Source organism: Oryctolagus cuniculus, chromosome 12 (assembly GCF_964237555.1).
Source record: "Oryctolagus cuniculus chromosome 12, mOryCun1.1, whole genome shotgun sequence".
In the NCBI taxonomy this organism is placed as follows: Eukaryota; Metazoa; Chordata; class Mammalia; order Lagomorpha; family Leporidae; genus Oryctolagus; species Oryctolagus cuniculus.
In genome coordinates this window covers 2,996,344-3,064,779 of record NC_091443.1, presented here as the reverse complement: position 1 = coordinate 3,064,779, position 68,436 = coordinate 2,996,344, and the positions used below count along the sequence as shown (strand labels likewise).

At 62.7% G+C, this 68,436-nt stretch overlaps 1 protein-coding gene across 1 annotated transcript; it reads right to left on the bottom strand.

The window, feature by feature from the left end:
• Positions 1-14,043: 14,043 nt before the first annotated feature.
• On the bottom strand, positions 14,044-54,660 carry ST8SIA2 (ST8 alpha-N-acetyl-neuraminide alpha-2,8-sialyltransferase 2). Its single transcript, XM_051835185.2, has 6 exons — positions 54,446-54,660; positions 31,577-31,639; positions 28,932-29,060; positions 26,364-26,621; positions 25,138-25,431; positions 14,044-17,961 (listed from the first exon to the last, which is right to left on the bottom strand). Exons 1-6 carry the CDS (start codon positions 54,541-54,543, stop codon positions 17,676-17,678), a joined length of 1,128 nt encoding a protein of 375 aa, XP_051691145.2. The 5' UTR covers positions 54,544-54,660; the 3' UTR covers positions 14,044-17,675.
• Positions 54,661-68,436: the final 13,776 nt, after the last annotated feature.

Genomic DNA, 68,436 nt, shown 5'->3' with positions numbered 1-68,436 from the left:
CCAGGCTTTCCACAGGGCGCTCTGATGGAGGAGAGTGGTCGCCAGGGCCCCCTGGGCCGTGGGAGGCGGAGCCATCCCGACTGCAGACAGGTGGCTCGTCTGAGACCTCCCCAGACACGTTTCGGGAGCAGGGCCACAGCTGCTCCCCCGCAGGCCCCGGGGAAGAGGGGCGTCCCCTTGAGTGGAGCAGTCCCGAGCCCTGGGTCTGCGCCCTCCACGCACAGCCCCGTGTGTGGGCTGAGGTGTCCACGGCTCAGGTGCACGGGGGCTGTGCTGGGATCAGCCCCGCCCAGACTGCTGTCTGCCGCCTGCTCCCCGCCCGCTCAGTAGCAGCTCCTCGGGGCCTTGTTAAAGCCCCTGACCCGCGCCTGCCGCCAGGTGACCTTTCACTCTGCTCTGCTGTCATCGCCTGGCTGGGATCTCCACCAGAGCAAGGTTGCCATGGCGATCCTGCGTCCGGCTCAGCCGGATCCCGCTTGTGTGCCTTATTAGATGTTCCCTAAAAAGAAACCATGCTGGGACCCGGAGCCCGGGGTCGCTCACACGGAGCAGGAGCAGGCGCGTTCTGCCGCCGCCCCCACCCCAATTACCGGGCTGTCCTCCGCTCCCCTGTCTTAGGGAGGCGGTGGCGGTATGGCAAGTGCCGACCTGCCCTTCGAGACGTGCTCACGGCTCAGACCCAACCCGGGCGAGCGTCAGGGAGGGTGCCTAACAGGTGGATCTCGTCTGTGTGTGTCCGTCTGCTGTCCTGACCTCTCTCCCTTTCCCAGCTGTGAGCTCTGAGCTCCGCATTCCTGCTGCTCCTGCTGACCGACCCAGGTTCCGCCTGTCCGCCCGCAGTTGGGAGAAGAGGTGGAGGCGAGAAACGCAGCCCTCATGGCGTCTGTGGGCGGTCAGTGTGGCGGGAGGGAGGCTGTGGCATCAGTGAAGGGGCCGGTGCTGGCCCAATCCCCGGGGGCAGTGTCGGTGGCCCTGGCCACTGGGGCAGAGGCCACGTTTGCCCTGAGTGGGGGGACGCCTGGCCCTTGGACCCTCAGGCCGTCCCCAGGCCTTCGCCTGCTGGGGCTGCCAGAACACTGGAGCCCGGGTGGCCGACAGCTTAGACGTGTGTTTTCTCATAGTCCTGGGGGTGCAGGCCGGGACCCGGCTGCCGCGGGTGGCTGCTCCTGGGCTGATGCCATCCCGGTGCGTGCCCTGTCCCTGTGCCTCCAAGGACCACTGCTGGGGACCATGACGACCTCGTGTTACCTTGGTCAACTCTTACAGGCTCCGTCCCCGACACAGAGCTGCCCCGGGGCTGGGGAGTGAGGGAGACAGCGCGTGGGTGCTGGGGGTGCGTGTGGACCCTAACGCCTCCTCTGGGCCCTCTTTTCCCAGCCGCGGTTGGCCCCTCACTGCACTGGGGGGTGGGGGGAGCCACGCAGCCCAGAGCACCTCCTGGAGCCTCGTTTTTGACGCCGTCAGGGCTGTCGTGGGGGAATCCAGCACAGCCCAGGCCCCAGGCAGAGCAGCGATCCACCGTCAAATGCAAGGGACGCGCTGTGCTGACGAAGTCGTGGAGCTGAGCGTGGGTGCCTCCTCGGTGTCGCTGCCGCCAGCGGTCAGAGCACGAGGAAGCCGTGTGGACCCGTTCGCTTAGCCGGCTCTGCTCTGCTCACCCTGGATCCCGACGCTTGCCCAGGGCCTGGGCACCAGTGTTGGCCTGGGCACCAGTGTTGGCCTGCACTCTAGTTTGTCCGTGCCAAGGATGTGGGCGCCTCCCTGGTGGGTCCATTCTGCTCGCAGCCCTCTGCCTGACCCCGCGGCTCCCGCTGCACCTGCCCTGCATCTCCTAGGGGGCAGCACAGAGGAGGGTGTGCTTGGGCCGCACCCCCGCGGCTTGCAGGGAGGCCTGAGAGAAAGTCAGAGCCTAAACCAGGCTGTGGGATTTAACCCCTTCAATGCGCAGAGATGGAGGAAAAGAGGGACCAGGAAAAAAAAAAAAAAGCGAAAGAAAAAGCACCTGTGTGATGCTCCAGCAAACGCCGACTTTTCGAGAAATTCACGTCCTGTTCCGTGGACGCCGGAGTGCTGACGTCATCGTCTTTAATTTCCTTTGGTTTTTCACGCCTGCCTTGAAGGCAGCACAAGACAGTCAGGGAACAGACACGCCGGCTCCCACGGCCTCTGCTCCACCAGTGAACGGCATGATGGCCTTGCGTGCGTGGCCTCAGGGCTGCGCCCCAAGGAAGCCACTCCCCACGCCAGGGTCCCCACACCCCTGCAGGCTGGGACCTCTAGTGTGACGCGGTTTGCCTAGTGCTGGTGACAGTGCAGTGTCCTGCGGGAACAAGAAGCGACGCTGCCCCCTTGGAACCTGCTGGGGCCCCCCCGAGGGAGGGCGACAGTGGGGCCACGCGGCGGGTCCCAGCAGTGACGCCTCCGGGATCCTCGGGGTTTGCTTGTGGGGGAGAGGGAAGCCGTGGGACCCCATCCTCCCTCTGAGAGGGGTCAGGGCCCTGACGTGGACTCCCACCCCCAGGAAGCACTAGGCTCTCAGCTTGGCAGCCTGGCGTTGGGCTTCTGCTGAGGTTAGGAGGCTGCTGAGATGGTCAGTTAAGTGATGAAGGCCATGCCTTTGACCTTGATTGATGTCCCCCGGGAGGGTCTTGGGAGGGAGGAGTGAAGACCATGGTCCAGGAGGGGTCCTGGTCAAATGGTGTGGGGGTCCAGGTGTGGGAGGGGCTTGGTAGGAGGGCAGGTGGGGAGATCTGGTATGGGAGGGGCTTGGTGGGAGGGCGGGCAGAGGGTGGGGAGGTCCAGGTGTGGGAGGGTCTGGGTGGGGGGTCCGGGTGTGGGAGGGGCTTGGTGGGAGGGCGGGCATGGGGTGGGGGGTCCAGGTGTGGGAGGAGCTTGGTGGAAGGGCAGGTGTGGAGGTGGGGGGTCCAGGTGTGGGAGGGTCTGGGTGGGGGGTCTGGGTATGGGAGGGGCTTGGTGGGAGGGCGGGCATGGGGTAGGGGGTCCGGGTGTGGGAGGTGCTTGTTGGGAGGGCCGGCTCCTGTCCCTGCTCATTCAGCGTGAGGACACTGATCTGGCAGCTTTGTTGTTTCTCCGTCGTGGACCACTTGTGAACTTGAGCGAGGGTCAGACGAGGGGACTCTTCCAGAACCGGGGATGGCACACAGAGCGCGTCACGTGCGCCTTGCGTCCGTGGCGCTGCCGAGTCTGGGTGTGGCCGAGAGGAGATGAAGCAGCGTTGCCAGGATCCGGGGTCTGCAGGCCACGCCCTTGACTGAGGCTCACCCGCCTGCGAGGCCCCCCAGCAAGGACACTTTGTGACGATAATTATGTTCCTTCTGAAGGCCCTTGCCCTTCGGAAGCTGGGGCACTCCTCAGCCCATTCCCCAGGCCAAGACAGAGTTGCCCTCCCCTCTGCCCGCTGCCGCGAGGGTCCCTGGCTGGGGGACAGGCCTGGCCCTGGGCTTTTTGATTGCAGAGCGCATGGGGCAGCCACCCTGGGATCCCGATGTGCACACGGGAATTACGTCCTGTTTCGGGCTGCCTCCACGTGGCCACGTCTCCCTGAAGTTCTTTTGTTTTCTTTTAAAGGATTTACTTATTGATCTGAAAGACTGACAGAGAGAGGGAGATCTTCCATCCTCTGTCCTCTGGTTCACTCCCCAGGTGGCCACAGTGGCCAGGGCGGGGCCAGGCTGAAGCCAAGAACTCCATCCAGGTCTCCCACGTGGATGGCAGGGGCCCAAATACTTGGACCGTCTCCCACAGCTTTCCCAGGCTTGTTAGCAGGGATCTGGATGGGAAGTGGAGCAGCTGGGGTGTGAACTGGCACTCCTAGGGACGCTGGCATCACAGGCGGTGGCTTTTCCTGCTACACCAGAGCGCCCGCCCCTTCTTTAGGTTCCAGCTAGCCGTAACGATGGCCCACGAGCTGCCAGGTGTCTTTCTCCTGGGACTTGGAGAAGGGTTCCCTGTGGGCGGGTGCTGGAGCCGGGCCCTGGAGGGCCTTCTTGAGCCGTCGGTGCCGCCAGCGCTCCGCTCCTCTGCTGCTCTGCTCTCGGGGGTCTGAACGGGGACCTCCTGCGTCCAGGGCTCCTGTCTCCCTGGTTTGTGTCTCTTTTTCTGGAGGCTTCCTCCCCTTTCCTTTCTCTTTCTTTCTTTCTTTCTTTTTTTTTTTTTTTTTTTTTTTGACAGGCAGAGTGGACAGTGAGAGAGAGAGAGAGACAGAGAGAAAGGTCTTCCTTTGCCATTGGTTCACCCTCCAATGGCCGCCATGGCTGGCACGCTGCAGCCGGCACTCCACGCTGATCCAAAGGCAGGAGCCAGGTGCTTCTCCTGGTCTCCCATGGGGTGCAGGGCTCAAGCACTTGGGCCATCCTCCACTGCACTCCCTGGCCACAGCAGAGAGCTGGCCTCAAAGAGGGGCAACCGGGACTAGAACCCGGTGTGCCGGCGCTGCAAGGCGGAGGATTAGCCTAGTGAGCCGCGGTGCCGGCCCCCCTTTCCTTTCAAACGCTCTTGTCTGAGTTTCAATTCTTTGCAGTCGGAGTTTTCAGCCCTAAGGCTCCCTTGGCTCTCTGAGCGCACTCTTCTCCGTGAGAGCCGGTCTGGTCCTGCCGCGGAACGCCCTCTCCCGCTTTGCGGAGATGTTTGGCTTTTCTCTGGCTTACCCTTTGTTCGGCCAAGCTGCCATTCTCTGCCTGGCCCAGCCTCTAATTTTCTCGGTCCAGTTCTGCCCCCAGGTGCTGATGACCCTTGCGTGCTATGTTTTAGTGCCACGCTCTAGCATGGCGACTGGGGACTCCGGTGCGGGGGTGTCTGGGTGCTCGCTGGCCTGCGTGTTCAGTGGGCAAACACTGTGGAGGGCTGACCTCTCGCACGTGGCATCTGGAGAGAGAACTCTGCTCCCGCCTCGGGGGCTCCGCTCTTGCTTCATCCGGACTGCTGTGGTGTTAGAGACCTCAGTGGGGGGTGGACGGTCACAGGGCTGTGTGCTGGTCCTCACGCTTCCCGTCCCAGAGCGCCGTGCCACCCTGCCGGCGGCCACCTGTCCGCACCTGGTTACACTGGGGCTGAGCCTGGGGGCAGGTGCGCTGGGGAGCGGGAGAGCAGGCGGCACGCACGCTGACCCCGATGCCTCTGCGTGGCGTTCTGGTGACCGGTCCAGTGGATGGAGAGCCGGCTGGCCCCTGGCCTGGCTTCCTGGACCCGCAGGAGAAGCCTCTACAGAACCTTGCACGGAGGGCGAGTCCCAGACCCACTTGGGAGGGCAGGGCGGGTCGGGCTGCCTGCTGCCAGTGCCTGTGCGGTCTGCATCTGGCTGGGATTTGTCCTGCCCTGTTGTCCTTCTCAGGCCACGCCCGGGGGAAGCCACCATCCGATGTCCCAGCGGGGAGGGGCAGTCTGGTGGTGCCACTGCTTCTGACATCTCTTGGCCACTTTCCTGTTTGTAGGAGAAACACAGCCGGGCACCTGGTGCCACCTCTCCTGCATGAATCCACCTGCTTCCTGTCTCCCAGGTGGCTCCTTTCTCTCCTGTTCTTCATGTGCCCATGGGCTTTTTCCCTCCTTTGTCATTTCTGTGGGTTTCTGGAGGAATCGGGGTGTGGGTGCCTTCCAGGCCCATCTTTGTCCGAGGACTTGGCCCCCTTCCGTCTGCCTGGAATCTCGCCCGCGTCCTGGCCTTCCCACTTGTCTTCACGGGGGCTGGGAACAGTTCTCCAGGGAGTGACAGGGGCGGTCTCACCGCCGCGAGCCTCCGTTTCAGCAGGGAGACACGTGGATTCCAGCGCCCGCCAGCATTTTGCAGGCCACGGGCCACGCATAGTTTTGGGAAGCTTGGGAGAGGAGGACCATGGAGAACGTGTCACCTAGGACCAACACTGATCTACCAAACCCACCCTCAAGTGTGGAAGCCGCTGCGCCAGCCTTTCAGAGCGGTGGGGGGGGGGTGGCTCGTGGTTCCGCCTCGGCCTTTCTCTGCTCAGACGAGGCATCGCGTCTCTCTGAGGGCTGTTCTCTTTGTAGAGGGACATGAAAGACTTGATTTCGGGGCTGGCGCTGTGGCACTGCCGATTAAAGCCCCGCCTGCAGCGCCGGCATCCCACATGGGTGCTGGCTCAAGTCCCGGCTGCTCCACCTCTGATCCGGCTCCCTGCCAATGCGGCTGGGAAAGCAGTGGAGGATGGCCCAAGTCCTTGGGCCCTGCACCTGCGTGGGAGACCCAGATGAAGCCTGGCCCAGCCCAGGCTGTTGTGGCCATCTGGAGAGTAAGCCAGAGGATGGAAGACCTCTCTCTCTCTTTCTCTCTCTCTGTCTCTACCTCTCTTTGTAACTCTTTCAAATAAATAAATCTTAAAGTCAACCTGATTTCCAGAAACTCATGGTTATGGGGTGATTACTTTGCTTGGAGGTGGTGGCAGACACAGGCCAGCCCCGGGGTGTGCACCTGCCCCAGAGCAGTTCCCTGGGAGCTGGAGTGAGCGCGCCCTTGTGTCCTTGTGCCGCCAGCAGAAATGGGCTTCGCTAGCGGTTTCCGAAGGTGAAGCCGACAGCGAGCTTTGTGCTTAGGGTTTGGCTTTGGAGCCCCGGGATGGTGTTGAGAAGATGCGGACATGTGGATAACAGAACTGAAATGTTTTGAGGCTGCTGTGGGTACGTGCTGTGGGCCCGCCCGGATGCATCCACGCGTGAACACTGCCCTTTCCCCATCCCCGGTGAGGTGACGGCTGTCTGAGGCAGGAGCAGGCAGGGCTGTCTTTGTGACCCTCGTGTTATGCGGCTGCTTCTATGTGGGCTGAGCTCAGAGTCACCTGTGGTCCAGGCTGCGTGTGGCCAGCGTCTCCCAGGGACGAGCTGTCGTGTGGATGCGAGGTCCTGGGCCACCTGGAGTCCCCGAGGCTGTGACTGAGCTGCTCCCCACCGCTGGTGGCTGCCCCTCGGCACCATCCTCTGTGCAGACTTTGGGTAACAAAGCCTCATTCTGCCCTGAGCCTGTCAGGCTGGTTTCCGGGCAGGAGAGTGAGATAGAGAGACTTGTGAAGTAACCGGGGTTTGTGTCTTCCGGTACCTGCTGGTGGCAGCTCATCTGGGGGGGGGGAGACACGGATGATGGCACCCGTGCTTGTCTGCACGGTTCCTCCTCTCTGAGTTCTCGTCTCCTGCCAGGTCTCAAATGCGGTTCCCTCTTGCACTGACAAGAGCTGGGGGCAAGCACTGGGGGGGGGGGGCGAGGCCCAGGAAATCCTTCCCTTCTCCCCCCTCCCCGGGCTTTCCAAAAGAGAGATGCAGGGCGCAGGGGCACAGGAGGGCGGTGACCTCACAGGACAGAGGGCACAGGTGAGCGGTGACCTCACAGGACAGAGGGCACAGGTGGGCGGTGACCTCACAGGACAGAGGGCACAGGTGGGCGGTCACCACCAGGGCACAGGGTGCAGCCAAGAGCACTCTGAGCAGCCCCTCCCACCCCCGGTCGCTGTGCTCACAGAGTGTAGACTCCAGGGGCAGCCCCTATGCTCAGCCCTAGCCTCCCATTGGAGGGTGCGGGAAAGTCCATCCCCCTGGGAGAGGCTAGAAGAAGGCTGATGGCACCGTCGACAGCCACGGTAGACAAGCTGTGGTGTAGCAGGTGGAGCCGCCACTGTGGCGCTGGCATCCCAGGTGGACTGGGGTTCAAGTCCCAGCTGCTCCACTTCCCACACAGCTCCCTGCTGTGGCCTGGGGAGAGCAGCAGCAGATGGCTCATGTGCCTGGATCCCTGCACCCACATGGGAGACCCGGATGGAGCTCCTGGCTCCTGGCTTCAGCCTGGCCCATCCCTGGCTGTTACAGCCATCTGGGGAGTGAATCTGCAGCTGGAAGATATTCTCCCTCTTTCTCTCTCTCCCTCCCCGCCCCCACTTCCTTCTCTCTGTAACTCTTTCAAATTAATAAACATTTTTTTAAAATAAGGAAGTGGAGCCGGGTGACAGCCACACCCAGGGGCAGGTTCAAGGAGAGAGACCGCGGGCCTCAGGCTCGGACGCCGGGCGGGCAGCTGCCTGTCCAGCCCCACTGGCATGGCTGAGGCCCTTATCCACACCCCAGGGTCTCACAAATCCAGGTGACCTCCCTGGGGGCAGCACGCTCACCTGGAGGGGCGGCTGGACAGGTGTGGACAGGCTTACTTCCTTGGTGGCGTTTGTAAGTTGGTGGGAGTGGCGGCAGGTGATGGCTGGCTGCTGAGTGCCTCCCCAGCTCCCCCCAGGGGGTGGGGCCTCCCGCAGGCCCTCAGCCATCAGAGCCCCCGTCATCCTTCCTGGGCAGCTCCTCTGAGTTATGAACCCTGGGTAGTGTGGACGGGTGTTTCCCGCGGTCTCCCTTGGCTGGGGGTCTTGTGTGCTTGTCCCTCCTGACAGTTGGGAGCCTCCTGAGCAGGGACCACGTGTCCCACAGCGCTGGGGCGGGGCCAGGTCATCACTGGCTCTTGGCGGTGTTTTCGAGCTTGGAAGACCAAAGGGAAGCAGACGGGCCTCGGCCTCTCTCCTGGGTGAGGCCTGCTGGGTGCAGGTTGTGCACAGGGCGCATGGGCAGGGGCGGGGTCGGGGAGCGTCGACAGGCGCTCGCCATCAGAGGAATCGGTTCCCGGTTTTGCCCCCTGCCCGATTGTAAAGGGTACGGTGGAGAGAACCGGCAAGAGAGGTGGAAGAAGCGCAGGGGGTGACCTGGAGAACAAGCAGGGGCTGCTGCTTGTCTCCCTGTCCCCACGAGCCCCCTCCCCTGAGAGCCGCTCCCCGATGATCTCCTCCCCCATGAGCCCCTCCCCTGAGAGCCCCTCCCCCATGATCTCCTCCCCCCGTGAGCCCCTGCCCTGAGAGCCCCTCCCCCACAAGCCCCTCCCCTGAGAGCCCCTCCCCATGATCTCCCTCCATGAGCCCCTCCCCTGAGAGCCCCTCCCCCATGATCTCCTCCCTCCACGAGCCCCTCCCCTGAGAGCCCCTCCCCCATGATCTCCTCTCCCATGAGCCCCTCCCCTGAGAGCCCCTCCCCCATGCTCTCCTCCCCCTCCCCTATGAGCCCCTCCCCCTCCCCCAGGGCCCCTCCCCCCAGCCCTCCTGCAAGCAGAGGCCCCTGCAGCAGCAACTCCTCTTCTGCTTGGTGCTTTGGTGCTGCCACTCAGGCTGCCCCTCCCCCAGACGGTGATCCCAGGAGCAGGGACGGGGCGCACGCCATGGCTTCTTGGGGCTCCCCCTGAGGCTTCGTACGAGAATGGGCACAGATTTCCATGGACGGAGCGTTTGCGTCCCTGCCAATTCCTACCCCAGGGGACGGGCCAGCAGGGTGGTGATCGGGCCTTGGGAGCGGGGCCTCAGGGTGGGATGAGCGTCCTTGGAGGACCTGTGGCCACGTGACTCAGCGGGGCTGTGGCAGCGACTCTGCGCCATCGGAAGGAAATGCTTCTGACATGCAATGGGGAGGGGTCGGGGTGCTGATGTTAAGTCAGAGGCATTGATGTTAAGTCGGGGTGCTGACGTTAAGTCAGAGGCATTGATGTTAAGTCGGGGTGCTGACGTTAAGTCAGAGGCATTGATGTTAAGTCGGGGTGCTGACGTTAAGTCAGAGGCATTGATGTTAAGTCGGGGTGCTGACGTTAAGTCAGAGGCATTGATGTTAAGTTGGGGTGCTGATGTTGTCAGAGGCATTGATGTTAAGTTGGGGTGCTGATATTAAGTTTAAGGGTGCTGATATTAAGTCAGGGTGACGATGTTGAGCCAGGTGCTGACGTTAGGTTTAAGGGTGCTGATGTTAAGTCAGGGTGCTGATGTTAGGTTCAAGGGTGTTGAGGTTAAGTGTCAGGGGTTGATGTTAACTCACAGGCATTGACGTTAAGTCGGGTGATGATGTTAAATCAGGTGATGATGTTAAGTCAGGGGTGCTCATGTTAAGTCAGGGGTGCTCATGTTAAGTCAGAGGTGCTCATGTTGAGTCAGAGGTGCTATGTGTTCCATTTCTGTGACCAGAACTGCGGCTCTCAGTTATAGGGTGCAGGAGACGTTGAACTATTTTGTTCAGGCACAGAAACTGAGACTGGAGAGATCCCCAGGGGAGCAGTGGAAAGAAGTGACATCAGCAAACTGGGGCACAGTCCCAGCGCTGGGCCCGGACTGCAGGCTGAGCAGGGGAAGGCGTGAGCTTCGGGGGAGCTGAGGTCCGCGTGTCCTCGGAGCCCGCATGGTGGAAGCTTCGGCCCCAGGCGTCAGGAGGGAGTGGGGAGGGCTCCGTGGGCGGGGTGCATCCTGGGAGGAGCGGGTCCCTCTTCCCTCTCAACCCCTCCCCTTCCGCAGTGGGGTGACGCCGCCCACAGCCCCTCGGCAGCTGCGGGCCTTGGTGCCATGAGAACCAAGTCTTCCTTACGTGGCGCCTGCCTTGTGCCACAGCAGCCGAGGCCGAGGGCCGTGGGCGTCAGTGCCTTGTCGGCTGTGATCACAGCAGTGGGGTGGCGGGCGCTCTCGTTCCCGGCCGACCGATGAGGAGGCAGATGGGCAGGAGTCTGCTCCCAGCCGCTGGGGCAGAGGGCAGCCTGGTGTGCCGGCCGGGCTGGACCGGGGCCACGTTCACAGGCCGGCGCCCTGCCCTCCCTCAGTGGCCGCGTCCCCCATCTCGGTCCCTTCGCTCTGCCCTCTGCTCCCTTGGCTTTGCCTTGGGCATGGGCTGTGGGCCCAGGGCTGCGTGGCCCGAGCTGCCACCAGGCCTGCTCTAATGAGCATCTGCTCTGCTCGGGCCTGGGGGCTCGGCTGCGTGGGGTGGGGCTCTGGCGGAGGTGGTGTGGGAACGAACTGCGGGCGTGTCGCTCCCTGGGGCCTGTGCCTCAGTGATGCCCTGCCCCGGGTGCCACTTGGGCCTCTCGCCTGGCTCCGTGGCTCAGATCCTGGCTCAGTCACTTCCTACCTTCACGGCCTGGGGCAAGTGAACCTGTCTGCCTCAGTTTCTCCCTCTCTGGGGTGTGGGTGGTCATGGCATCAGTCTCCAGGAGCAGCCTGGGCCAATGTGATGGGTCAGTCCACGCGAGGCCTCTGCTTAGCGCTCCGCGAGCATTGCTGGCTCCGTCTGCTTCCCGGCACCGCCAGCCCCGGCTGTGCGCCTCCCAGCGTTCCCAGGCCTGCAGGCTGTCCCAGGACGCCGTCCCTCGTGTCTCCAAGGACTCGGCAGCTGACTGCACTCACCTGAGCTGCACACACACAGCGTCCGCCCAGGGCCAGGGATGGGTCCTGGCAAATAAGAAACGAGAGCCGTCTCCCCCGAGGCGTGGCCACCACATGAGCACCAGCGCAGTGAGGCTATGGCGTCCAGCCCGGAGCTCCCAACACCCAAGCTGCTCTCCCCTCACCTCCCCACCCCCGTTCCTCGCCAGGAGGGTCTGGGAGCAGCGGTCACATGGAAAGCGCAGGGTGGGAAACAGATGCACCCAGTTCTTGTTGTTGTGCGTGTGTCTTTCCAAGGCCCCTTGTACGTGTGGCTGTCAAAATTCTTTTGCACCCAAATAAACTTATCTTTCCATTCCATCTCCCATAGACTGTTTTTTTTTAAAGATTTATTTATTTATTTGAAAGTTAGAGTTACACAGAGAGAGGAGAAGGAGAGACAGAGAGAGAACCATCCGATGGTTCACTCCCCAATTGGCCACAATGGCCAGAGCTGCACCAATCCAAAGCCAGGAGCCAGGAGCTTCTTCCGGGTCTCCCATATGGGTGCAGGGGCCCAAGGACTTGGGCCATCTTCTACTGCTTTCCCAGGCCACAGCAGAGAGCTGGATGGGAAGTGGAGCAGCTGGGTCTCGAACCAGTGCCCATATAGGATGCCAGCACTTTAGGCCAGGGCGTTAACCTGCTGCACCACAGCGCTGGCTCCTCCCATAGACTTTTTTTAGCCTCATATTAAACAACTCAGAAGGGCTCTGACCCGAGTGCGGGTTGGCCACAGAGCTGGGGCCCAGGGCACTCGGCGGGCTCAGAGCTGCAGCCTTTGGCCGATGACAAGGGGGCGTTTTGACAGCTGCTCTGCCCAGGGTGGAGCCACACCGGACAGTGGCCTGGGAGAAGTCCCAGCCTGCTCCTCCCACAGCAGTTCTCACCAGTGACCAGATGGTTGTGGTTACAGGTGGGCTGGCTGCAGCCGCAGGCCCCCTGCCCACGAGCGTCAGCACGGGCAGCGAGTGTTCGGCCTCCGAGAACCACGGTGACCTAAACCATGCAATGTGGCAGCATAGCCACGACACTGCCACCAGGACGGCTGGGCGGGCGCCTGGGCTCCTCTGGGGCGGGCCTTGCCCTCACCTGGGCGCTGGGGGCGGGTCTTCGTGCGATGCCCTTGCACATTCCCACAGACCACGCCCACTCGGTCCTGATCTTTTGGCCACGCCCTCTCAGGGCAGGTGCGGCTCCAGCAGCTGGGGACCCTCAGGGAACACCCCGAGCAGCTGGGGAGGGGCGGGAGGGGCCTGGTGACTGGGCCCTCCTTCCTGCTCTCCTCACTGCAGTCGCAGCCACCCAACCCGTCAGGCAAAATGCAGCCCGTCCTGAAGTCAAGGAAACAGGAGGAGGCCCTCCTATCGGCTGAGAGAGGACGTGGCCAGGGTGCAGGAACCCGGTCAGGGTAGCAGCTCCCAGCTGGGGCTGTCCCTCAGTGTGACTGGAAGTTTCTGGGGATGCCCAGACCACTTCCTAGACCAATCCCCTAGGGTCCCTGCGGGGGGCAGGACCCAGGTTCCAGCTCCCCATGTGTCCTGAGCTGCTGGGGTGGGACTGGGGTTTAAGGGCGTCCCAGCTGAAAGTGAGCCTCCTTGCAAGGTGAGAGCCGTGAACCAAGTTCTCGGAGTGGGTCGAATGGGACCAGGAAGACTCCACTCGGCAGCGCGGCTGTAGGAGTGAAAGCCTGGCCATGAGCCTGGGGCCGCAGGGCCAGATGAGCCACGGTACACACGAGCCGGCTTGCACCGCCGGGACCTGGTTCCCTCGCCAGCCTGAAGCAGGAGGCCCCCTGGCAGCACGGCCGCTTCCACCACCCAGGCCACAGGAGACCTGGTGGAGAGCAAGTCCCTCCTGAACACTCTAGAAGGGCAGGCAGACACCAGACACAGGAGAAGCGCGCCCTGGGGACGTGCCCGGGCTGTGTCTGAGCGTCAGAATCCTCGTGGGGTGGCTCGGGGTTGAGAAGTGAGCCCCTGCAGGCGCAGCAGCCCCCGGGACCCGGCAGTTGCCCTGCTGCGCCTTGGTAGCCGCAGACCACCGTGGCCTGCACGTTTGGAGCGGGAAATCCCAGGATCACTAGATCGCAGATGTAAACTGCACACGGTCCTGAGGTGTGATGAGGTGCTGTGTGCTCTGCTCCAGCGCCGAAGCACCCCGGTGCAGTGTGTCCGTGTGGTATGCGCTACCCTCCCGTCGGCCAGCCGCTGGCCGCCTGGTGTCACGGGGACTGCCCCACAGTCATCGTAGAGCTTGTGTCCAGGAAACCGTTACTGTACTCAATAACGACTATTTCAGTCCATTGTTACAAATGTTCTGTGTCATTGATTTGTTGTTGCTCCTGGACACGTAAGAAAACAGGGTGTGACCCATGGAGGCAGACACGCTCTGGGGGTCTCGGGATGCATCTTTTGTGGCTAAGGGGGAGCACGAGACCACCAGGCGGAGGGATCAGCTGAGGGAGACCAGGAAGGGCCTCCTCGGCACTGGACGTTGCATCTGAAGCTAAGACGGGGTGGCAGGACCATGCAAAGAGTGGACCAAGCACTTTTCAGGAAGAAGGAATGGGAGGTGCAAAGGCCCTGGGGCTGGACTAATTCTGGAAAGTTCTAGAAAGAGCAGAAAGGCCCGTGGCTGGAATACAACGGGCGAGGTGGGAGGAGGGCTCGGGGCCATGTGAGCCAGGGTACTGGCTTGGAATCCTCTTCCGTGGGAGAGAGCAGGATGGAGCCCCCCACCCCCAGCTTCTCTCCCCGCACCCTCTCCTTGCACCACACAGAAGCTCCACGCAGCTCCGTGACTCACAGAGGCTCCACAGGCAACGGGAGTTTAACCCAACGAACATTTATTGAGCAACTGCTGTGTGCTCTGTCCCACCCTGGTGCTGGGATGGACACAGACGAGGCCAGCCCAGCCCTGCCCTGCCTGGGGCGAGGTCCCAGTCTGTGATCATCACGGGCCGAGTGCACAGAACCTATCACACGGGGCAGAATGTGGCAAGGGCCGAGGGCGGGTGTGGACAGAGTCCACAACGTTCGGTGGAGGGAGAGACCCCAGCGGCCGGCGGTGGGGGAGGGCTTCATGGAGGAGGTGGTGTGAATGGCCTAGGGCGCAAGAAGAACAGGAGCAAAGGCACGGGCTCAGGGAACGCAGGCCCCCCCCCCCCCCAGGCTCGGTGATGCTTCTCGGCCAGCTGGAATGGGGTGTGGGGCCAGAGGGGACCGGGCCTTCCCAGGTGGTCTGTGACGCACGAGCCTGGGCACTGGCAGGCATTCGTGACATGTGTGGGGTGGACTGGGTGGTGTGCACACGCAGGGGGCAGCCCCACGGGAGCCCTCGGCCATGTGTCGGCCACATGGCCAGCAACGAGGTGCGCCCAGTGCTCCGGGATGAAGGGAGTGCGTGGGAGGAGAGATGACTCCAGGATCTCAGACTCGGGGCTGGGGCGTCGAGGTTCCCCAACAGAAAAATGTAGACGGCAAGGCAGGGCCCAGAGGGGCCCAGAGGGGCCTCACTGGCCTCAGCAGGGTTGCGTTTCTGGTGCTGCTGCAGGGGCCGGCAGGGTGAGTGTCCAGCAGGCCGGGGGCCACAGGCCTGGGGCTGGGGAGCAGGGCCGGCTGTGGGATGAGCAGAGGGTGCTGGGGAGGGAGGGTCTACACCGTGGGCCAGTCTACACCATGGGGGGAGCTGGGGAGGGAGCATCTACACTGTGGGAGGTGCTGGGGAGGGAGGGTCTACACCGTGGGAGCTGGGGTAGGAGTGTCTACACTGTGGAAGGTGCTGGGGAGGGAGTGTCTACACCGTGGGCCAGTCTACACTGTGGGAGGTTCTGGGGTAAGAGTGTCTATGCTGTGGGCCAGGGAGGTGGAGGAAGGGTCAGATCTACCTGGACTTCCGTCTGGATCGGGCAGAGGTATCAATAAATAATCCATAAATACATAAATAAGGACATAAATTAGCAGTCAGGGGAAGGCAAGAATGGGGGGATGCAGTGTCCCGGGTGCCGGGGCGTGACGGGAGGGGTCCCTGCAGAGCTGGGCATGGGGAGAGCTCTGCGGTGAGGAGCTGTGGGCGGGGGCCCTGGGGGACGTTGCTGGACAGAGGGGCTGGGGAGAGGAAGGGGAGGGACGGAGCCCGGAGCCCAGAGCCCGAGGAGAGATCTCTGCAGATGGCGCCATCTCCTCCGTGCTGGGCCGGGCCCGCAGAGGCCTGAGGGCTGCAAGGGCGGCCGGCTGCCCCGGGGCCACTGGGTCAGGATGAGGTCGCGGGTCAGGGCGTCGGGGTGCAGTACCCAAGACCGGCCCAGCTGTGCCAGCGCTGCAGGGGAAGCTGCCCCGACAGCCCCGAGCAGCTGGGCAGGGAGTCGGCCTGGAACGCCCGCCAGTGCTCGGCCCAGGCGCTCTGGCAGCACAGGACCTGCTGAACCCAGGACCGGCACACGTGTGGGAGGGTGGGCCTGGGGGCTCCAGCCCACCCTCAGAGAGAACCTGGAGGTGGGGGCAGCCTGTGTGAGACGAAGCCGTGTCCCCGAAGGAGCCCTGGTCCCTGCAGGGAGGGCTGCTGGCTGGGGGACAGAGATGCAGGCCAGTGTCTGGGCTCCCCACAGGACTCACCATGGAACGTTCTGGAATCCGGGCATTGACCCATCCACGGTGGCCCTGCACCGGGTCCCCAGGGCTCTGCAAGCTTCAGGAGGTAGAGTCTTCTAAGGCCGCTGGGGTCCTCCTGGGGCGAGCTCGGGAGCGTGTAAAATGCGATGTCCAGTGCCAGGCTGGAGGCCCTGCCCCCACGCCCGTGCTGGCCGCTGCTCTCTAAATGAAGCCACACAGGGAGGAGCCAGCGGGTGCTGCGGGGCATCTGGGCGCCACCGCGGTTTGGCTGGAGCATCCGCGTGTGCACTCGTGGTCACCGATCTCCTGCTGCTCGCCAGCCGCTGGCGCGGAGTGGACGCTGCATTCGGGACGGCGCTGACCCACGTGTCGGGTCTCCTGCGCTCAGGAGGTCTCCGCCTCTCTTCTTACCTCCGGCCACCTCTAAGGTGATGGTTTTTTCACTTGTCCTTCAAGCATGTCAGCACACCCAGGCAAGGGCACGACTGGCCAGCCCCGCCCACTGCCGCCTGTCCAGGGGGACCTGGGCCGTGCGTCCCTGCACTCAGCCCATCTCCACGGGAGACTATGTACAGTGTTTGCAGCTGCACCTGGTTTCAGGTCTTCATTTTAAAAAAAACTATCAAAGAGGAATCTCAGGGGGAGGAATGGGTTTTGCACAGTCCCAGCACCTCTGCCTGGGTGGGGAGGGGGCGCCCACCCGATGCCCTCTTCCAGGCAGGAGCTTGGGGCGGGTGGGAAAGTGACAAGAAGGTGACAGTGACACAGAAGTCTGGCTGCAGGGCTCGCACAGCACAGAGCTGGGCAGAGAGCGGGCGCGGCTCGGGGCCTCGACCACACGCTCAGAGCTCTGCGAGGCGCCCGAAGACGACTGTGTGCATCTCAGAAAGGATGAGGTTTCTCCCGACAGGCCCCTTCCAGCTAAAGCTGCGGCTTCTCCAGGGACCAGGGGACAGAAGAGCCCCTCCTGGGCGTCCAGGCTGAGCTGGGGGCAGGGCCCCCTCTGCCTTGTTGGTGCACAGCAGGTGCTTTGAAGATTGCCCGACAGAACCCCACATCTGGGACGCCCGTCTGCCTCCCCTGGGGGAAGCCGGCCAAGCAGGTCTCGACTGTCCGATCTGGAACCCTCCCCGCCCTCGGCATCACCCGCCTGCTGCACCCGAGGTGCAGCCTTGCTTAGCCAGGAGGTCGCCGTCTATCACATCTCCCCCAGCCTCCTCTCCACGCGGTGGAGGACGCTGAGGTCACCGAGGTCACTGAGGTCCAGCCCTCGTGCTGCCAAGCTGCCGAGGCCACGCACCGAGGCCCCCAGCCCTGCTGGGGCCGTGCTCCGGGCTTCCGTGTGCTCCACCGCTGCCCAGTCCTCCTGCTCCTCCTCCACCTCCTCCCTGAGCAGCGGCACTTCAGACGGGGGCGGGGCGCAGCAGTCTCGGCCACCCAAATCCCTGCCCCGGGGTTCAGGGCCGCCAGCAGGTGGCTCCCTGTTCCCCCAGAGCTCAAGGTCCTTCCAACGCAGGAGACCTGGCGTGGCGACGCCGAGGCGTGGCACGGGCTCCTCGGGCGGTCAGGTCCTTCTGCCCCGCACGTGGGCCGAGCCTCACCTGGCTGGGGAGCGCTCCCCACGCTGCTTCCTGCATCTGCCTACGCTAGGTGAACACTGCACAGTTAGAGATACTCGGGTCAGTATATATACGCAGGTCGAGCTATACATATTCTGGTCACTGTTCCACATTTCACAAAGAAACCCACTAGCCTGCCTGTTCTATTGTTTGTGCCACCCCGACGCCCGTCCGCCCGCGGTGTCGCCGGCAGGAAGTGTGAGCACCGAGCCCCGTGGGCGCCCGCCTTACGTGGCCCCCCCGCACTGGCCCACGGTCAGTTTCAGCGCTCCCTGCTCGTGCAGGCTCTTGAGGGCCTTGAACTCTAGGGGCATGGTGTGGGGGCTGGTCTGGGAGGTGTAGCCGTATTTGAGGCTGTCGTAGTAGTGATACTTGACGGGGTTCTGGTTCTGGTCCAGTGGGAAGGGCCAGAAGCCGTACAGGTAGATCTGGCTGCAGAAGCGTGTGGCCAGGGTGTACATCAGGAGGCCAGTGGTGGGCCTTTTGATGTGGACTTTGTTGGTCAGCCAGTATCTGGAAGAAACACCCAAAGGAAAACGGGTAAGTGTGCAGCATCCTTCTGAGGGAGGGGCCGCTTCCCCCGTCCGCCCCGTGGCTCCCTCCTGCCACTCAATGACAACAGGAGCCGTAGACCCTGGCTCCCCACTTGGAGGACGACCCTCTGCTGCTGATCCATGGCCTGGGGGCTCTGGTCGTCAGAGCAGGCTCATCTGGGGTACGGCTACAGAAACAGGGCTCAGAGATGCAGCGTGGCCCAAGGCCGCCCAGGTGGAAAGGGGAGGGCCAGCCCCTCGGTCGGAACCCAGGCTAACAGAGATGTCAGCCGGCTCTCTGTCAAGGGACACGTAAATATATTTCCCTTTTCAGCCACAGGGTTCCAATGGCAACGACACATGTGGGCGTGGCCGGGCCCAGTCCCACCTCTGAGACAGCACTGGCTTGTGCCCAGTGGCCGCCCCACATGCACAGTGTGCATGGCCACTTTGCCTTCCTCACCCCTGAGCACTCTGGACACGGCTCCTCTCTGCCCCTGTCCGCCGGAGCCCGCCCCCGAGATAGGTGCCATCTCGGACCTCGCGAGACCCCTGGAGTGGCCAGCCCCGGGAGCCTGCATTCTGTGCTTTCTTTGCCGGCCGCTGCACCCGTGTCCACACCTCTCCTAGAGGCCCCTGTCCTACCTCTGGGACTCTGTCAGTCAGGGAACATGGAGAAGTGGGGAGCACAGGTGTCCGGCCGTGGTGCCTCGTACCCGAAAGGCCTTGTGCAGCAGGAAGTGACCACGTCCACGCGTGGACCCACAGGCAGAGGCCAACAGCTTGGACACTTCCGTCCCAGCCATTGCCAGCCGTCCGCGTGCCCTACAGAAGTCACTCTCCCTGTGGGACTCAATTCTTCACGCTGTGCAGTGACCAGTAGTCTCCAAGATGTCCCACACAGTCCATTCCAAGGCAATCTGGCAGTTTCTCCAGAAGTGGGAATGCCTCCATGCCGCCCTCTGCCTGTCCTCCGAGCTTCTAGTATGATCCTCCACCCACCCAGGCTGCGTGCCTGCAAGACCAGTGCCATGCCTGGGTGAAGAGGCCACCCCTCACCACTAATTCCTGACCGCTGTCTCCAGGCCAGACTCTGGCCAGGGACTCTTGACCCATAGCCTCTGGGAAAAAGCACACCCTCCCCACTGGAGCCAAGGCCAGCACACTTCCTGGTGACCCCCTGCAAAGCCACGTGTGACTTTGTAACCAAGCACCTGCTGACTGCATTGCGCCAGGAGTGTTGCTGAGAGAGGCAGTGACTTAGTGACTTCGAGTTGGGTGCGAAGGGTGGGGAGGGGCTCCCTTCCTTTGCTGAACAGGTCCCCGTGCAGCCTGCACCGGCGCAGTCGACCTCAGGCCCCTGATTTTGTTTGTGGGAAGAGTTAACCTCTCCCACGTGGCAGGGGGAGTGTGGTCAAGTCGCTGCGGGCCAGCGTCGTGCCATCAGCTGATGTCTGTGCCAGGAGTGCTTGGTGTTGCAACGGTTGGGGCCCCTGGATAAGGAGCCTTCGGGTGGCCACACAGCACTTACTCGGCCCTGTGGAGCTGACCAAGCTTGGGAGGACCCGGGGGCAGCAGCCAGCCGCAGAGAGAGGCAAGGATCCCAGAGGCAGCCGGCTGGCAGCCCTGGCTGGGTGGGTGGGGGAGCTCCCTGGGGAGCCTCTACCTCTCCCCGCCCCCAGCCAGTCCTCTGCATTTCAGCCCTGATGCAGAGGCTCCCAGCATGCACAGCTGCTGGCACAAACTGCCCAGGGCTGTAAGAGAGGCCTGGGGCCACCACACACCAGGGCGTCCCCCCAGCAACACCACTGTGCAGCCAGGGCTAAGAACGCCGGCCCCGACCAGCAGGTGTTCTGCCAAGGAACCCCGGAATGGGACCATTTAGAGAGAACGACGGGGCTCAAGTTGGCGCACGAGCACTCGCGGGGAAGGGGCTGGTCACTCACCTCGCCCAGCGGCCTGACGGGGGCTCTGCCCTAGAGAGTCGGGACTGGGATGTGGGTGGGAAAACCAATGCCGATCACCGTTGCCGAGGCAACATGGAGTGGCGGGGCCTGGGGTGTCTCAAGGGAGAGCCAGTTTTGGGGTGGTGATTTTTTTTCCCAAGAGTATTAGAAATCTGGATTTTCATGCGAATTCTCCAGAATTTTAAAGGTCAGGGATTAAGTTTACAGATTCCACGCGAGGCCTTAAACAGCAGCGATTCAAACAGATCCCTTCCGAGTCTTCTGCGAGTCTAGGGACTGACTCCCTGCTTCCCACATCCTAGCCACGTGCGTGCACGACGGGCACAGCGCACACCTCTCGCCGGCGAGGTGAGGCGTGAAGACCTGGCGCCCAGGCTGACGGCTCCTGGAGGCTTCGCTGAGGCTGCTGCGGCCTCTGGCAAAGGCGCTCAGGGCGCCGGGCCAGCAGCAGCCGTAAGGGGGAGAGCAGGGAGAGAGGTTGCTGCCCACACGTGGGCATCAGCTCTGGCCCGGCAAGGCCGTTTCTGGGGGCCTCGCCTGCTGGCCTTCAGGGGCCGTGACGCACGGAGCACACGCGGCGGCTGTCGGGGGGACGAGGCCCGGCTCCCAGCGTCCGGCTGGGCACCTGCAGGCTGGGCTCTGTCTGAAAGGCAGCCGGTTGCAGACCGCCTCCCTGGAGGACCAGGGGCGTGGGCTGCACTGGCGTTTCGCTTCAAATCCTTTCCTACAACTGGGATTTTCTTTTATGCTACGTGCACTGCTATTTTGAAACAGCATTATTCCATCACAAACACCTGTGCCTGAAACCACAGACTCCTGTTTCCTCTGCTCACCTCCCAACCTGGCCCCAGCTGGGGGGGCACTGGCCCAGCGATGTGCTCTGTGGGTGCTGGTGGGTGTCTGGTGGTTGTCCCTAGCCCGAGTGGGTCTCCCCTTTATCCGCTGCACCCTGGGCCTGCCCTGCTGACCCGGCCAGAGGCAGCCGAATCAGCTGCCAGCTCAGCACCCCTGGGGCCTAACTGGGCATGCAGGCCTTGTCTGCATGGGGCCAGGTGCCAGCTGTGTGGTCGCAGCCTCCCCTGCGGTGACCGAATGAGAGTCATTTTCCACCCGCTGTGCTGTCTCCCTCCTTGCACGTCCAGGCCTGCTGCCCGCCCGTCTGTGGCTCACCTCCTGGCCAGCGGTCAGCCAGGGCCTGGGCCACTCTGCAGGCCACAGAGACCCCGCCCCTGCAAGAGGGGCCTGGCCCTGAGGCCAAGGCCGCTGGTTCTGCATCTCGCTCGCACGCGCTAGTCCACGTTCCCCAGCCTCCTTTCCTGATGTCGTGCGCGGCTGTTCGGAGAAGAAAGCCAGCACCTGAGTGGTCACGAGAAAAGTTCGTTCGAGTGGCTGACGCATGTCCGGACACGAGATGGGGCCCGGCCCCTGCCCCTCGCAGGGGACCAGACAGGGCCCCGTGTCCCCAGCGAGCACTTGCTGCTTCTCCCGCCTACGCTCCAACTTCCACTGGAATGACCAACCCTGGCCGGGGCTCACGGCGAGCTCCCCGGGGTCCACCGTGGTCCCACATTTGGGAAATCGGGGCAAAGGTTGCTCTCCAGTTCCACATGGTTTGGGAAAGGTCACGGCCAGTGGCTCCCCCAGGGTCCACACGGCTGTTTCTTTACTAGGAGCTGCGTGCTGGGCGTGCGAACGCATCCAGCTCCGGGCCCTGGCTGAGATCCGTGGTTTAGAGCAGCGCACCGGGTCCTACGTCAGACACCAGAGGCTCACGACCCCGTCTAGGCAAAAGACGCACCTGCTACCCTGAGAAAGGTGGGCTCGAGGAGCGGCTTCCGCTTCTGTCGCCCGGAGCCTCGCCGCCGTCTGCCCTGAGACCTCTTCGTTTTCCTTAATAGTTTCGTGAGCTCAGATCCAGCCTGGCTTTGTCTTGGCTGACATCATCTGCTAGGGCCTCGTCGCTGCGTCCCGGGTGTGTGCCACAGAGGCAACGGGTGGTGCCCTGGACCTGCCTCCCCATCCACAGGCCCCTGTGCATGCCACTCCCCGGGGCTCAGTTTGCCCCTCGGTAGAATGGGGCTAACACGGTAGAGCTGCATGACAGGAGAGGCTGCTGGGCGCCTGCCTGGCTCGCCCGCGAGGCCCAAGTGGCAGGTGTCCCTGGCCTGTTGCGGGCAGCAGTGTTCAGGAAGTGTCAGCTCAGCGGCCCTCCGGGGACGTCTGCTTTTGTTCTCAAAGATGTCCTGGTTGTGAAGGGGCAGCCACGTGAATTTGGGGGGGCAAAGCCAAAGCCACAGCCCGGGAGCACATGGCACCGAGAGCCTGCCTGGGGTTTCGCTGGATGGTGCTGTGCCCCAGGGGCTGTGGGTGTTTAGGGGGACCCCGAGCTGCTCAGTGGGAAAGCTGCCCTGGGCTCTGTGCAGTCATCCATCTCGCCTGCTACCTGCCGTGGGCCCCTCCCCTTCTCCCAGCCCACGGAGCTCACGGCTCCCAGCCCTGACCGTCCAGGGCGGGGTGGGCACAGACCTCCCCTACTGGTGCACAGTGTTAGGTCTCGTGGTCCCGCTCATGCCCCTCACTGTCTGGGGGGCTTCGTGCATGGCCTAACTGGGCACCAGGCTCCTCATTCGCATAGGAGGTCGCTCAGGTGCCAGCAGGCTGGAGCTCCGTGAACGGCCCCCAGCAGTGCCCCGGCCCCTGCAGCCTCACCCGCACCTGCTACTGTCCCTTTGTCCTCTCCCAGCTGTGCCGCTGGCTGCGCAGCCTGTCTCCTCTCCTGCTTGTCCCGCTCCTTGGCTGTGCGTGTGTCTCGGTTGGGGGAGCGTCTATTCTAGTCCTTGGCTCACGTTTTATTTGTTTATGGGAAAGAGCAACAGAGAGAGGGAGAAAGCTCTCTTTAGAGCTTCTAGCCCCTGGCTCGCTCCCCAGCTGGCTGCAATAACCAGGGCTGGCCAGGCTGATGTCAGGAACCAGGAACTCCATCCCGGTCTCCTGCAGGGAGGGGCAGGGACACAAGCCCTCGGGCCATCTGCTGCTGCTCTCCCAGGCACATTGGCCGGGAGCTGGATCGGCAGTGGAGCGGCCCGGACTCAACCTGCACTCATGTGGAAAGCCAGCGTCGGCAGCGGCAGCTCGACCCCTGCACCGCGTCGCCAGCCCCTCTGATTTTCTTTGGTTGCCTGTGCTTTGGGTGTCACACATGGGACCATCGCCAAATGAAAACAGGAAGAGTTTGCTGTTTTCTTCTAAGAGTGAACTCCTTCTGGGTGAAATGTGTACGTACAAATGTTGAATTTGACATCGGTTTTGTCATCATGAAAAGTAAGTTCCCCTCCCTACACCCCATAACCAGGACCGGGCTCAGTGAGAACAGATTTTACACTGGGCCACACTGGGCTGCACTGGGCCGCACCGGGCCACACTGGGCCACACTGGGCCCACCGCTCCGACGGCTGCAGGGGTCCAGCTCCAACAGGGCTACGACCGCCTCTCCTCTGCCTCTTCATCCACGGGCCAAGTCCTATCCTGTCCTCACCAGGCAGTGCGCCAGGTGGTGTGGCAGCTGCCATGGCCACAGCAGGCACAGCTGAGCGACGCCTCCCTGGTTCTGAGGCGGGCAGGGCCCCGCGAGGCAGCGGAGAGGGCCGGGGCAGGGGTGGAGGATGACGATGTAACCAAGCCGCTGAGGAGCTGGGACTGGAGCCCTTGGGGGTCCCTTCCTGCAGAGCGCCCTGACGCAGGCACAGGCACACTGCCTCTCCCAGGTGCCTCCTCCGCCTCCTCTGAGCCTCCCTCTGCACACTGCCTCTCCCAGGTGCCTCCCCAGCCTCCTCTGAGCGTCCCTCTGCACCATGCTCTGGCCTGTCCCTGCACTCCAGTGAGGCCCGGGAGGCATCCGAGACAGCAGGGAGCCCTGCTCACGGCGCACACGGCTTGGCATGGAGGCCCTGTCGGACACGCAGTCTGCAAGGGTCCAGCAGCCCCGCGGAGGGAGCGGACGCCGGCAGGCCCCCACTCCCAGGCCCTGGCGCCTCTGCTCCCCGCCCCTCTGTCGCCGAGCACAGAGCCAGAGCCAGCCCCAGCCACCCAGGCTGCAGCCTCCCGGGAACTCTTGCAGAGCGCGCCGATGCCGGCTCAGGATTAACAGCCTGTTTGTTTAAAGGGCTTATTACTGGCGCTTAATGCTATTTTGACAGATGAGAGGGAGTCAATTAGAGCTGGAAATAGCTCTGGCTGCTTCGACCCTGCCAGGTGCCTGCCGTCCCCGTCCCCGTCCATGTCCTCTCCTCGCCAAAGGGCAGCCCCTCCCTCCGATCCCCGCAGACCCCCAAGCCGCCGCGGGAATTCCCTCCTTCCAGGAAGAAACGGCGTTCAGGGCTGGGGGCCTGTGTCCCTGAGATGAGGGTGGCACAGCCGATGGGCTCTGTGACGGGGGAGGGGAGGGCAGGGCTGTCCTCCTGGACCGGGGATGGGGTCCCAGCCCACCCTGTGCCCACATGAGCCTCCCTCCGGCCGCACCTGGGTCTTCCTACGGGGCAGGGGTACCTTGGGGAGCAGCGCTTCGGGGAGCAGAGATCCAGGCCTAACCAGGAGAACCCTCGCTGACCGGTTATGTGGATCATGCTCCAGCTGTCCTCAGACAGGGGATCCCAGCCCTTGCCAGCTCTCCCATGGGGTGGGGGTGGGCAGCAGCATTCCCACGGGACCCCGGGCAGACGGCCAAGCCCCACCAGCAGGGTGCGCTCTGCGGCTGGGGAAGCAGAGACGGCGACACTGTGGTCCCTGCCGACTTCCGCTCCTCTCCAGGTGTTTGCCACGTCTGGCCTTGCCTGGCTGTCACCTCCCTCCCTGTGGTACCGACACGGGGGCCGGAGTTCAGAGAGATGTAGGGGACGCGTGTGAAGCCTGCGCATCTGTCTTTATCATTTTGGAACCCGCTCACCTGGGCTGGCGGAGGCGGAGGCGGCCGGGCCTGCCGCCATCTCCCCGCTCCCACGGCCCGGGCCGCCATGTGGCCTCAGCAGCACTCTCAACACGACCCTTTAGGAAGGCGCCGGCCGGCCAGAATCGGCATCCGGGATGAAACCCACCTGCCGGCCCCCCTGGCTTCCCCGGGAGTGGCGTCCTGGCCAGCGGGGGCGGAGGTGGGATGGACCGCGCCCCCGGCTCCCACCCCGAGGGGCGCTCACCCGCGGACGGCGTGCAGCAGGCGCAGCGAGGGGTAGGCGGTGCGCACGCTGACGTGGTGCTTCAGGATGAGCGCGTTGACCCACTCCACGCGCTCCTTGCCGCCCCTGGCCATGAAGGCGGGGATCCACAGGATGCTGCCGTTGAGGCTGCGCAGGCGCTGCAGCAGCTTCTCCCGCCACGTGGCGTTCACCAGGTCCTCGAAGGCCCGCTGGATGACCGACGGGTTCATGGTCACCAGGTCCGTCTTGAGCCCCACGTCCTGGGCGTACTCCTGCACGGGGGCCAGGTTGCACCTGCCACGGACAATGCACCATGACCCTGTGGGGAACGAGGACTCCTTCCCCTGAACTCCGCCTCGCCCCACAAAACCCAGGCCCCCCCCCCCCACTTCTCCCAACACAGACTCTCCCGGGCCCCAGCACACAGGGCGTCCCGGAGCCCTGGGTCTGTGTGGCGCCTGCCTGTGGGAGCTGGGATCCAGGAGCGGTGGGGATGAGGGAGCGAGCAGCCCGCAGCCCGAGATGGAGAGGATGCGGGCAGGTGGGCCTGGCCGTCCAGTGAGCACAGGGCCCCGTGGGCCGATGCCAGCTTCCCAGCTCGGTGCTCACACCTCCCCTGGGGACCGTGGCCGACCTGCTCACCCCCACGCTCCTGAGACCATCCCCTCTGCTAGCTACGATGGAGAAGTAGCAGCGTCTGGCAGAGACTTAGCACTCGGCTGGGGCCCGAGAGCTCGCGGTGTGGTCTCCTGTCTCAGCATGGGAGGACTGGGCACTTTCCCCGCCGTGCAGGCCCCTGGAGAGGCGAGCAGGGCAAGGTTCCAAAGGGACTCGGTGCTGAGGGCGACAGGGAGCCACCGAGGGTTCTAGAGCAGGAGAGCGGTGTGGGCAGATCTGCGCTGCAGGCGGCAGGGGTGTCAGGGCCGCCGGTAACTGGAACTCAAATGGCCCAGGCAACTGAGAAATGAGAGCGACTCCCCGTCACTCCCTCGCCTCCCAGGTTCCGACCGGCCCAGGGCACTGGCCAGCGGGGAGGCCTGCTGACCGGTTTTGGGAGGCCAGTGGAGCTTATCTGTAAGGGCCGTGGGCTCCGCCAGCCACAGCGCCCTGGGCTCTACGTCTCCAACTCTGCCCGGTTCCCCGGGGCCCCACCTCCGCTCTGGCTCGGCCCCTCCCCTCGGCTGCACCAGGGGCCGCGAGCTCCCCCGGGAGGCAGGTGCACCCACCTGATGACAAAGCTGTGCGTGTCGATCTCGGGGCCGCAGCCACTGTTGAGCAGGACGCCCGAGTTGCCCACGATGGCGCAGGTGCGGAAGCGCTGGCTCTTGAGCGGCGAGGTGCGCGGCAGCAGCTCGTAGAGGTTGTGGGACACATTCATGGTGCTGTCGCGGTCGAAGATGTAGTGGATGACGTCTCCGGGCTTCAGGCTCCCCTTCAGCACCGAGATGTCCTTCTCGGCGTCCAGAAACTTGAGGATCTGCTTCCTGGGGAGCCAGGGGACGCGTGAGCAAAGTCCCCCGTGGGACCCCGCTTCTCCCATCCTCCCTCCCCCCACCCCTCCACCAGGGCTGTCAGCCCGGCCAGCAGGTGCCTTCCAGGCAGGCATGGCCAAAAATGGCCGAGGTGTGACCCGGGGGGCAGTAGGGGGTGGCTGCGCTGTGCCCTCTTCCCATGAAAGGTGACAGCTGCCCTGGGATGTAGCGCCTTAGGGCTGGAGGCTGCCCTTTGCAGAAGACGCTAGAGAGAACGGAGAGGGGCTGCCCGGAGGGTCCCGGGACTCTGCGGGGCTGGTCTCCCTTCGTGCATTCTGGGAATGAGAGAATGCAGGACCGCTGCCCCATCCCGCAGGTGGTAACACAGAGGCCTGAAGGCCTGCAGGTTTGGGAGCCTCACAGCCCTGGAATATCCCAGGGCGGCCCCGTCACCTGCTGTGGAGCAGGAAGCAGCCACAGCTCTCCCCCCAGGCCAGCTGACTCCAGCGTGGGTCCCCGGACCCTCACAGCCCCCTCCCCCCGGTCTCCTTGGTAACAGCTGGCATTGCTCTCTGAGCAGGGAGAGCATCCTGCCGAATGGTTCGGATCTCGCGGTGAAAACAGAGAGCAGATTTTATTCACGAAGGATCAGGTAACGTGCCTCTCATCCGGGCTGGAGACTGAGAGCCCGGCAGCTGCTTCCCCCACAGCAGCTCCATGCAGAATGAGCCCCCTTCGCCCAGACATAAACACCTCGCGAGCGAATGAATTTCTAGTGAATTATTGAGGCCCTGCTGTCAATTATTCAACAGCATTCCAGATGACTCGCAGAACCTTCTGAATAATTCTGGGGACGAGATGACTGGGGCGGAGGGGAGCGCTGCTCCCCCAGAGGCGGCCGTGTGTGCACCGGGTCCCCGTAAGGCCGGGGCCTGGGTCCCTTGGCAATGGCAGGAGAAGGGGCCAGTGGGGGCTGTGGTGGGCGATTCCAGGCACAGGGGCTGTGCAGGGTGAATGGTGCCCCCCCCCATGTGTGTCTGTCTCCCAGCTCCCAGCTCCTGGACCCCAGGGGGGTCATCCCAGCTGGAAACAGCATTGTGCAGGTTAAATCAGGGGCCTCGTGCTGAGATCATCCCGGGCACCTGGCATGGGCACTGAATCCAGTGACAGGAGAGCAGGAGGAGCTGGTCGGTGACAGAGGCAGGGGCTGGGGTGATGCAGCCACAGGAGGCCTGGAGCCATCAGTAGACATAAGACACCGGCCTTCCTGTGTGGGGGGAGGGGGGCCGGCGGTTCTAAGCCCCAGCTGGTAGCGATTTGTCCCTGCACCCCTGGGGACCCCTGCGGGGCATTTCATGGCCCTGTGGCTGTGCCACTCTCCTCCCACCCCCTCAAAGGACAGGGCAGAGGCCCACCCCGGAGGCAGTAAGGGGTTCTCCTGGAAGCTTTCTCGGCTGCCCGGTCCCCAGATCCACAGCTCCCCCGGGAACCTGGGCTGGGCTCTTCCACAGGGCAGACTCTGCTTGGGGACTGTGACCCCTTCCCCACGCTGACGACCTGGGACAGTCACCAAGTCTGGACCCTTGGGCCCTGGCCACTCCGATCCTCCAACTCCAACACCAGACTTCTCACCACCTGTGGGACGTAGTGTGGTATGTCTGCTGAACTCTTAGCCACTCTGCAAAACCCACTGCCCTTGGCCACCTCCTCCTGGTTGCTCAGGTCCCTCACAAAGGAACGGCTCTCCTCAGCGCAGCTCTCGTGCCCCCCTGCTTGCATGAGGCCCCGCCCCTCCTGCCCTTGCTTGTGTTTGTGTCAGCCCCACGTGTCGGGGTTCAGCCAGCACCCCGGGCCCCCAGCACGAGCCTGGCACAGACCCAGCAGTATCTGCTGATGTGTCACAGCTAAGTGCCCCGAATGCTGGAGCCGGGGCTGCTCGCCCTGCCTGCCCGAGTGTGCAGGCCTCACTGGCCAGGGCAGGACCAAGCTGCTCTCTGGCAACACAGGGCTTCCTCTGACCCAGGGGCCGGCTCCAGGCTCTCACTGCCCCATGAGAGACCCTCCTGTGTGTGTCGCGGGAAGGGGGCACGGGCACGCCGGAGGACTGTCACAGGGAGGGGGCGCCCAAGGAAGAAGCGATGCCTGCCTGTGGCCTCTGCCGCCGTCCTGAGTGTCCCTCCCGAGCCCGGACCCCACCCCGCGTGGCGGCAGGTGCGCAGGGCTGCTGGGCTCGCCGTGGGTGTTCACTGCTAACTGGTGGCTCGCGAGTGGCCCTGCCTCCCGGGGGGCAGACGTGGTGATGGAGGGGGCCAGCGCCCGTACCTGATCCGCAGAGACAGCGTCTGGTTGTGTCTCCACTTGGACGCAGCGGGCCGGACGCTGTGCTTCAAGCTCACGTTGCTCCTGTCAGTGACAGCTGGCGACGAGGAGCCGTTGAGTCCGACTTCAGCCCTGGAAGCAACGAGAGAGGCAGGTACACAGGATCGGCTGCGCCGCCGACAAGCCTAATGGCTTTGTCTTTGCACAGGCTCGCACGTAAACTCGGCACGAGCGTGAATGCAGTTATTACCCGAGAGGGAAAGGCGGTATATTTATCCTGTAGGATGCACAGTCTCTCCCCCAGGTATAACCCGCGTCGCGTCATGCGTGGAGTCAGGCAGGGAACAAGAAACTCTCTCCACCCCCGCCCACCAGCGCTTCCCGCCCCACGTGGAAACGTTTCTCCTTGGAGCCAGCGCTGCGAAGCTCTGCACGGAGCGGTTCCGTTAGCAGCAGAGGCTACGCGCTTCATGGAGGGGGAGGGAGACTACGCGGACAGTGGATCCCAGCCCGCGGCTTCTCCCTCAGCCCTGCCCCCCCCCCATCGCTCTCGCTGACACAGGCGACGTCGCTGTGTCCCTCGTCCCCACTAGCGAGGTCCCCGCATTCATTCCCACGTCCCTGGTGGCCCCACAGAGCAGGTGCTCAATGAGTAGGTGTTGAATGTGAATTTAAGGTCCGTCCTGGCGCATGCCTGGGTGGGTGGTGGCTCTGGGGACACCCCAGGGACAGCAGGCGTCAGGGGACTCCCCCCGGAAGCCGAGGCTTGCAATCTGTGCCAGCAGGTTTCTAAGGAAGTAGGTTACAGTGATTTCTTCAAAGGCGGCGTGCGAGCTGGGCTGCCTTGCGCTGGCTGCTCACAGGCGCACGTGGGTCACTTCCAGGTTCCTTTTGTCTGTGCAGACAGCAGCCTCTCCCAGGGAGAATGACAAGCAGCTTTGTGATGCTGGCTTCTGGAGCTTTGAAGAGTTCAAGGCAAGTGGCCACGTCCTCGGCGTTTACCATGCAACAGCCGGGTTTAAAACAGATGGAATCCTTCAGAGATCTGAGCCCGGCGCTGCCTTTGGCTTTTTGCAGGTAGATGAGAAATTCATTTAAAGGGGCTGTGTCTCATGCGCTCCCTTCCCAGCCCCCTGCCACGGCCCCCCACGTCCCCGACGCCTCTGGCTGCCACCTCCTGTCCTGGAGTCACAGGTTCTATGTGTCTGTGGCTCTCCGGGGCGTCCGTGCCTGGGCACTGGGCACATGGGTGGCAAACGCTCTCCCAGGGAAGGGGCACCCACAGAGATGCTTCCGTGCAGGCTTGCGAGGGCACCTGCTGAGAACCCCCGAAAGCAGTTCCAGACTTTTCTCAGACCCAGGAGGTGGGGGCTGGCATGGCAAGTGGTAAGATTCCGCTCTGTTCCGAGCAGCACCACGTACGGCACCGTGCGCAGCCAGCTGTGGTCTCGAAGATGTTGCCCCTGGCTCTGCAGCTGTCTGCCCAGGGCACTTGGCAAGGTCTCCCGAGGCCACTGCTTCCTTATTGTGAACTGCAGGGGCTGGGTTAGGTCACCCAGGGCCAGGAGGATTCCTGTGCTCTGCGTGGACCACGAGTGGCCCGTCAGTGAGCCAGCGTGTCCTGTCCCCGCCTCCTGCCCTCGTCTCCCTCACGACCCCGGCCGTGCACGGCTGGCTGAGGTCCTCCATCGTTTGTTGCTGCTAAGGCACCCCGAGTGTCACGTCCTCTCGGGCACCCCTGCCTCCACTGGGCCCACCCTGACACTGCCCCCCGGGCCCTGGCTCTTCCGCTAACCCAGCGAGAAAGCTGAGGCCACGGCGGAAGTGGCTCGCCAACCTCGCGCTGACTCCAGGGCTGCCTGGTCCCCGAAGCCGTGCTCCCCAGCCAGTGAGGCCACACCTGCCTGAGCCAACAGGGGCCTGGGTGGGAGGGCAGGGTCGCTCGGTAAAGGGGGGGGGGTCTCTCGTCCCCAGACTGATCCCAGCAGGATGTTCTGAGGAGGGGCCTTCGCGCCGTGTCACCGAGCACCTGCCTTCATAGCTGCTCTCCCCCGGGCTTACGGGACGAAGGTCTGATCTGTGGGGTCTCAGAAGCCTGAGGCTGGGGGCGAGCCTGGTCCATGGTCCTAGCGAAGCACGTGTGTGCCCTCTGCATCCGCTGTCCCCTGGGAAAGGCTGTCGCAAAGCCTTCTGGTCCAGCGCCGGCAGGTTTCAGAGGGCGAGCACGCTCACTAATTAGGGCCCACAGCGCTGAGTTGCCTCCTGCGTGTTTTAAGGGGTTCATGAAGTTCCAAATGCTTTGTTCACCTTAGCCTCTTGGACTTGCCACCTGCCACAGCGGGGTTATGCCAAAGTCCTGCTCCTGGTGGCCCCCGGGTGGCCCAGCGCGGCCGGGTGGGCGGGCTCTTTCCCAGCACGCCCCTCTAGCCCCTCTGCCAGTTCCATCTCCGCGGCCTGCAGACCTAGGGCCGATTCGTGCGATCTTCCGTCGACAGTTCCCCCCAGAAGTGGTTGGGGAAATGCAAAGCCAAAGTGAAACAAAACAGATCTATTTGCTAAGTAAGAAGGGCAGCATCCAGCGAGGAGGGAAGCAGATTAATAGCTGCCTTACAGCAAAAACAAATGAACACAAAATCTCATTTACGAACCGATTAGATTTGCCGTGGAAGCTGCTCACCGCCGATCTGATTGCGCCCCTGCCTCTGGAACTCCTGCAAGACAAAGGAGAAGTGTTATTTATGAACTCGGCCAGGGCCTCGCCCATCGCAGGGAGACCCCACAGCCTACCTGGGGACCACAGAGGGAGGACAAGCTCTCGGCCTGGAGCTCCGGCACGTGCAACTCCCACGCGGTGCCATCGGCCTCCCGGAGCCTCCCCGCCTCCCCACTGAACACCGCTTCCCACTGGAGACCCTGTCGCACTCCGCGGATCGCACCCCTGGTGGTTAATTTCCCCTGGGGAGCCCCACAGGGTAACATGAGTCAGCACAACTGCACCTGCCCCAGTGTGATCCGGCACCTGCTCCTGCGTGACTCAGCGCCTGCTCTACCATGACTCAGCATCTGCCTTAGCATGAGTCAGCCCCTGCCCCTGGACAGCTCTGTGAAATCCATTCTGCTCGCCTCACGGTTTATCCTGCTTCTCACCACCGCAGGCGGGGGCGGGTGAATACAGGTGCACCTGCTGCCCCGCTCTGAGCTGCGTGTGCGTCAAGGATAAAGCCCCGACAGCGTCCCTGCTGGGTCACAGGTGGTGGTCTGGGTGGGCCCTTCATACTTCTCTGGTTTCCAAGGCCGACTCAGGGTTTCAGCCAAGGCGTCCGCACACCCCAAAGAAACGGGAGAAATCACCGGGCAGCTGGGTGGCGGGGTGGGGGGCCCTGCGCTGAAGCGGGGACTCTGGGGAAGCCAAGTCTGCCCAGCCCACTCTGGTTTCAGGTGTGACTCTTTCCATCTCCCTTTTTTTAGGATTAGCAGATTTGTGAATACAAAGCATGTGTGTGTTTGTACACACACATGTTGTTTCCTGATAGGCTACAGCGTGTTCTCAACCCCGCTCGGGAACAGGTGCTGGTCTCCGCTTCCACAGCCGTTGACTGGGCCAGAGGAAGGGCGTCGCCCACCGTCCCTCCCCTGCTGTCCCCCTGGGCCTCACTTCGACCCCCAAGTCTAGTTCAGAATGGCACACAGCACCGAAGCTCTTTCCGTTTCAATTTAACACCCCGTGCTTGTTTGCTCTATGCCTCCCCTCAGTTCCCCGCTCCAGGTCTGGCCAGTCCAGCCCTGAGACCCTGGTGCGCTGGGCTCGGGCCTCAGGGGCTGCTATGGGTGTGCCTGGCTGTGACTCCAGCCCTCCTGGAGGGCGAGGCGGAGCTGGCAGCCAGCAGTGCAGTCCCAGCCCATCTTTATTTTTTTTTTTTGACAGGCAGAGTGGACAGTGAGAAAGACAGAGAGAAAGGTCTTCCTTTGCCGTTGGTTCACCATCCAATGGCTGCTGTGGCCGGTGCACTGAGGCCGGCGCACCGCGCTGATCCGATGGCAGGAGCCAGGTGCTTCTCCTGGTCTCCCATGGGGTGCAGGGCCCAAGCACTTGGGCCATCCTCCACTGCACTCCCGGGCCACAGCAGAGAGCTGGCCTGGAAGAGGGGCAACCAGGACAGAATCCGGCGCCCCGACCAGGACTAGAACCCGGTGTGCCGGTGCTGCTAGGCGGAGGATTAGCCTATTGAGCCGCAGCGCCGGCCTCATAAATCATCTTTAAAAATGTCATCAGTAATTGGGACTTTTCCTCCCAAGCCTCTGCTGCTGTCTGTGGGCCGTGTGTTCCCTGTGGACTGTTTCTGCCTGCAGGAGACACAGCGCCCCGTCCGGCTGCCCCGGGGGTGGGCAGACCCCGATCAGGGAGCCTCAGGCTGAGGGTTTGGGTTTGGCTGTCGAGTGACACGTGGACCGAGAGGGGGCGAGTTTTTCCGGATCAGGTTCTGCCTGGACGTGCACATCAGCAAGACAATCACCAAAACGCAGCCAGACCAAGAAAACCGGCACAGCTGGATCTGTTTGGCGAAGAGCACTTAGCAAAACTGAAAACTGCAATTTTTAAGCTTCTGCATCTAAGTCAAATTAAAAAGATGGATATTCATTTATTTATTCTAGAGGCAGAGCCAGGGATAGGATAGGAGAGAGAGAGATCTCCCATTCTGTTTCACTCCCCAAATGCCGGGACGCGCCAGGGTGAGGCCGAGGCGGGCGCTCCATCCAGGTCTCCCGTGTGGGTGGCAGGGACCCAGCACTGGGGCCGTCAGCACCGTCTCTGGGAGTGCACGTTAGCAAGAAGCCAGAATCGCGCACAGGCTGGGCCCCCGGCAACTTCACTGTGGGATGCAGGCATTGCAAGTGGCGTCTTAACCATTGCACCAAACACCTGTCCTTAAGGATTATTTAGTAGACAAGTCATAGCCGTACAAGGCACTTGGAAAGCTGCATGGAAAATGTGGTTGAAAGCTAAGTTTATTTTGGTGTGAAAATTTGCGCTTGCCATGTGCTGTTTTGAAGACCCCTCGAGTGCACGGATTTCAACATTTGTGGCGCCAGCAGGCACTTTCCAGCCCATTTTCCCGGGGGCACGCCGAGGTAGGAGCCCGGTGTGTATTCGGGGCACCCTGTGACGTGGCGTCTGCCTGGCCCAGTGTCCCACTGTGTGGGTGCCCCCTGGCCCACGGCTTCTGCTGGGGCACCCGGGCTTAGAAAACGCTCATGGAGGGGCTGACGGTGCTCACTGAGAGCGGGGCCCAGTGTGAGCCGCCCACTGGTCCGGAGAGACCAGGCCAAGGCTCCACCTGCGGGCTCGCGCCCGGCTCTTCCTCCTCACTTGAGGGGCTTCTCTCGGTCTCCGCATAGACCCCGGGGTCCCTGCCTGCTCACACCCCAGGGCACATGAAGGGACAAGCGGGAAAGTGTGATTGGGAGGAGGTCCCGCAAACGGAGCGGGGGCTTCTGGCAGGGCCAGGGGCTTGAAGGTTCTCCCTGGCGTTTTGCTGTAGTGAAGGACAAGAGCAGTTGCCGTCCTCACCACTTCCAGGGCGGGGTCGGTCGAGGCGATGCACTCGTACTCGGTGTCACCCTCGCCGCAGCCCTCTGCGCCATCAAGCGTACACCTCCGGCCCCAGCCCAACTCCTTCCCCCCGGATCCCCATCCCGCTCCCTAAACCCAGGATTTGCCTCTTGCGGACATTTAGGTGAGTGGCTACGGACAGCATCTGTCCTGTGCCTGCGTTTGTTGGCTCGGAGCAAGGCTTCCAAGGTTCCCCTGGGCGCTGGCTTGCTCCAGGAGCCCAACGTTGTAGGAGCCGTGGCAGCGCAGAGACGGGGGCCGCGGGCCGGGCCTGCAGCTGGCACCTGTGACCCCAGCGGCTCAGGGCCTTTCGTGCCAGGAGCTTACGGTCGGGGGCTTTCTGAACTCGGTGCTGCCTCGTGTGTGGAGTTGCTACGGGACCTGGCAGGTGGACGGGAGGCCTCAGTGTGGGCCAGTCCGGCACAGACCCTCGCCGTGAGGTTGGAGGAGATGATCTCACAGCCCACTGAGTGGGGGGGCAGTTCCACAAGGCACAGTCCGTGGTCTACAGAGGTCAGCAAGGGCTGGACACACAGGAGACCAATTACCAACCGTGACACAGGAGACGGTCCCGCCTCCTGTCACTCTCAGAGGGGCCCGCCTCCTGTCACTCTCAGAGAGTCCCGCCTCCTGCCACTCTCAGAGGGGCCCGCCTCCTGCCACTCTCAGAGAGTCCCGCCTCCTGTCACTCTCAGAGAATCCCGCCTCCTGTCACTCTCAGAGAGTCCCGCCTCCTGCCACTCTCAGAGGGGCCCGCCTCCTGCCACTCTCAGAGAGTCCCGCCTCCTGTCACTCTCAGAGAATCCCGCCTCCTGTCACTCTCAGAGAGTCCCGCCTCCTGTCACTCTCAGAGGGGCCACCACCTCGTCCCAGCCGGCCCTGGTCTTTCTTCTCCGACCCCAACAGCCCGGTGGAAGCGTCTCAGCAGCCCCACCACGTGGTCCTTGGCGAAGGCCTCACCGCGGCCTGTGGTGGAGAAACCACTGGGCCGAAGTGGGACCCCCGGCTGTGGCCCCGAGGTGCAGGGGCCGTGCCTGCCTGGCCAGCCTGCACGCCGGCTGCAGCCCTGGGTATTCTGGGATGTGCTGGCAAACTTCCCTTTCAAAGGCCAGGGCAACATTGCAGGCTTTGTGAGCCATGAGGAACAGCGAAGACATATGCAGGCACTCAGTTACGAGAGAGAAGACAGGCTTCCAATCAGCAGTGCGATAATAAGCAAGTGTAACATTTCTCTCAAAACACCCCATTAGGTCTATGAATGCGAAGGTTGCAGTTACGCTGGGGCGCAGGGGAGGTCTTGCCTAGCTGGTGCTGTGGTTTGGAGGCCGTGTGTCCCCAAGGCCACGTGATCAAGGTTGGGTCCCCCAGATCTTACGCTGGTGGGACTCAGGGTGGACGCCCCGTCCAGCGACGTGTCTGCAGAGGCTGCTCTGGGGAGGAATTGGCTAGACTGCGTTGTTGGGGCGGAGCCCAAGCACCCGGGGGCTTTGTGGAGAGTGACATGGACACAGAGACGTGTGTCCCCCTTGCCATGGGACACTCTGCCCCCGTCACCAAGCCCACGGGCCTCCGTCTCGAGCTGTGAACCTCCGGCCCTGGGAGCCTTTCCATACGCTGAGCTCTCGTAGGCCTTCTGCTGTGGTAACAGAAAGTTGGCTATAAAATCGGGGTTTGAAGTCAGTGTCCGGCCATCATGACGGTCAGGCGGCCTCGCACTCCAGCAGAGCCGGCCCTCGCGGCTCTGAGAGGCTGTTTCGGCATCGGTATGAGCTCACCCGAGTATGGGCTGCGGCTGTCTTCCGGACACGCCCTCTGTGCCCTGGGTGCCACAGCACCTTCCCGCGGGTGAGGTTAAGCGAGGAGACGCCTACGGCTGAGTTCTGGCTGGATGAAAGCTGGCATGGCCCGTCCCTTCCCCGTGGCCAGCTGGGCCCCCACGTGACAGCTTCACAGGCAGCAGGGGACACCCCAGCTCGGTGAGTGCCCCGAATCCACACACAGTCCCAAGGGCCACCAGGGGACTTGGAGCTTGGGCTCCGCCCCAACAACGCAGTCTAGCCAACTCCTCCCCAGAGCAGCCTCTGCAGACACGTCGCTGGACAGGGCGTCCACCCCGAGTCCCATCAGCGTAAGATCTGGGGGACAAAGCTCAGACCCCCCACCTTCCCGACGGGCTCCACCACCTCTCGGCCACCCCTGGCCCTGTGCTCCTGAACCTCACAGCGATGGAGGCCCCGCTGGGCACAGCAGCCCAGGGCTGGTGCAGCTGCAGCCATGGCGCTGGCGTTCCGTGACAGTTCAGGCCCAGCCCTGGACTTCCGTGGGTGCCACGGGGCCCAGGGGCCGTCTCTGCCCTGAGGTCTCCTGGCTGACTGCTCAGCTCATCCCTCTGTCTTCGCTGTAAATGTGAGTGTGATTTCAAACTCCTGTGGTTGGCATCAGAGCCTTTGCTGGGGTCAGAAAACGTCCCGGGAGCCCCAGGCTCAGGTTCGGCTCCCGCTGCTCTCAGGAGCACGTGCACGGCCACCTGCAGGTCAGCAGGCACGGACCCAGCGTTTCTGAGCATTCACGCCCCCGTCCCCAACTTCCCCTCCATGCAGCTGTGCGCCACCCATCTCCTGGGGCGACCCAGTACACGCGCGGGGCCACAGCCTTCCAGAGTGGACGGGGGCACCGAGCAGCTCGCTTGGCGCCTGGCCTCCACCTTAGGGCGGAGATGGATGGGAACACAGACGCCGAGACGGCCAAGGTCCCCACACCCAACCCCGACGCCGAGCGGCCGAGACAAGACGGTGCAGCTACCTGCTGCTGTGGGCAGAGGCCTCTTGTGCAGGTGCTGGTGGCTGCACTGTCCTCGCCCCACGCTGCGGCTCCGCAGCGGCCAGGGCCACTCCTGCATCGCGCCCAGGCTGCACCTGTGGCAGGCGGCTCCCTGCAACCAGCGACCACTGCCCCCTTGCAATCCAAGTCCCCACCAGCGCCTTGTGAGGCCCGGGCCCTGCTCAGCTCCGCAGTTCCTGTACACGCAGCGTGGGCCACAGGGCCCTGCTATGGTAGACGTAGGTCACCGGTGCCGGGTGTGACCCCTCTCCCGCACTCAGCCTTCCGGAAGCACGGCCCCTGGGGGGGACGGAGGAAGATCCCAGTCTTTCCTCTCACGGCCCCCTACCCACACTGCCAGCCACTGCAGGCTGTGGCTCTCCCCACGGCTCAGCCCCGGCCCTCAAGTCTTAGTGCAACGTCACGGGTGTAGAGAAGCCTCCCCCGCCCAAGCACCTGCAGTTACACCTCCCCCTCGCCCTCTGCGAATGCTCGGCACAGTGCTCACGCGCTGGATGCGTGGTCGGCCTCTGGTGCAGGGTGCCTGCCCCGGGGCCGGCGTGATGCAGCCCAGGGCTCGGCCGGTGTTTGCCGATACAAGGACTCGCCCTCCTGCCTCTCGTTCCAGCAGCAGAGCCAGCTGCCTGCTGGGCCCCGCTGGGGTCTGGGCTGTCACTCCCACCTCTTGGGTTGGCGCGTCTACACCACAGCAGCCCCCTTAGCCGCGCGTGACTCTCGGCCCGTCTTGGACCTGACTGTGTGGGGCTCGGCGCCCCGCGTTTTATTTTGGTTCAGTTAAGCTGCACAATGGCTCTGGGCGGCCGTGGTGATTATCCCTTCCACTGGGGAAGAAAGTGAGGCCCACAGAAGGTGGACACGCGCCCAGAGCCATTTGGCTACTGCTGGGGACACTGGGATTTGAGCCCAGTGGGCTGGCTCAGGAGCCCAGCTCCTAATTGTTATGTCATGCCCCTGGCTCACGCCCAGTAGCTTTGAATGTGTTAAACAAACAGCCCTTCTTTAATTCCTCACTCCCCTCAGCTATTTCTCTCTCTCCCTCTCTCAGCAGCACGTTGCAAAGGGAAAGACCGGCGGTGCGGGCTGTGTGTCCCGCTCCAGTCTGCTCCGGTCTGCCCTGTACCTGTGGCTCCATCCAGAGAGCTCTCCCATGTGGCTACTGTCTGAACAGGATTTGTCCCTTCAACTCACCCAGTCGTTTAAACTCCAAAGCCTTTGAGTGATGTGGCTAGACGAGGGCATGGGGGCGGGGCCCCACGTTGGATCCTGGTGGCCTTCCAGGGACGGGGGAGAGAGAGGACATGCAGATGCGATATACTCGGAGCCGGGGTCGCTCGCAGGGGCGTGCCCCATGCTGTTCGGATCTTGTGACTGCAGAGCCTGAGCCTAAATAAATGGTTTTCCTTTCCGAGGGGTCCTGGCTAGGTACGTTGCTATGGGAACAAGAAGCTGCCTAACACCAGGGCAGTGGCTTCCCGGTGGCCCTCGGAGTCCGTCTGTTTCACAGGGGCAGCCCTGCCTCCTCCCTGGGTGGGGACCTGGGGCTTGCTGGGTCTGGCTTCCCAGCGGACCTAGACCCACCTTCTCCCTGGGCAAGCTCTGGAGGACACAGCCCCCCGGAGGAGGCAAGATGAGGGTCCATGCAGCAAAGGGGTGGGCGAGAGCCCTCGGGGCATCTCTGGGGTCCCCTCTGCCTCGGGAAATCCACAGTCTCCAAGTCACCCTGAACCCGGCTCCATCCACGAGGACACAAAACCCATCCTTGGTTCTTACTGTTGCCTGGCGAGACCACCTAGAACTGTCCCTGTGTGTACACCCCATACGACGCGTTTCAGTCTCACTCCCCACAGTTTTTTAAGACTTCCAAGCATGCCCGACTGCAGAACATGTGTTCTCGACCGCAGCCTCCCTGCCCCCACCCCCAGGGGACCGGCGAGGAGCGTCGGGAACTTCCTCCATGTGCCAGGCACCAGGCCAGAGGCACGGGCACCTCCTTTCTCAGGTTGGGCTCGGACGGTGAGCAAGCGGCCAGGCCACACGGTGAGTCGGCCGGCAGGACACGGCCAGGGCTTGTGCCTCTGCAGGGGCTGCGTCCGCCCTCTGCCTGCTGCGGGGAAGGTTTTAATCCACAGCTGTGGGGGTGCCAGCAAGTGGGGCGCGAGCAAGGGCAGCTCAGGCTGTGGCGCCCTTGTGAGGCGGGGCTGGCCTTCAGCAAGGCGCTCCCGGGGCCGCGGCTGTGGTGCAGCCACTGAGGCCACCACCTGTGATCCTGGCGTCCCTTATTGACTGCTGAGACCCGCCTGCTCTGCTGCTGACCCAGCTCCCTGCCTGTGGGCCTGGGAAGGCAACAGAAGACGGCCCACGTGCTTGGACCCCTGCCAACCATGTGGGAGACCCGGACGGAGTTCCTGGTTCCTGGCTCCTGGCTGCAGCCTGGGCCTGTCCCTGCCGCTATTTGGGAGTGAACCAGTGGATGGAAAATCTTTCTCCCTCCTTCTCTTCCTCTCCCTCTGCCTTCCAAATAAACAGTAAATGTTAAAAAGAAAGACACTGGAGATTGACTCTCCCCCTCCATAACCCGACAAGGGTAAAGGGAGAGCAGCCACCAGGAGCCACGCTGGAAACGGCTTAGGGGAAACCCCGGGTCCTGTCCACTGCCCAGTAGCGTCTGTGCCTGGCAGGACCCGGGCTGTCCGCCCCCCTCCTATGGCAGAAGAAACGGCGCGTTGTAAAACCTCCACCGAAGAGACGAACGCCTGGCGGCCTCGTTTTGTTCACGTCCCAGCCTTGAAAGGGAGCAGCAGGCCTCGCCTCTGCTCTTGAACCCCGCACCACGTGGGAGACTTCAAAGGCCTGGGTCCCACCTGGCTCCTTCCCTCGCCCCGCCCCAGTAGTCTCCTGGGGCACCCGCTTGGGAGGACTCAGAAGTGGCTTTTCGGGGTCTTTGATGCGCTCCTCCCAGACCCTGCCCACCACGGCGGGGAGGGAGGGGGACTGGGGCTCCAGGTTCTGGCAGACTTCGCTCTAAATCAGGGTCCCTTTCAGATGGGGGCCTCAGTCCCACGCTGGTGAAAGCTCCGGCTGCTGCCCAGAACGGACCGTGGCTGCCTCGGGAGCGGGACGAGCCCTCGGAGCAGCCTGGAGGGCGGGGTCTGAGGCGGGGGCTGGGAGGGGGCGCGAGGTGACCAGGGTGGGCCTGAGTTCTGTGATGGCAGGGAGTGGGGGTGTGCGGGAGATCACATCGGTGCCTCCTTCTTGCAGCCCCAGCGACATCTGAAAACCGGGGCAGGGCGTGCTGTGCCGTGCCGTGCCGTGCCGTGCCGTGCTCAGGGGGCTGCGCCGCACTTGTCCCCCCGGGCCCCCATGCGCAGACCCTCCCTCAGTGCGCCTGAGCCTACTCCCAGCTCCCGCCGGCTGAGGGGCCTCTCTCCTTTGCCAGGGAACTGAGTGAGCCATGAAGTCCCAGAGGCCCCACCCCACCCCCTCCACATGCCTCCCTGTGGTCCAAGCTTCCAGGGCAGGAAACCAACTGCCCTCACCAGCAGAGCCCTGGCCTGGCTCGGAGCCCCTGGCCCTTTCCTTCCAACGCCTGGCCATGCCACAGACTCCTGGGAGCCCCCCCCCCCCCACCTTGCTGTCTCCCCGGTCTGGGCGGTTCTCCTTTTCCTGCTAAACCCCTAGGCCCTCCCGGGAGACCCTGGCGTCTGCAGTGGAGTCCCCTGAGCTCGGGCTGTCGTTGGTTTTCCTTTGCTGCGGGGCGGCGGTGGGGGGAAGGCCTGTACAGAGGCCAGCACAGGACCACAGGGATGCTGTGGGTGACCAGGTTCTCGCGACGCTCTCGTGAGCTCTGCTGAAACTCGGCGCGCTGAGCTCTGCGCTCGTGCAGGAGCCACCCCTGCATCATCCAAGTGGCACTCAGGCCGGGGCGAGCGAGGCAGCAGGCCCGGGCAGGTGCTCTGTGGGCTGCGTCTTCCTGAGCCCTCAGGGTGGCCCCGTCTTGCTCACGAGAGCAGGTGCTGGGCAGAGATGCGCCTGCGCCTCTTCATTGCTCTGCTGTAAGTCTTCAGGGCAGGAGTGAGGCTCGGCCCAGGATCAGCTATTTGCAGGGTCGCTGCTCCGCTCGGTGGGCAGCTCACTGGCAGGCTGTCCCGTCCTGCCGCCACAGAACTGGAGGACACCCACGTGTTACAGGCAGGGCAGTTGAGGCCGAGAGCGGGCAGCGCCTGCCCTTACAGTGGCAAAGGTACCACCAAAGCTCCGACCTCTGGGCTCTCACGGCAACCCTGCTCCTCCGCACCCCTACGCCAGCCCACATCACTGACCCCCGAGCGCCCTGTCTGGCTGCGCTCAGCTCCGCTGTCCTGGCCTCTGGCATGGGGTGGTCAGCCCCGGGGCACACGGTGGTGGACGCCTTCTGCTCTGCTTTGTGACGGGGGAACAGAGCTCACGGGAGCCATCCCGGACACCATGTGCCTGGCAGCTGTCCTGCTGCTCTTCTCCGGGGGAGCTGGGGGTGCCCCCATAAGGCTGCTGTGTCCACACCTAACTGGGCCCAGCCTGGTGTCCCTAGCACGCTGGGCCAGGCACCTGCCCTGCTATGGCCACACTGAGATGCTGCGTGGGAGAAGCAAGGGCTGGGCATTGAGCAGGTGCCACGTGTGTCTTTCCTGCCTGCGGAACCAGCTCGTGGGGACGGGAGGGCAAAGAAGAGCGGTCAAGGCCCCACTGCCCACTGCAGATGGAACCGGCCCCCCGCGGCCGGCCGCCAGCCCTTCCAGGATTGGAGATAGAAACACCATCACACAATGGGACTCTGATGAGGCCTGACATCGCCAGGTCACCACGCTTCACTGGGCACGTGGGTCTCAACTCCCACGTGTCGGAACTTCCGCAGGCAAGATGAGGGGCCATGCAGCCCAGCAGGGCAGCACCCATCTGCCGCCCGCCCCTGCCCAGCCCCCTAAGCTGCAGGACTCTCCACCCCAGTGCGCCAGTTGCCAGCCTGCTCCGTTCCTGACTCTGGCCTTGTCCCTCCAGCCCTTGGCGCCTGTGTGTGTTGAGGCCACGTAGCCGGGATGCTGGGACACGGCTTAAACTCTGGCCACTTTCCCCGTGGCGCGGGGCCTCTGCCTGTGAGCCACACACGGCTCAGTGGGTTTGTGGCAGACAATAACGCGGGGAGCCGTGCACCCCTCTCCCATCTTTCCCTGGCCATGGCCCTGTGAGGCCACCGCAGTCGGGGGTGTAAAGAATCCCGGGGTACGGGTGACAGGGGCCTTCCTGAGCCCCTCCCACCCCTTCTTTCATTCATTGTCCAAACAGGCACCTGCTGGCTGCCGGGTGCCACAGGTGTAGCCGGAGGAACAACTTGGCTTCCGTCTGAAACTGCCCCGGGCTTGGCGGGCTTCCGCAGAGCGAGCAGAGGCCCCGCGCGCGCGGCCGGAGGGTGGGGAGTGTGCCCCGGAAGCAGCTCAGGGGCCTCCGGCTGCAGCCGCAGGGGCTGGGGTCCGCATGGGTGCAGGGGAGCTGCACGTGCCCTGACACCGTGCACCCGTTTCACTGGCGCCTCCTGCGTCGTGCGAGCCCCGTGACCGGCTGCGTCTGAGCAGTGCCTCTGCAGGATGGACTGGAGTCGGTGAGGAGCTGCCACCGCCACCGGGAGGGAATACCGCGGCCGGGGGCGTCGCCGGGCGGGCCGGCCAGGGATCGGCCCCGCGTGTGCAGGACTTGTCCTTAAACAGACTCACTGAGGAACTTACAAGCCCTTCTCACAAGAGGCATCTGACTCACCCCAGACACACAACAGCGATGCTCCTTGTCCTGAATGGAAGGTTGAGCAGGGTGAAGCCCCCGGGGGCCCTCGTGTCCTGCCTGCCGGGGGCCGTCTCCACCTGGAAGCAACTTGGCTTCCGGTCTTCCGCACCCCTGCCCACCTGCACCCCTGAAGCTGCCCGCACGGCCCCTCTGCGGCTCACAACTCACAGCGGGGGCAGAGGCAGATCTGGGCCTGACCAAGCCCCAGTCTCTCAGCCCCCCGGAGCTCCAGGGACGGGTCCTGGGTGGGCCTGCTGCCCAGTGGGGACATTGGCCGGGTGCAGATGGGGGAAGCCTCGCTGGCCAGATTCTCCAGAAATTTCCATCTGGTGCTCCTGGCCTGGGCCAAGGCTGTTTCTGACATATGGCACCCTCCTTCGATTACTGTCACGGGTGAGGCCGGGCTAAGACTTTTCCCTGCCTCCCCTCTTGGCCCGGGCTCCCTGGGGAGCACAGCGGGAAAGAGGCGCACGTGGCTGACCCCTGGCACAGCCTCACTATGCTATGCTTTAGGCGCTCTGCCTGGGTCTCAGTTTACCAGTCCACAAAATGGGTTTTGCAGCAATTCTACAACAAATGTGTGAAACAACGCACAGGAAGCTCCTGGTGTGTACCCAGGCATCCAGGAAGTAGCCAAGCAGGAATCCCTTTTCCGACACCCATCTGAGGATTATTCTAGGCCAATTGTGTGATGGACGTTGGAGACGCACACACAGGTTCCCCCTGGAGAGAAGAACCTGGGCCGGGGGCTGGGCGGAAGGCAGAGAAACCAGTCAGAGTCCCGTGTCGCCTGACGAGGGGGAAGTGTGCCGAGGTCCTTGGGGAGCATCAGAGAGGGCAGCTTTCACACCCCGGCGGTGCAGCCCCCACTCACCGAGACTACACGGTGCAGCCTACATACCGGGCTACAGGGTGTGGCCCACTCACACCAACTATGAGGTGCAGCCTGCACACCCAGACTACACGGTGTAGCACGTGCACACCCAGACTACAGGGTGTGGTCCACTCACACCCAGACTACACAATGCTGCCTGCACACCCAGACTAGGCAGTGTAGCCTGCACACCCAGGCTATGTGGTGTAGCCTGCACACCCGGGCCATGCGCTGTGGCCCATTCACACCCAGCCTGCACACCCGGACCATGCGCTGTGGCCCACTCACACAGAGCCTGCACACCCGGGCCACGCGCTGTGGCCCACTCACACCCAGCCTGCACACCCGGCCCACTCACACCCAGCCTGCACACCTTGGCGCTGCCCTGCACACTGTGCCCATCTGCAGCTCCGTGGTGTGTATCTGCACCACTAGACAGAGAAAATGCCAGGCGGCGGCCCCCTCCGGCTCTGTCATCCGGGCACCATTCACACCAGGCGGCCCCCTCCGGCTCCGTCATCCGGGCACCATTCACGCCAGGCGGCGTGCTGCCTCCCCTCCCACAGGGCACAGATTCACACGCAGCAGGCCTGGGGCTGGAGGGGGCCTGAGAACCCGCATTCCTACCGGACCTCTCATCGCCCCAGCGCTGGTGCGAGGCCCACACTTGGACCCACGGGTCCTGAGCCAGGTGCTCTCAGGTGCGGCCTCAGAAGGACCCAGGCTCAGCTGCCCCCAGAGTTGTCCTGATGCAGATTCCCAGGCCCCAGAAATTCCGGAGTGGGGCCCAGCGCTCTTTCCAACAAGCCCCCAGGGGTGCTGCCGCCCGTGGCAGTCAGGAGCCAGGATGCCACACGCGCGCCTCCAGGGCCCACCGCGCCCGGCCCTCCTGCCTCCAGGGGAATCGCGAAAGGAAAGCAGCAGCCGAGCCCCCACTCTTCCCAGCCCGGGGGAGCCGAGTTGGGCTCAGCTGCCACGGGCTCCTCTCCTGTCAGGCTCACCTGGAAGCTAAGGACGCCTTGTGGAGGCCGCCCCTCTGGATGGGAGGACTCGGGCAGCCAGGAAGCTGGATCACGTGTGTGCACGCGTGTGTGTGTGTGTGTGTGTGTGCTTCCGCCTCCAATGCAGTCTAGGCTCTTAGACCGTGAGGCCCCTCCACAGAACTCGGACAGGTGGGCCGGCCACAGCGCTCACGGAGTGGCCACGATCACGCGTGTGTACACTTCCCACGCTCCCAGCTCCCGCGGTGGGACTCGGGCGCCTCCGGGCAAGTGCATCCGGTACGGGCACAGCACGGGGACGGCCTGGATTTTCCCGTTCCGAGTCTGTGAGTCTGTCCCTCCGCCTCCTTCCCCATTCCCTCCTGGCGCTATGTGTTATTATTTAAATTGAGTAGCCCCCAAGTGGCTGTGGCTTCGTGAAACCACAACTGTGCTCTTAGAATAAATCATGGTGCCGCGAGCGCCGCCAGGCCCCTCCCGGCCACTTTCACATCTGTGCCCTACACTGCGGTCAAACACACAGAACCCGGGCTTCCATCGCGGCCGCCTTCAAGTGCACGGTCCAGCAGCCTGGACGGCCTTTGCCGTGTGCAGTCCTCACCCCCCACCCCTCCAGAACGTGTCCTCTGCAAAGCTCCACCTGTGCTGCGCACCCCCAGCCCTGGACGCCCACCCTCCCACTTCCTGTCTCTAGGGACCTCGTGCACATGGAACGGGGGGTTTGATGGGCTGGTTTTTAAAATAAAAGATTGAGAAAATTTAACTTATTTGAAAAGATAAGAGGGGGGCAGAGAGAGAGAGAGACAGAAGGAATTGGTTCAGTCCCCAGGTTCCTGCAGCAGCCAGGGCTGGGCCAGGCCAAAGCCAGCAGCCAGGAGCTCAATCCAGGGCTCCGACGTGGGTGGCGGGGGCCCGAGGTCTGAGCCGTCGCCGTTGGCTCCCAGGGTGCGCACTGGCAGGAAGCTGGAGTCAGGAGTGGAGTCTGGCCTTGAAGCCGGCACTGCGATAAGGGATGCGGGCGTCTTAACCACCAAGCCAAATGCCCCCCGTGCCCCCACCCCTGGCTTCTTCCACTGAGCACGATGTCCTCAGGGTCCATCCATGCGCCCCACGCATCAGAATTTCCTTCTTTTTGGGACAGTTTCAGGCATATGTGGTGTATCAGGTTAGTACCCGCCTATGATGCCGGCATCCCACATGCACGCTGATTCGAGTCCCGGCTGCTCCACTTCTGATCCAGCTATCATGGCCTGGGAGAGCAGTAGAAGACGGCCCAGATGCTTGGGCCCTGCACCCACATGGGAGACCCGGAAGAAGCTCCTGGCTCCTGGCTTCGGCCTGGCCCAGGCTTGGTCATTGCAGCCAACTGGGGAGTGAACCAGTGGATGGAAGACCTCTCTCTGTAACTGTGCCTTTCAAGCAAATAAAAAATACATCTTACACAAAAAATAGAATTTCCTTCCTTTAAAAAAAGTTTTATTTTCATTTCATTTGAAAGGCAGAGAAACACAGGGGGTGGGGGTGGGGAGAGGGACATCTTCCGTCTGCTGGTTCATTTCCCAAAATGCTCACGACAGCCAGGGCTGGGCCAGGCTGCAGCCAAGAGCCAGGAGCTCCATCTGGGTCTCCCACGTGGGCCGCGGGCTCCCAAGTACTTGAGCCAACACCTGCAGGTTGTGTGTTAGGAGGAAGCCGGGTCAGCGGTGGAGTAGCCAGGACCCGACCCAGGCCCTGTGACGTGGGCTGCGGGCTCCCATGCAGCGGCGCAACCCCCGAGCCGCAGGCTGGCCCGCCTGCTTTATAAGGCTGACTGATGTTCTGCCATTGGTATACTCCACATTGTGCTTACCCATCCATCCCTGCTGGACGCCTGGGTGGCTGTAACTTCTAGCTACTGTGGCTCAGGCTACCACGAACATGGCACGCACACACGGCGTTGGGACCCTGCCTTTGTTTCTGTCGGGTTTATCCCGGGTCGGGTTTGCTGGGTCACTCACACGTTACTGATTCCTGCAGCGGCTGCGCTGCCCCTCCCCGTGTTGTGTGTGTCTTACGTCATTTCGCAGAACTGCGAGCTGTGTATCATTGACCTCCCTAGGCAGGTTGGGGGACTGAGTCTCGGAGGGGATTCATCACTCGGTCACGGTCACAGAGGCACTGCGTCTCACAAGAGCCTCAGTCTTCCAAGGCGGCTCCCAGCGGCCCCGCCGATGCTCTGGCTCGCGAGCGGCAGGAGGGGAGCAGGCCTGGGTCAGCAGCAGGGAGAGCCGTGTGGCGGAGCCCCACGTGAGTCGTTCTGACCCTGCTGGGGTGACGGCTGAGGCGGGGGACAGCGGCAGGCTGGGGCAGGGGCTGCAGCCCCCGGGCTGGCCCATCACAGCCGGTCCCTGGGAGGTGCCGGTCACCACGCTGCTGCCTCCTGTCCTGCCTGGCTGGAGGCCCCCTGCCCAGGCCAGGCCAGACCACAGGGGGAACTGGGCTCTTGCTCCTCCTGGGAATGAACTGTCTGAATTCGGATGCAGCTGGGACATGAGGCAGGGTGCACCTGAGGTCAAGTCCCCCATCCATGGGCTCCGAGGGGCAGTGGAGCACCGTTGCTGCCGACAGCCAAACAGCACAGACCGCCACCTGTCTGTCAACCCTGCTCACTTTCCCCGAACTTCTCAGGCCTCTGCCTCCGTTGTTTAAGCCATGCGGTTGTCCGCCGCGCACGAGGGCAAGAATGACCTGAGCAGTGCTCCTCCAGGCACAGCCCTTGCTCTGTGGTTCTAGAAGTCAGGGAAAGCTCACGGGTCCCTGGGTAGAGCCTCGGTGGGCCTGCCCTGTCCTTGGCACCCCTAAAGGCTGTGCCCAATGGCCACGGCCGCCATTGCGCCCAGGGGACCACCTGACACCGCCGAATCTTCTACAGGCTTGGCCGTCTGTGGCAGCCTTGATGAACTCTGTGTGGTACAGAAACTGGGCTGCCCCGGAGAGAACAAAAGCCAGGTGACTTCAGGACCAAAACATGGCTAAGAGCAAGCGGGTCACAGAACCACGCAAACCCGGCTGGGATCCCGGCTCCTCACCCACTGGCTGTGTGCCCTTAGCAAGTCCAGGAACCTCTCTGTGTGTCCATGTCCCTGTCTGCAAACCAGGGGCAGGGTGGGCGGGGACCCAAGAGAGATGGGTGGGCTCTTAGCAAGGCAGTGTGAGCCCCAGAGAACAGGGCCCCCCAGGATGCCCCCTCTCCTGCAGGTGCCCAGTCCTTCCCGGGGGCTTCTTCCTCCCCCTCACCAGGCTGTGCCAGGCCTGGGGAAGCTGACAGCCCCATCCGCTCCTGTCTTTGTCTAGAAACTTCCTCCGGGCCCTAATCATCTGCCTTGTTTTTCTCTCAGTGTGCGCACGTCTCTCTCCCGGTAATGAGATGGTCAAACGAACGCTGTGCTCCAGGGCCATTCTGATGAGACACAGAGGGGATGAGGCGGCGGCTGGAGGAGGGGACACAGGGCGGGCGCGGGCATGGCCACGTGTGTCCTTCCCCACTGCACAGAGGGACTTCTCTCTTCCTGGCTGCCGCCTCCCACTATGGCCCCGGCTCCCAGGGCCCCCGGCTCTGCCCTGCAGTGACCCTGTGGTGCTAGGCACGTGCCATGAGGATGGGAGCATGCCCACTGTCCTTACAGGAGGTCATTTAGGACGTCACTTCTGGATTGTTCCCCTTGCTCCCTGGAGCCTGAGTTCATTCCAGCTCTGCATATGTGGCTTCGAGTTCTACACCTCCACCTTCTCCTCTGTAAAATGGGCTGACAGCAGCCCGGGCCTCCTCCCCCGCGGGAGGATTCCAGGTGGGGGCAAGAGTTACGTGCTCTGACGTCACTGGGTACACAGCAGACGCCCAGCTGGAACACGCTGGCTGTCACCCTCTGCTGGCCACAGCCTCCGTGGGGACACTGAGGCGGGAGGCTGTTTCCCGGGAGACCCCTGGATGCCCCTCCCAGGCTGCTGGGGTTCAAGAGCTGGCAGCTGTCTGGGAAAGAGGGACTGGGGTTGTGCGTGGGGTTACTAACGTCAGCCAGAGAGGAGCCATTTCTACCGCCATCTGCGCCCCTTTCATAAAAGGGGCACCTGGGATCCTCCCAGGAAGCCCCCTCTCAAGGGCAGGGGCTTCTCCCAGGCAGTGATGGAGGGCACCCGGTGACCACCGGCACCATCCTGGCTACCTCGGGCCTCCTTCCCTTTCTTCTGGGTCACTGCCCACAGGCACTTGGGAGGCCCTGTCGGGGGGCTGTGTCCACCTCTGTCCAGCCTGGAGGAGTGCGTGTGCCACCCTTAGCGTGGACGGGAGGCAGCCCCTGCTCTGAGTCCCTCTTCCCCACAGCAAGGTGCTGGGGGAAACCCTGGCTGACCAGAGCTTGCTTCGTGCAGGGCCCTCCGGGAGCCTAGCGCACAGCGGGGGGGTTCATGCCTGGGAGGGTCATGTGGTCGCAGCCCTTCCCCTCGGCACCACCGCGGAGTCGGCCACGGCTGAAGCCGAGGACACACTGGGACAGACGGGTCCTGTCAGGACACAGGGCGGCTCCCTAGCTGGGTGGGGAGAACATGACAGCGGCCCAGCTTCTCCCCACACCCCCCTGCCACCCTGGAGGGCGAGGACTTCAACACAGCACAGGGGCGCAGGGCAGGGGCACAGGGCAGGGGTGGGGTGATCTAGACGGGAGAACAGCACGTGCAAAGGCACACAGGAGTGGAGTCACGGAACATTCTGGAGAACTGTGAGCAACAGAGGGTGGCTGGAGCCCAGGGAGGCCGGGCAGAGAGGCCAAGGCCGGCCACATGTGGCTCTGGGTGCCCTGCTGAGAGCAGTGGGGGATGGGCACCTAGCACAGCAGTTCTGATGTCGGCTGGGACACCCACATTCCATATGGGAGAGCTGGGGTTCGAGTGGCGGTTCCACTCCCACTCCCACTCCCAGCTCCTGCTGATGCACCCCCTGGGGGGTAGCAGGTGTGGCTCCGGTGGTTGGATCCCTGCCACCCACACAGGACACCACACTGAGGGGCCAGCTCTTGGCTTCAGCCTGGCCCACGGCAGCTATGGGCGTCTGGGGAGTGAACCAACACACAGGCGAGCTCGGTCTGTCCCTTTCAAACAAAATCACTTAACGAGTATGAAAGGAACAATTAGAAATAAAAACAATGGGAGCCTTCTAGAACCTCACTCTCCCTGAGAAGTATTTATAATTTGCAATTTCGAACATTGCCAATTTGAAGAACCTAAGCAACTTTAAAACCTAGCAACCCTGCTTCACAGGGGAGGCGGCCCTGGTTTCTAAGATGGGGCTCTATTTACAATTTAAATCTGATGCTGGGAACAGTTGGCAACAGGACTTGGGCAGGCGAGTGAAGGCCAGAACTCCCCTCTCTCCCGTTTTATCCTCCAATCCTGTTCCCACTGGAGAGGTGTGCACCAAGACTGCGGAGAAGAGAGGCGCTTGACTCTCACGCCGGGCCTGGACGGCACCGTGCGAGGCCACTTTCTTCTCGTCCACCTGGACATCCACACCTCGTGCCTCTCCCTCCATCTCAGCTGGACACCGGGGCCGCTGCCCACTCCCAGTCCAGCCCCAGCTGGGGGTCCGTGCTAGCGCCTCCGTGTCTGTTAGACTTCCCAGACGGGGCCTGGTGTGTGGCTGGGGTGCCCTGGGTGGCAGCAGCTCTGGTCAGATGTACACTCTAGCATGTTGGCACAGAGAGAGGTCACTTGCTCCAGACCCCTGGAGCCCAACCCTAGGGTCTGCAGACACTGGGACGGCCCCTCCAGCTGGCGCAAGAATCGGGTGTGCAATGGAGCAGGCACCTGCCCTGCCGAGACGTGTCCACCCCAGGGCCACCTGTGAGCCCAGGAGCTCGCTTGGACCAGATGGACATTTTGGGGTGAGGAGTCCCAGGAATGTCTCCATTCCTCCTCACCCACCTTCTTCCTCCCTAAATTACAGACAAGGAAATGAGAAAGGCAAGACCAGGCTCTGAGCAGAACTCTGGGCCTGGGGAGTCAGGAAGACGGGTCTACCATCCACTCCCTGACACCGCATGGGAGAACAGGATTCAGAGGACACAGCAGTGCCACGTGATGGTCACGGCCGTGGGGTTGGGGCTCCCGTAGGCTGAGGGTCCAGGCACGTGACTTACCCACTCACACGGCCTTTCTGAGCCTCACCCCAGCAGGAAACTGCGCATGGCAATGGACACGCAGCTTACACGGGTTTGGGGTGGACTTGGGAAAGAGCAGTCGGCCCAGTGCCTGGCACACCGGAGTTCCTGGTGCCACCGGCAGGTGGCCAGGGGGTTCCGCTGAGGAGTGAGTGTGTTGGCAAAGCACCCTGAACAGCATTTGGCACATGGAAGTAGCTCAGTCCATGCTACCTGTGGTCACCATCGTCAATGTTGTGACGGCTGTCGCTCTCTTGACCCTGACTGGAGCTCTGTCACTCCCTGATGATTAGGGCAGGGGTCACGGCAGGCGAGGCCTGTGTAAGCCTGCCCTGCCCGCACCTGCCGGGTATGGTCCTGCACAGGTGCGTGGCTGCTCAGGTTCAAAGTCACCCTCACTGATGTAGGGGCGGGGTTCCTTCGGGGCACCCACACTCCCTTCCTGGGCGAAGGCTCTGCCGTGTCTGCAAAGCTTCCCCCGAGCTCTGGCTTAGGATGCGAGCGTGCGCCTGGGCCACTGGGCCCCACTCTGGGTGCTTCGCTGAGAGCTGAACTCTGTGCTTCCTCTTCTCACTCAGCCCCTGCCACAGGACGGCAAGAGCATCAGCACTAGAGCCCTCGGAAACAGCCCTCCGCGAAAACCCTGGCCAGGGCCACTGAGGCGCCACGTCACAGCCTCCCTTATAAAGTAGCAGGCAGGAGTGCCAGGAAGCAGAGCGCGTCTTCCTCCACAGCTCAGGTGTACATCGCTTGTTCCCTTCCTTCCCCGAGATCCCAGGGCCTCGGTGAACCCCTGCCTTCCCCCAGGGACTCCCCGGCAGGTCCCGAGCTGCCCCCAGCACAGGTGGAGGACAAGCTGGGGGGATGAGCAGGGCTGGAGTAACACGATGTGGGCTTGGGGAGCCACCGCGAGGGAGCTCCTCTCGCCCCCCTCCCTGGCACTGAGCCCAGCTGGCTGTGCAGGGCGGGCTCCGAGGAGGGACGAAGCGGGTGTGTGTTACAAGCTGGCTCAGAACTCGGCAGGAGGTGCTACTGGGGTTCCCACCCTCTGCTCCACACCTGCCGGATCCCAGAGTGGCCTCTGTTCCTCTGGATTCAGTCCAGGTAGGGCAGGCTGAGGGTGCGGCTGGAGTGATGCTCCCCATCACGGGGCAGGTCCAGCGCCAGCCAGGGCAGCACATCAGGCTGGAGTGAGGGGTGTTCAGGCCTGGCGTGGGACTGGTCAAGCCAGCTTCAGCCTGAGTACGGGGGTATCCGGCAGAGGGAAAACGTAGAAGATGGCAATTTGACCTGTTGGCTGTTTGCTCCTGAAATCACCCCAGGAAGGGGCAGGATGGGAAGCAGCAGGACCCCGCAGTGACACGGGTCAGGGACACAGCAGTGACCCAGAGCCTCAAACACACACGTGTGCCCAGGCCTGGGCGCTGCCTCCCCGGCACCTGTTGGAGCAGCTTGATGGGCGGGTGGAGGCTCAGAGAGGCAACTGACAGGAAAGTGCAACGCTGTGTGCAAAGCGCTTTAGAAATTAAAGTCTCTGGCTAAGAAGGTGTAAGGGGAGGGTTCAGCTAGGGGATCGGGGAGGCTGCCCCGCACCTTTCCACCGTGGAACAACCCTGGGCGCAGAGCGCAGGCCCGCCCTCCCACTCTTCGAAGGTCAGCGAGCATCTGGGCCGCGCAGGACCGCGATGGAGGAGGCCAGGCGCCCAGGAGGAAGGCCCCGCCGGCTGCGTTCTCCCTCACCCCAAGACGCGACTCCCCGATTTGCTTCCCGACCCACGTTTTTGAGTCGAGAAGCTTTGGAAGTGGCCCCTCTCCCTGTCTCCGCGTGGGAGCCGATGGCTCATGGCGCAAGAACGCAAAGCCGTTGGTGAAAGTTTTCGGAGCGCGGGAGGCAGCCGAGGATGGGGAGGAGAAAGGCTTGGAGGGAGGGGTCCTGGGAGCCCCGCCGAGCCCACAGGGGACAGCTGAGCTCGCAGACAGGGGCAGGGGCGGGCGAGTGGCGCCTGCTCCAGGCTGGGGTCCTTGGGGCCTGGGCGTCCGGGACCCAGGACCCAGGACCGCAGCTTCCCTCGGACGGACCTGGCGGCGTGGCGGAGCCTCCCCTCCGCTGACAATGAAACAGCAAACGGGACAAAGGAGTGGCGCGCGCGGCAGGGCGCCGGCTCGGCGGCACAGTTCCCACCGAGGAGGGGACGGTCTCCGCTCCTCCACACCTCTCCACCTCCTCGCCCAGCGCCTCCCAGACCCCCAGCTGCTTCCCCTCCCCCTCGAGCTCCAGAGAGGGGCCGGGCCCGGCGGGGCGGGGCGCAAGCTCAGCCTCCCTGCCACCGCGCCCTGTGTCCGGCTCCGCAAGCGCGCTCCCCGGGTTGTCCCGGGTCGGCGGAGGAAGAGGGGCGCGTGTTCCTCACCCACTCGGGAGACAGCGAGGGCGAGACCGTGCTCCTGGGAGCCCAGAAGCCCCCCGCCCACCCCGGGGCGGCGGCACAGACTTTCCTGAAACGTCTCCCTTTCGGCGCTGCGAGCGCACAGTACCCCGGGGTCGCCGGGGGGCGTCGCGGGGTCTGCTGGGCGACAAAAGCCAGGCGAAGGCGGGGGCCTGGGGGTTCTAGCCCAGCCCTAGTCCCAGCCCCAGCCCCTCGCGCCCGGCCTCCAGCGCTTCCAGCGTCCGCGCGGGGCTCCCGGGACGGCGGGAGGCGCGCGCGTGTGTCCGGGGGTGCAGGGAACATTCGCGCTCCCCGGGGCCCGAGCTGAACCCCAGCGCTCCGCCCCAGCCCGGGGATCCCCGCCTCGCGTTCCGAGATCTCCGCGCGCCCCCTGCCCACTTTGCCAAGGCGAGAAAGCGGCCGAGCCGGAGACAAAGAAACTCCTGCCTCCCAACGCTCTCGGCCCCGCCGCCCGCCCGAGACACTCCCCGGCGCCCTCCCGCGACCCCGGCGACGCCGCGCACGGATTCGTCGCGGAAGAGGCCGAGGGGACGAGTCCGCCTCTGGACTGGGGGCACCCAGGGCCGCTTGGGACCCCGCCCGGGGCCGCCCCACGCAGCCGCGCCCCGCCCCAGCGCTCCCCACACCGTCCCGGGCCCCGGCGCCGCGCCCCACCTCTCCAGAGGAGCGAGGGGCGCGGCGCACACAAAGCGGTCGCGCAGGGACCTCGCGGGGGCTCGCGCCCCACCCGGCGAGGGGATTTACCCGAGGTCTTCCTCGATCTCCGAGATGTCGGCGAAGAGGAGCAGTACCACGAGCAGCGCGAACGCGGCCAGCACCCAGCTCCGGCACTGCAGCTGCATGGCGGTGTGCGCCCGCCGGGGCCGCGGGCGCCGCGGGGCAGACCCTGCGCTCCCGCGAGTCGGGGCCGGCGGCGGCGGCGACAGACGCGGGCTCTCCGGCGCCCGAGCCCGCGCTCCTCCCGCGCGGCTGCCCCGCCCCCGCCCCGCCCCGCCCCGCGCCCGGCCCCGCGCGCGGTTTGACGGCTCCGCTCCGCGCCCGGCTCGCCTCCGCCCTGGAACCCCGCGGTCCGGCGCCCCCGGCTCCTCCCGCCCGGCTCCTCTTAGCTTCCAGGGCGCAGGGCTGCGGGCAGCTTGCGCCCGCCCGGCCTCTCAAAGTTTCCCGGGCACAAAGGCCGACACCTGGGAACAGCCCCGCGCGGGCGGCCGTCCAGCTGGCGACCGACGAGGCGCGGCGCTGGGGGCTGGCGGGGGAGGTGGGTGAGGAGAACCTGGAGAGCCACAGACTTGCCAACTTTGGCGGCCTGTGCGGGCGGGGACTTGGTCCGCGGGCAGCCGGCCCGCACTCGCCATCACAGACCCGAGGCCCGAGTCTGGGGTTCCGCCGGGGCGGTTGCTCCGTCTTTGAGCGCAGCCTCAGCGCCCGCCCCGCCCGGGCCTCCCGCTGACTCTCGCTGGCTTCCCCCCAGCTCCTGCCCCGCCCTGATCCAAACGCAGCTCCCCACCCCACCCCCACCCCCACCCCTGCCGGTTATTTGTCGGCTCCCCAGCCTTAGACGGTTTATCGCAAATGACGTTTTGCACCAACCATCAGCCCGGGGTGGGAAGGGCCCCATTAGTTTTACTACAATTAGATAATTGTCTCCCCCACCCCTTGCACCAATTGTAACAATTCCTAAAATGACCATGGGGGGCGAGGAAGGGTCCTCGGTTTGAGTGGGGGGGGGGGCGGGGGCGGGGACAGCCCCGCAGAGAGGCGCAGGGGACAGCGCCAAGGCTCACAGGAGGCATGGCTTCAGGCTGGTCTCTTCAGGATGACCCCAGGCAGGTAAGAGGGCCTTGCTGATTTCCCCACCAAAGCCCACACGTGCTGACTCCTGCTGCCCCCTGACGAGGGGTGCAGGACGGAGGCCTGGGGCTGGGGGGTGCCGGCCCCTGAAGCCCTCCCGGCAGGAGGAGCGCCCATGGCTCTGCAGAGCAGGAGGGGTGCAGGGCTGCTCCAGTGCCCCGGCCGATGTCTTTCCCCAGGAAAGTGGAGAAAGTCCCACCAGGCGGCTCCTTCTCTGAGAGCATCGGGACTTTTCTTGGCGTGAGAGTTCCTGGCATCGAGCAGAGTTGGCTGTCGCTCTCCCTGTCTGTTCGAAGCAGGCTGCAGAGGGTTTCCCCTCCGTGCACCCAGCCACTGCTCTGGCCGTCCCGCCCCCAGCTTTCCTCAGCGCCTTGGTCTTTCCTGCTGCAGGGGTCGACAAGTGTCTTGCTTTTTCTGAGATGAACAGTGGCTGTCTGAAGGGGGCGGGAGGCCAGGTGCACCTGCTGTGCTGCTCAGTCCTCCCTCACCCCCGTCCCCTCCATGGCTCAGCGCCCACCTGCTCACCTGGTGCAGGCTGTGTGCAGCGGCTGGAGGTCTCCTTTGCCGAGACCTCTGTGCCCTGCCCTCTAGTGGCTCATTGTTCAGCAGGAAGGCAGACAGCAAGTGCCCACCCGTGGTCTGGGGTGTGACCGGGGGCCGTTCAGGGCCTCCTGGCTAGCTAGGGATCGATCATTAACAGAGCAAGAGGAAACTGGGTCCCTACCTGGTCTCTGCTTCTCTCCCAATGGCACTTCCACTGCACAGAGCACCACAAGGTAATGCCACGGCCCCACGTGCAGCAGGTGGCACCCAAGTGTTGTTACAGCAACGTTAGGTGACCCACACCGTCATCCCAGGCTCCGCATCCTTCTCTGTACTGTCGGACCCGGAAACAGCATCGTCTCCCTGTAGACAGATCCTTGTCACCAGACCCCGGAGCGCTGTCTCTTGAGTGCAGGTGCTGAGGAATAGAGCCGGCCTTTGGAGAGCCTGTCTGGGCAGTGAGCGTCGTCGAGAGGGCCCTCAAGTTCACTGACCACAGAGGAGCGTCTGTGACACCGCCCCGGCGGGCACCCTTCTGCGGTCTGGAAAGCCACTGCCGTCGGCGTCTGGGTGGAGGAAGCGTGGGAAGAGGGGCCGGGAACGCCTCCTTGCTGACGGACTTTGCTGGAGCCGCACACGCCGGCCTGGCCACCCTGCCTCTGCCCTCCTCTGACCCCTCTGTTTAAGCAAGTCCCTTTCCTGCCTTGGATTTTCCAAGAACTGGTGTGTGTGTGGGGGGGGGGGCTCCCATGGTAGCCTCCTTGCTCCAGATCATTGACTGCTTGGGTTACAAAGCAGCAGGTTAGAAGCCATCGGCCATGTGGCCGGGCAGTGAAGATGCTGGCTGGGACTTGCTCGTCCCGCACGGCAGGGCTCGGGTCCCCTCGGCTGCAGCTCCTGACTCTGCTGCCTGCTAATTCGGACCCCGGGAGGCAGAAACAATGGGCCCCATTACTGGGTCCCTGCCACCCACGTGGGAGGTGGGACGGAGTTCCCCACTCCTGGACCCAGCAGTGGTGGGCATTTGGGGAATGAACCATTGTCGGGAGCTCGTCCTCTGTCCGTCTGTCCTTCCATCTGTTGCCTCTCACAGGACAACAGTCACTGCCCCTGTTAAGACTTGACTTTACATTAACAGAGTAGGTTGGCTACTCAGGCTACCAACGAGGGGCTGCGGGGTTTGTATCAGTGAAGGCTGGGGGAGCAGAAGGCTCTGGAAACCGCGGGGGCCCAGGAGTCACTGCAGTGGGACAGCCCCTCCTCCCAGAACCTCAGCTATGGAATCCTCGAAACTGTGTCTTCCACTTATGCATTGAACAGAGCTCCACCACCCCGCCCCACCCCTGGAGGGACAAAGAGAGCCCAAGACCTCGGCCAAGTCGGGGCTCGGCTTGTGGGGACGCACCCCCACTCCAGCTGGTGGCCACTGGCTTGCTATCATGACCCAAGGCCTGCCTGAGGTCTGAGGCCACAGCCTGGGGCTCCCCTCCAACTTCCCTGGAGCTGCTTCTGGGGAGGAGTGAGGTCCACACTGGCAACACCTTGGCCAGGTCGCTGGCGGGGGCGGGGGGAGCTGAGGTGTCGGAGCAGGCTCAGGTGCGAAGCCGTGCCCGGGCTCTGTGGTACTCCCACAGAGATGCCGCCATCTCCAGTCCACAGCTGGGGAGTCTGAGCCCCACGAGGCTTAACCGCCCACAGTGGCAGCGAGCGGCTCTGAACTTGGTCGGCCTCCCTGGGTCACGGGCCGGCTCAGGTCCCCTCTGGCACTCGAGGTTCTGGGTGGATTTACAAGCTGGCACCGCCCCCGAATGCTGCCATGTCCCCTCAGTCCTGGCCATGCAGGAGGCAGGGACAAGCCCATCGCTGCTGGCTGCTCGCTTCTTCACCGTGGGGCTGTAGCCAGGAGCCTTCCTGTGCATTCTAACAAGCAGAACGCACCGCTCCTTCCAATCAGCTCCTTTCTGAACCTCAAGGTAGGCAACCATGATCGCATCCCAAGTGCTGACCTGGCCCCTAACAGCCCTGAACCCTCAGACAGCAGCTTGCAAGGTCAGTCGACCTCAAATGGCCCGAGTGCTGCTCTCTGTCTCGGGGCGGGACTGGAGGGCGGGCAGAGTACAAGGTAGAGAGCGTAGCTGGGACGGGTTAACAGGTGTCTCTGCACCTCCAGCTACCGCGGGAATTTGCCTTACTCAGATGCGGATGTTCTCACAAATGCAGCCTTCTCCTCTTCAGAGCAGAACAGGGGCAGGTGTCCTGCCATGTGGGTGAAACGCCCGCGTACTTACTACATCGAGAACCTGCATTCGAGTCACGGTTCTGGCTCGTGGCGCGGGCTCCCTGATGCCATGAACCCTGGGCGGCAGCAGTAATGGCTCAAGGACTTGGCTTCCTGCCCCCGACTCGGGAGACCGTGAGTTCCCGGCTCTGGACTGGAAATGCGAATGGGAGTGATAACCACGTGGGGAAGCAGACGCGCGGTGCCCTCCGGTTGTAACTTTCACAACGGCACCGTCGTGGTTTAGCCAGAGAAAGGCAGGACTCGAGCAGGTGGCGGCCGTGAGTGTTTCTGGGCTCAGCAGCAGGGGGCTGTGGGAAGGAGCCCCCAGTGAGCCGGGTGGGGAGGGGTGCACAGGGCAGCGGTTCACTTTATCTGTCTGTCTATCTATCTATCTATCTATCTATCTATCTATCTATCTATTTATATTTCAGCTGGGGTTTTTACAAGCCTTTCAGCTGTGACTCAAGGCAGTTTTGATTGGGTGGCCCTCTCCTCTAGTGGGGCTTGGGGTCTGGTGGGATCGTCCATATGGAAAACCCTACGACCCAGAGGCCCGAAGTTCACCTGAGACCCCCACTCGTTTCAGGGCCAGGAACACTTTTTTTTTTTTTTTTTTTTTTGCTGGTTCTGTCCCACAAATTCAATTTTTTAAAAAAGATTTTTTCATTTTTTCCAAAGGCAGAGTAACACAGAGGAGGAGAGTCAGAGAGTCAGAGAGAGAGAGAGAGAAAGAGAGAGAAAGAGAAAGAGAGTCAGAGAGAGAGAGAGAGTCAGAGAGAGAGAGAGAGAGAGAGAGAATCTTTCATCCGCAGGTTCACTCTCCAATTTGCCACACTGGCTGGGGCTGAGCCAGGCTGAAGCCAGGAGCCAGGAGCCTCTCCCAGGTCTCCCTTGTGGGTGTAGGGGCCCAAGGACTTGGACCGTCTTCTGCTGCCTTCCCAGGCCATAGACTTCTGGGTCAGAAGTGGGGCACTGTGTCATTTTTCATGACACTTCAGTGGCACTGGAAGCTCCCCAGGCATGGGGACCTGTGCTCCTGGCGTGGCCCCGTGGTATCTGCATGGTGGGTACCTGAGCCGTCGACACATGGCTGGAGACAGCGCAGGGCAGAGACGTAAAGCGTGACAGGCACACCATGGGTCGGTGTTTGCACCACGCACACAAAAGAAACACAGTAATGCCAGCATCGTGGGGACCACAGGAGGAAATCAGGTTAGGAAGTGAGGAGTGCTGAGTGTTGGTTTCCTTTGCCGGTGACACAGTTTATAAGGATTTAATCAAATCCATGCTGGGTGACCAGTGTGGGCCACCCCTGGCCCACCAGTGACCAGTGGCATCAGGAGCTGTCATGGCCTGACAGCTGATGGGATGCCATTCTTTTTCTTTTCTTTGTCTTTTTTTCTTTTTTTTTTCTTTGACAGGTAGAGTTGTAGACAGTGAGAGAGCGACAGAGAGAAAGGTCTTCCTTCCATAGATTCACTCCCCAAATGGCTGCTATGGCCAGTGCTGAGCCGATCCGAAGCCAGGAGCCAGGTGCTTCTCCTGGTCTCCCATGTGGGTGCAGGGCCCAAGCACTTGGGCCATCCTCCACTGCCTTCCCAGGCCACAGCAGAGAGCTGGACTAGAATAGGAGCAACCAGGACTAGAACCCGGCACCCATATGGGATGCTGGTGCCACAGGCAGAGGATTAACCAAATGAGCCATGGTGCCGGCCCCTCTTTTCTTTGTCTGAAAGAAGTATATTTATGAGAGAGAGAGAGAGAGAGGGAACTCTCATCCACCTGTTCCGTCCTCCAATGCGTGCAATGCCTGGGGCCGGGCCGGGTCAAAGCCAGGAGCTGGGCATTCAACCCAGGTCTCTTACGATGTGGCAGGAACCCAACTAATTGAGCGACCAGTGCTGCCTGCCGGGGTCCACTGGAGCAGGAAGCTGGGGTCAGGAGCTGGGGCCGGGACTGGGACACGGGCTCTCCCCTGTCGGGTGTGGGCATCTCCACCTGATTTTAGCTGCAGGGCCAGACCCTGCCTCTGAAATACAACAAGCGTCCTGGAGGGGCGGATCCCCAGAGGCCTGGCGACGCCCCCAGAATGCCAGCCTGCGGGGCACACAGCCACTGGGGTCCAGGTCAGGGGCCTGCAGTGTGTTCCCTTGTCTCCCGCTCCGGGTGGTCCTGCCTGGCCCCGAAGCAGAGTGGGCAAAACAAAACTGTGGGAGGAACGAGAGCCGGCAGGCTTGGCTGCCTGGGTCTCCTGGCTTGGATCAGGTGTGCGTGCTGGGGGCAGGAAGACCGAAATGCCAGTGGCTTACGCTGATCGGGTCCCCCCACCCCCGGCAGGCCCCCAGCCGGTGGCCCGGCGCTGCTCTGCCGTGCTGCTCGCCTGTGTCCTTGGGGATTCGGCTCCTCCCACTTTTTCTCCACCCTCCCTCCTTTCCCGCTGTTACTTCCACGTTCCGAGCAGTGGAATGGAGGAAGAGACGAAGGAGAGGGAGGAACGGTCCTGAGTCCTGCGCGCACGGTGTCTGTGGCAGCGCTCTGGCCAGGACGCCGTCACGGGCCCCTGCTGCAAGGGGAGCGGGGGCCAGGTCTCTGCTGGGCCGGGGAGGGGAGATACGGTGACCGCTGGTCGGGCCCGCCCACCACGGGGCCATGCCTTGTCCTCGTCCGTCTCTAGCTCTGCCCTGCCCAGGTGTGGGGCAGGGACTTGTGGGAACTCGGACCACGAATGACCGGGTTCTGGGTGACCACGCTGCTTTCGGAGCTGGGCTGCGCACTGTGTTTCCGTGGTCTCAGCCCCGACTCTGCCGCGTCTATGCGTTGTTTTACCCTGGGGAGGGTGCACCAGGGCTTGGGGCTGTCTTTTCAAGGCTCTTGTGGCCAAGGCTGGTTTGTTTTTTCTTAATTTCCCATCGATTGCAGACAAGTGCGTGCCCTGCTGCACGCCTGGGGTTCATCTCAGGCCTCGTGCTGCCCGCTCGTGACGTGGGGCTCCCGCCCCCTCTGCGATGGCAGTCACCCCCGGGTCTGGCACGACGTGAAATTGCTAACCGACCCCGAGCTCTCGTCCTCAGCTTGCACGCTTCTTCCAGCGTGGGCCAGGAGCGCGTGGTCCGCAGACGGAGCTGGGCCGTGGACCACTCCTTGAGTCGTTCTGGTTTAGGGCTGATTTTGAGACCACACCCGTCGGGGCTCAGGACTCCGCTTCCCCTGGAGCTGTGTCTGTGGTCTGGATCTTCCGTGGCATTAGATGGGGATAACGACACTTAGCTCATGGGTTTCCGGAGCAACGCACTGAGCTAATGTATCCAAAGCGCCTCGTAGGATGCTGGAATAAAGTGCTTATTACATACAGACCTTCACTCGTTATTCAGGATGATGCGAAACTAGAAAGGAAATATATACAACGCTACAGTGGTCTCCTGTGGGTAGTGAAATTCGGGCTGCTTTTGATTTTTCTTCACACTTTCCTGTTTTATAAATTTCCTACAACAATCATAAATTACTCTGCAATCAGGAGAGAAGCCATTACAATTCATGATACCTATTTTCTCTGTGCTGATTTTTTTTTTTTTGCCAGAGTTTAGTATTCTTTCTCAATAGCCCGATATAAACACTTACATTTAGTCAAATCCGTTTTGCAAACAATCTCCACCCTTTCTCCCATGTTCTCTGTGCACGCGCCGCGCCTGGTTTCCTGCTGCAGCCTCGGGCACGCGGCGTCTGGCCGGCCTCGCAGCCCTGGAGGCGCCTCCTCGCCTCGGCCCCCCGGACCTCTCTTAGGAGAGCAGAGCCCCAGCTTACAGAGCTAGGGGCGCCCGGGAGGAGGCGCAGCGCGGCCAGGGGCTGTCTCTGGCTGCCTGGCGTCGCTTGCGCCCCCCTCTGGTGACCGCAGGCAGCACCAGCTTGTGAAGCCAGGAGGGCAGAGGTGTGTGCTGTGGTTTGGTGCCGTGGAAGCCCCGCGTGTTGGGAGCTTGGGCCCTGGCGTGGAGCTGTTAAGAGGTAAGAGGGATCTTTAAGAGGTGGGGCCTAGGGCAAGGTCATTAGGTCACTGGTCACTGGGGGTGCTGCCCTCCTAAGGGCTCGAGGTGGCTCTGGCGGGACCGTGGTCAGTTCTGGTGAGAGGGGCCTTCCCGAAGAGCAAGCCCGGCCCCTGCGTTGCCCGCGGCTCGCTGTTGGGCAGGTGCTGCGGCCACGGTGCTGTCCAACAGGAGCCCTTCCCGGAGCCTGCGCCGCGCTGCTTGGGGGTCAGCTCAACAGACCCGCCTTCTTCTTCTTGTCTTCCTTTTTATTTTTTAATAAAGATTTTATTTATCTACTTGAGAGGTAGAGTTACCGAGAAAGAGAAGGGAGAGAGAGAGAGAGACAGACAGACAGACAGAGGTCTTTCATCCGCTGGTTCACTCCCCAGTTGGCTGCATCAGTCGGAGCTGCGCGGATCCAAAGCCAGGAGCCAGGAGCTTCTTCCAGGTCTCCCACGTGAGTGCAGGGGCCCAAGCACTTGGGCCATCTTCTACTGCTTTCCCAGACCATAGCAGAGAGCTGGCTCGGAAGAGGAGCAGCCGGGACTAGAACCGGTGCCCATATAGGATGCCGGTGCTTGCAGGAGAAGGGGTTAACCTACTGCGCCATGGCGCTGGCCCCAAGTGACCGTCTTCTTTAGCAGAGCCCAGCCCAGGTATTAAGTGACGGGCATGCCTGTGCGGGCTCCGGGCCTCCCCGTGGGGCCCAGCTGTCCAAGAAGGATCTGCCCCAGCCCACACGCAGCTCAGCTCGGAGCCCACGGTGTGGTGTGGGGAATGCCACCGTCGTCTTTGCTACATGGAGATTCATTGCGATGAAGACGAAGGCAGTTTCAGAAACTTGTAGAAAAGCTCGCGGGCCCTGGAGAGGCACTGTTGCTACTGACTGATGCACTTCCCACCAGCAGAGCAGGTGGCGCGTGTCCAACGGAGGAGGCACGGTCCATTCTTCAGGTTCCTGGAAATACTTGGAGGTGACAAGAGACGGCTGGGTCGCTGTTTGGGTTGGACAGCAGTTTAACACCTTTTTCTGAGTGGCTCTGGCAGAAGCTGTGGCAGTCACGGGCGTAGGCTGGGCCAGTCCCAGCACTGCCGTCACCGGCACCTGTGTCACCCAGACGCAGGACAGGAGTGGGCGGGGTCTTCCCAGTGCTGCACCACAGGTGCTGGGGGCCCAGCTGGACCTCTTCCTTGTCCTGTGGAGGGGAAAGGCAGGGGGTCTTCGAGATCAGGCTCCGGTGGGCCCTATCTTGCTCCCCCCACGCCATCTCTGGCCAAGCTCTCAGGTGTGCCAGAGGGATCCGAGGGTTTGGTTCTTGGATGGAGGTTTTGGTTGTACGGGGAGGGTAGAGGGAAGGAGAGCAGGGAGCTGGGGGCCCGGAGGCTTCCCCGAGCGGCGGCCGTCCCTGACCCGTCTGTGGGGACAAAAACTTGGACCCCTGAAGACCAGTTTGGTGACAAACACCAGCCCCTGCATCGTGGCCTCCACATCTGTGGATCTGACAAACCTCGAATAAAAACATTGTTTTAAAACTGCTCCTTTCTGGGGCTGGCTCTGTGGTGCAGCAGGTTAATCTTCCACCTGCGACGCGGGCATCCCATATGGGCACTGATTCTAGTCCTGGCTGTCCTGCTTCCAATCCAGCTCTCTGCTGTGGCCTGGGGAAGCAGTAGAAGATGGCGCAAGTCCTTGGGACCCTGCACTCACGTGGGAGACCTGGAAGAAGCTCCTGGCTCCTGGCTTTGGATCGGCTCAGCAATGCCAGTCCCCGGATTCTCAGACCCCTCTGCGTCCCCAGTGTCGCCACCTCACTGCTTTACCTGCGTCGGCAACTCTCTGAGCCTTGGGTGTGTCACAAGCCTGTCACTTCCGGGTGCCACCACTTTCCAGGGGTGATGTTCTCGGCTTTGCAAAAAGGGACGCTTTGTCCCTTCACCCCCTGTCCGCCACCCTATGTCCGACTTTGTTTGCCAGACTCGGGGAGGGACAGACCCTACCCTGCAGGGCGAGGCCCCCAGCCTGGCCCACAGCTGGTGCCTGGCAGAGGGGAGCACGCACAGGAAGACATGTTGAAGCTGCCTTCGTCTGCAGCTCCACGGGGACAGGGAGTCAGTGGAGAGGCACCTCTTTTTCTCTCTCTAGAATGGAATTGACCACGAATAACGGCAGAGTTGAAATATCCATGCAGCACCCATTTTAAAAAAGCAAAGAAATTTAAAAAATTGTGCCCAAGAAATGAATTTTTGGGGTCATTTTCAAAGCAAATTTGAAAAAACACACCAGCTAGAAAAGATAACGTGGTTTTGTTCTTTTCTTCCCACGGCAAACAGCAGCCAGGAGCCGGGGTCAGTGCACAGCCAGCCCTCGTGTGCATGCCACACACTGGAGGTGGCTCCAAGGTCACGGGCGCCTTTCCTAAGGCTGGCTCCTGAGTATCAACAGTATTGATGATTCGTCCTCATTTTCTAGATAATAGAAAAGCACTTCAGAGTTGTGTTTTCAGAAGCCAGCAGAGCGAGGCTTCCTCCAGGGGTGGTCAGCCACTCGTAAGTCAATCTCTTCCCCCGACAAAATACAGCGTGGCTGCTGTCTGAGGGAGGACTTGGGAGGATTGGGTTTTGATGTTAGTAAATCGTCTCGGTAGAATCAATCCTCACTCCACTGCTCTGCGAATCGTGGGCTGCCCACCAAAGCAAGGTGTTTCCTCTCCATCATCACTGATGCCTCTCACCTGGACGGGGGTCCCCGCTCTCCGCACCTGCACTGGGCCCCTTTGCCCTGCCTCTGGGGTCCTGCTGTGATGGTTGTATGCAACCACCAGGTGGCGCTGTGTGGGTCCAGGGCCCTGGAGGGATGAGCACCTGCAGGTTTGGCCTGGGCCCTGCCACAGCTGACCAGGAAGGGGCAAAGGAGAGAGAGGGAGAAGGAGAGGGAGAGGGAGAGGCGGGGGGGGGGGAGAGAGAGAGAGAGAGAGAGAGAGAGAGAGAGATGAGCAGCTGGGAGAGCTCAGGGCTCCTGGAGAGCAAGACTCTTGCACTCCGCCCACCTACCAGCCAGCGCCAGTCCCGGGAGCCAGTTTCCATCACCGAGTAAGAAGACTTAGGGTGAAGAGCAGACGTCTGGTACACGGGGCAGACAAGTCGAGGCCTCGGAGTGTGGAGGTGCCCAGAGTTGCTTGGGAAACCCAGGTGATGTCTGCAAAGAGGTCCTCTGGCCTTGGTGAAGAAATGAAACCAGTAATGAAAATCAATCACGGGCTGGCCCCTCGCCCTGTCCCTGACCTGGGCACCATCAGGGTAGAGGTGTAAAATGTATACAAAGTCTCCACTTTGCCCAGTTACCCTAGTAGACAATCAGACCAAGGGTCTCTATCTTGGTGGCCCCCAAAGAGCGTTAGAAAGCAGCAAGGCCAGCGCCGTAGCTCAATAGGCTAATCCTCCGCCTTGCGGCGCCGGCACACCGGGTTCTAGTCCCGGTCAGGGCGCCGGATTCTGTCCTGGTTGCCCCTCTTCCAGGCCAGCTCTCTGCTGTGGCCAGGGAGTGCAGTGGAGGATGGCCCAAGTGCTTGGGCCCTGCACCCCATGGGAGACCAGGAGGAGGCACCTGGCTCCTGGCTTTGGATCAGCGTGGTGCGCCGGCCGCAGCGGCCATTGGAGGGTGAACCAACGGCAAAGGAAGACCTTTCTCTCTGTCTCTCTCTCACTGTCCACTCTGCCTGTGGAAAAAGAAAAAGAAAAAAAAAAAAAAAAGAAAGCAGCAAGTCCCTTTCTTGGGGGAAGGAGAGGGTGGTATTAATACAGCGTCTACACCAGCCTCCAGGTAGCTGTTCAGTATCTTCCGCTTGTGTGCCCGGCAGTGTGGTAACCAAGAAACAAGCCGTGGCCACCGGCTAGGGTCTCTGCAGAAGGCCCTGATTCTGTCCCAGAGTGACTCGTGTCACACGTGCACACCCGCAGCTGCACCCAGCCCTCACCGGCTCAGTGCCGTCCCAGAGTCGGCCCTGCAGGGGCGAGGAGCGGAAGCCGCTGTGGGGCGGGCATGTGCTGTCTATCAGTGCCTCTCCCAGGACTCCTGGCGCAGGCGGTCAGAAAGCAAACGCTGCACGGGGAAGCTGCCGTCGCTTGTCCACCCCTGTGTGCTTTTGGTGACACCTGGCTCTGCTTCCCAAGAAGAAGAAGCGTGTTCACGCTCAGGCTCTCTGTCCATCGTGGACTTCCTGCAGGTCCAGCCCGTGCGACCTTTGTTTGGTGGATGCTGAGGGCCTTCAGGTCACCTGTGTGAGCAGGTGGCTTTGCTTACGGGACACTTTGCACCCAGCGGCAATAACTGGTTTTCACCAGCTGAATCTCATAGCCCAGGTTCAGCCTGAGCCCCAAACGTCTCCCACTGATTTTAAAGCCCACACGTGGTCCACAGGAGGATGCGAGGGGACGGCGCCACTGGAGGGCAGCTCAGTGGTGTCCTGCAGGACTTGTGTGTAGCGGCAGGTGGGAGTCAGTGACAGGTGGGGCTGCAGACCCCTGCGGGGAGCCTGCCCTGGGAGCAGGAGTGCACTTTGCAATGGACGGGGCAGATGGTGCTTGCTGACCTAACAAGTCCATGAAATGGAGACCAGCTAAATGCATTTTGTAAAGGAATGAAAACGAGTGTGCCTTTCAGCCCAACGATTCTGCCCATCTTCAGGCCGTCTTTCCTAAGAAGGTAGATGAATGGATAGAATGTATATTCTTTCCTCAGGAGGTACATGAACGAGTGCAGAACTGTGTAGCCGGGAGGGTGTTCCCAGGACGAAGCCCCAGAAACAGCCTGGAGTCTGGCAGGAGTGTTTATGAAGGAGTCACATGACAGCCCGTCAGTGGAATACTATGCAGTCATTAACAATGGCTGATGAGTGGCTTTTTGGATATGGACCTCTCTATGCATTTTAGGAAGTTGAAGAAGGTGACAGCATATCCTACTACTGCAGAGATCACCTGCCCCCATTTGCTGTGCTGGGCAGCCTCCAGGGCTGTGGCCAAGGACGGCTGCCCCCCAGCACCCACAGTCTTCCTTGTGTAGCCTCTGCCCTGGACTAATCTGTTTTGAACCAACGCAATACACCAACCTTGGGCAGGTGTCTGCTCCATCCTTATGTTATGGCTTCAATTTTTTTTTTAAGATTTACCTTATTTATTTCAAAGGCAGAGTTACAGAAAGAAGTGAGAGAGAGAGAGAGAGAGAGAGAACATGAGAGAGTGAGAACAAGCACTATCTTTTATATGCTGGGTCACTCCCCAGATGGCCACAATGGCTGGGGTTGGGCCAGGGTGAAGCCAGGGGTCTGGAACCCCATCCCAGTCTCCCCACCTGGGTGGCAGCGGCCCGAGCACTTGGGCCATCATCATCTGCTGCTTTCCTAGGCGCATTTGCAGGGAGCTGGATTGGAAGCAGAGCATCTGGGTGGGCCTTGAGCGGGCGCCCGTGGGGGATGCTGGCGCTGCAGGCGGCAGCCTCACTCACTGCTCCTCAGCGTCATCCCCAGGGCTTCCGTCTTCTGTCACACTCTGTCACCTCCTTGGCTTGCCTGCTTTGATGGAGCCAGATTCTGCACCGGAGAGGGCCATGGCCAAGGGGCTGCGGTGGCCTCCAGCGGCTGCCAGAGCCACAGCACGTGGGGGCTGAACCATGCCAAGGGCCACTGAGTGAGCCGCAGGTGCCTCCTTCCCCGGCTGAGCCTTCGGGAGAGACCTCGGCCCTGCCCACTCCCTGGCTGCCACTTGTGGGAGGTCTCTGAGAATGGAATCCACTTAGCCATGGAAACCACAGGAGGGCAGCTGTGTGTGGTGTCAACCCGCTAAGTCTGTGGAAATGTGTTAGTGACAGTCGCTAACACGTGCCCGAGGCAAGAGGTCTGGATATGTGTACAGGAGAGGGCACTTCAAAAGGCTTGTGGGAAAGTGGAATTAAATTATACATTTGTTTTGGGCTAAAGCATTTCTAAATCCACCCGCTTCCCACAGACTTTTAGAACACCCTTCGTGCTACAAGGTATTGCTTCTCATTA

What these genes read in the sequence shown, in the direction of transcription:
- ST8SIA2 (XM_051835185.2), bottom strand. Translation starts at nt 54,543, where the DNA reads ATGCAGCTGCAGTGCCGGAGCTGGGTGCTGGCCGCGTTCGCGCTGCTC. An exon ending in TTCCACGGCAAATCTAATCG is followed by an intron (nt 29,061 to 31,576) that starts GTTCGTAAATGA and finishes CGTTGCTTCCAG; the next exon opens with GGCTGAAGTCGGACTCAACG. An exon ending in ACGCTGTCTCTGCGGATCAG is followed by an intron (nt 26,622 to 28,931) that starts GTACGGGCGCTG and finishes CTGGCTCCCCAG; the next exon opens with GAAGCAGATCCTCAAGTTTC.